Source organism: Apium graveolens, chromosome 7 (assembly GCF_009905375.1).
Source record: "Apium graveolens cultivar Ventura chromosome 7, ASM990537v1, whole genome shotgun sequence".
Classification (NCBI taxonomy): domain Eukaryota; kingdom Viridiplantae; phylum Streptophyta; class Magnoliopsida; order Apiales; family Apiaceae; genus Apium; species Apium graveolens.
Window position 1 is genome coordinate 248,897,603 of NC_133653.1, and position 72,089 is coordinate 248,969,691.

The window sequence follows — 72,089 nt, forward strand, 5'->3', positions numbered from 1 at the left end:
CTCACAGCCGACGGATGATGATTTTCATCATTCGACGGATAACACTTTTTGTTATCCGACGGATGATCCTCATCATCCATCGAGTCTACATCTGTTAGCAGTCCATCTACCAAATTAGTTTGTAGTTTCTCTTTGTTCTTTTTCCAGGCTTCATCACAGAAGGACTCGATTCCTTGAACTTTGGTGATTTGAGCATGGACATCCCTGGATGTTTTCCATGCCTTAATCACCTCTTGTTCACGCTCGAGCTGCTTCTTCAAAATTTCTTCCTTTTTCAAGGACTCGGTTAATTCCTCATTGGTAATCTGACACTCAATTTTTAATTTCTCAAAATCAATAAACTGAGACTCAAGCACATTATTCCTCTCACTTAAAAATAAATTGTTTTCTTTGAATTTAGCATTTTCTTTAGTAAGAGACTTAAGTGTAACACGCAAATGATATAACTCTGTAGACATGTCATTAATGGCATCATTACACTCAGCTTTAGATAAATGTGCAAGGTTTGTAGTAATTACCTGATTGTTTGAGGAACTTGTTTCTGTCTCATCAGACTTGGTCATTAGGGCTAGATTGACATAGCTGACATCTTCATGTTCATCCAGACCATCTGCTGCCCAGTCATTTTCTTGTGTAATAAAAGCCCTTTCCTTTTGCTTGAGTAGATCAAAGTATTTTTGCTTATACACAGACTCAAACTTTTTCTTACTGGAATCTGACTTCCTACACTCACTGGCAAAATGCCCTGCCAAGCCACATTTGAAATATTTGAATTTTGATTTATCCACCATGTTTCTATTTGGCTTAGCTGCTCCAAAGTTCTTCTTGAACTTGAGCTTGGCAAATCTCCTGGAAAGAAATGCTAGGTGCTCATCAATGTCCTCCATGTCATCTTGGCTCTATGAATCTTCACTTTCTACTGCAAGCCCCTTGCTCTTGTTCTCACAGACCCTTGAAGTTGATTCAACAACTTTCATCTTCACTTCCTTCTCCTTTTCCAACTCAGCAACTAGTGCAATGGATCCTCCTTTCTTCTTTTCTCTCTCCATGTTTTCATCCTGCTCTATTTCAAGCTCATAGGTTTTCAGGATGCCATACAGTCTCTCCAAAGTAAACTCCTTATAGTCTTGTGAGTTTCTTAATGAGACTGTCATTGGTTTCCATTCCTTTGGAAGAGATCTAAGGAATTTCAGATTGGAATATTTAGTTTGACAGACCCTTCCATGCAACTTTAGAGCATTTAGTAGTTTCTGAAACCTACTAAAGATGTCAGTGAGAGACTCACTTTCTTCATTATAGAAATGCTCATATTGCTGAATCAGGAGCTGCATCTTGTTTTCTCTAACTTGCCCAGTGCCATCACAGATGATCTGTATTGTATCCCAAACTTCCTTGACAGTTTTGCAGTTGATAATGTTGTCAAACATATCTTCATCAACTCCATTAAACAGGATATTCATGGCCTTTTTATCCTTCCGGACTTGTTCAATGTCAGGATCAGACCATTCATGCCTTGGCTTGGGGACTGATGGCTCATTTCCTGTTGCAGCTCTCATTGGAACATGAGGGTCTCTTTCTATGCAGTCCACATAGGCCTCATCTTGAGAAAGCATATGAAGATGCATCTTTACCTTCCAATGATGGTAATTATCTTTATCCAGAATAGGAATCTTGACTCCAACATCCTTCTTGTTCATCTTGTTGTATTGTTTTGATCTTTAAACTCTTTCTAAGTTAAGAGCTTGCTCTGATACCAATTGTTAGTCCCTTAACAGTATGACAAGAATTACAGAAGGAGAGTTGAATGGAATTCTTGAAACTTTTTCTTGAAATAAAATGTTCTAACTCAAATATAAATATAAGTGTATTGATTAGCACAATGCGGAATAAAACTTAAGTGAATCAAAACACAAGTAATTAAAAACAAGAGTCTTTAAAAACTTTCTGGTGGATTTGAATGATTCCATCAGAGATATATATTTTATATCGAGAGAACCCTGTGGGAAGAAATGCTCACAGCTGCTTACAAATATTGAACTGCTGAAAATACAGAGAAATGCTAAGAATTCTGCTTACAAATGTTTCTCTTGTTGTCTCTCATATTTTTTTTTCTATTTGCTACTTCTTGGTTTATATATCACCAAGATTACAAAGTAATAAGACAAGATAATAAAACAAAAACTATCTATTATATTACAATGCTACTTCATTACTCTATTCCAGCATCTTTGAATATCTTCATAATAGCATGGAAATGGTAATGCTTCTTTGTTCTCTAAAACCCAGTTGAATAGGCTACCACATTCCATTTGCATCCATTCGACGCATGTGACTGTGTTGTCACTGTCAACTAATGTTTGAATTCTTCATCCGTCGGGTTCATGATCATCCGTCGAGATTGATCATCCGTCGAGATATTGATCATCCGTCGGGTTGTCTATTTGATCATCTGTCGACTTCATTGTAGGTTATCCGTCGGGTAGCAAACTGGCACTTGACTTCATTTGACTTATGCAGAATTACAAGACATCATCTATGTACAATTAATCAACCTATTCTGCATATCTAGTTAAAGTCAGCATGACTTGAATACTACTTACAGAATCTACACAATGGTGAATGCAGAAATGTGCTACAGACTTATTGTTACATAAGTTACTCACTCGATGGATAATAAGACATCATCCGTCGGGACTATAATGAGTCATCCGTCGGGACTATAATGAGTCATCCGTCGGGACTATTAATCTTATCCGTCGAGTGCTACATTATTTCACTAAGTAAAATCTAATAAGGTGTTTTGTTCAAGTAATCATCAGTACACAACATATACACAACAAAAGACAATACTTAAACGCTCCCGTCTTTTTCTTGATATAAGTATATTGATTTATTACTAATTTTATCATCATAATAATGTAATGTAAAGAATGAATATCGACTCAATATATACAATGTACTAATCAATGCATATTATTTAATATATAATATAATATATATAAATATTTTCTTTAATTTTGGACTAACCAATAAATTAAAACCAGACGATGAAGAACATATAATAGAAGTAGAGGATTAAATAATATGGAAATGTTATGGAATTTTAAAATTATGTGGAAAAAAAAGATATTTTGTAGGATTCTAATCAAGATAATATAATTTATATTATTATAATTTTATAGACAGCATCTTAAACTCATCTGCAATTATTACTTGTTGAAATATTTCCAGGAAAGACACATCGTTGCCTGATCTCGTCAGAGTAGGACACGATCTCAGTCAAACATAATTAACTTTATAAAATAATTATGCTAAGGCCATGCGGTTAAAAGTTATGTGCCGTTAAAAAAAGTGTTCTTAAAATTCAGTTTTTGATATGAATTATGTGATATTGGAAAGAGTGTTGTTAAAGATTATCTTTTTATTAAATAGAAAGCTTAGAGCATTTTTAATGGTTGTTGACTAAAATGATTTGCTAAATAATATAAAATACTGATTATTTAAATTTTACAGAAACCACAAGAGATTGTACTTTAACGGAGTTGCCTACAATGGTTGGCTATATTTTAAAAATGGTATGTTATTATTATTTATATTTGTTAAATATAAAATATTTTATTTCAATATGGTAACAGTTGATTTGGCACATCACTCTAGGTCTTCAGAGTTTTAACAAATATGACCAATATATGTGGTTGGCAAAAATTTTAGCTAATGATTTTGTACCATTAGAGTGCGTAATATTTTTACATAATCTTTATATTTATATTTATAAAATGTCACATAGATTTTTTAGCCAATGATTGTACCATTGGAGATGTTATTACTCACAGAAGCATTTAATTTGTTAGGCTTAGAATTATCGGTAACAATATTTAGATAGGACGTGCTCTCCTACACACAATGCTGCAAATGAACAGAGTTATCTGTAAATAAAATTCGGGATAAGCTCTTTTAAATAAATTTGTCTCAGTTTATTTTCTTAAACGAGCCGATCTTAAACATGAAAATGAGATCGGATAAATAAACGAGTCAAGCCGAACTTTTTGTGTGTTCGGCTCGACTTGGCTCGTTTAGTTCGGGCTCGGCGCAAACTCGACTCGAACTTGGTAACTCGATTCGGCTCGGATAAAGTTTATATGTGTTATAAAAAATAAATTATTACTGATCACTTAAATGTTTTTATTAGTACATTTTTTCATCATTTATTAATAATTTAATTATTTTATAATTTTTGTTTATTTTTCTAAATTTAACACTTATTTTTTTCGTAAGTAAACTTTTAAATCGTTATCATGATACATTAATGTCCAATTCTTCATCTTTCATAATCACCATTAAATAACTTATAATTTACATAAACTGAATTTAAGTAAAAAGCAAAAAATAATAAATTTTCGACAACGTCATTTTTAAAAGTAAAATAAGATTTATGAAGTTACGAATATCTCAATAATTAAAAATAAAATTGGATATATTTTTAAAAATCGGCTTGAAAAATAAAATGATGTACATTAACAAATAAGTGTAAAGTATTAGTGTGCGTATATAATTTTAAGATAAGACTAGTAGTTGATCTTGATACAACTTATAAAAATAGAAATTATAATTAGCCTAAAACCCGTGTGATGCACATATTATTTTTAATAATAATTATAAATATACGCATAGATGTATAAATTAGTGATATTTCAGTTTTAAAAATAGTATATGATTGAAATTTATAATTTTATTGATATTTATAGGTGTGTTTACAAAATAAATTATGTTTTAATTAAAAACTAATTTTTAGATCAGATCAATATTATGCGAATTATCATTAGTTTGTCAATGGTCAAAAAATTATGTTAGCCCGGATAAAATATATATTATTTTAGTTTAGATGTTTTGATTATCATAAATTAATTGTATAATTTTTAGCCCGGATGAATAATATATTGATTTATTTTAGTCCCGTACTATTACACGACTATTTTCGTTTTATTATTAAAATTAGGATACAAAGGTTGGAGCGATAAATTGGTCCTAAGTAGGGGCACACAACATATTTTTAGGAGTGAGGTATGTAGAATAATAAGAAAATGAATTTTGAATATTTTTTAAGTTGTCATGTCATCGCCCTACTCGTTAGCTATTAATTTTGCAAATTATTTTTATTTTTCTTAAAATTAAAATTTTATATTTATAATATTATTCGTTAAAAAATAATTGTCCAACTATGTTTTTTATTCACTGAAAATAATTAAAGGGACATGCATTTACGTAGGTAGTATTAAATGTAAGAGAAAATATTAAACTAAAATCTAATAGATATAATTAATGATCATTAAATGATATTAATAGGGATAAATTAATGATCGCTAAATATTTAATAAAAACCCAAAAATATGAAAATTCAAAAAAAAAATTGAAAGCTATTGAGACATCCCGCTTCAATATCCTGCTATTATAATATATATAGATAGTATGTATATTATGAAAATTAAAGAAAACCCGTAATTGTATAAACCCAAACATTGTACGTACAAAACAATTATCAAATTTTAGTATTTTTGGCTATTAGAATCGGATCCAAATTATCACAATATTCTAAGACTACATTATATATGCCAACGAATTAGTTAGTTTTAAATTTGTTTTAACCTAGACCAATAATATAAGAGTTATCTTTAGTTTAAATTTAATATTGATTTTAGAGTTGGACAGTAATATACATTAATTTTTTTAGCCCAAGACCCATTATATCTATCAGATCTATCTAATTACATTTAGTTTGTTTTAAAATTTTAATTTAGGTCTAGGTGAATATTATTTTGTTTCAAATTGAATAAATGATATAATTTAATTTATTTTAATATGATAACATTATATTGATTAACGATTTACCTTTTGAATTTTAATTTTGAATTTTAATTTCGTTTTAGCCCGATTCAATAATATATATATATATATATTAGTCAGATCGATATTATTTATTATTTTGTTTTAGCATGAGTGGCATCAAATCTTTGTTTTTACTTGAGATCTGTTATATCAACCAAATCCAGCTAATTATACTTAGTTTTTTATTTTAGCTCGGTGTATATATTATTTTATTTTAGACCGAATGGGTAGTCTATATTATTTAGTTTTTTTTTCTGATGACATTATATCGACCAAACGAATTTCCTTTCAAATATTTATTTTATTTAAGCCCGGTCCATAATATGATGTTTTAGTGAGATCAATAATCTTTATTATTTTGTTTTAGCCCGAGCCTACAAATCCAACTAACTATATACAATTTTTTTTTTGTTTTTTTATTTAAGATTGGATCGAGAGCATTATTTTGTTTAGTCCGGTCGAGGTGAATTTTATATATTATTTTGTTTAAACCAAAATCTTTAAGTATATCATAATTTTATTGTGAATATTTACCTATTTATGAGAGTGTATTATTTTAAAAAATATTACTATAATTACGATGACCAAACCGACTACCAACCAAAATTTCATTATTTCGTGTTTAATATAATAGTATAGTATAGATTTATGGTTATTCGATTAAAAAATATATACAAACTATTATTGGACAACTCGGCTCGGGTTCGACTCAGCTCGGCTGTTTATGAACAAACTCGTATTCGGCTCAGACTAGGCTTATTTAAAAATGAACCGAGCTTGAACATCACTTTCCGCTCCGTTATTAAACTCGGCTCGGCCCGACTCGGTTCATTTTAAAAAAATCAAGTTCGACTCGTCGCGGATAGAACTCGGCTCGATTTTGTTATGTTATCTGTACGACGATGTCATCCCAATTCCTATAAACTTTAGTTCTTTGATCCTAAGAGCACCTCCACTCCAAGTCCCAATTTCCTCTTTTCTTTTATCAATTCTATCTGCCAAGTAAGCTGAAAATGGTCTTTAACAAAAGTGGTCCATTTTATTACAATGCAAGGTCCCGAGCCACTTACACGTTAGTGTAAAAAATTATTTTCAAATGTATTTTATTTTATATAGCATATATTAACTGATATATTATATTTATAATAGTTATATATTTTAAATAAATATTATATATTCTAAAAATATATATTATATAAAAAATATTAATTAAAAAATATTATTTGATAAAAATAAAATATTATTAAAATACAATTGTTACAAGATTAAAAATACTACTAAAACACAATTGTTACATAATTATCAAACTCATATATTAAATGAGCGAGCACTGTGAAATTGAGAAATATGTTCCACTAAATCGGTTTGTAATTGGCGATGCTTCTGCCTATCACGAATTCGACTGTTTGTAATTGGGATTGTGCAACGTCATTGTCATCTGTTGGTGTGTCATTGTTAGTCGATGACGAATAAGCTCCAGAAGTATTTATCTTAGTTCTCTTTATACTTCCGCTATTTGTTGAAGGAGTTCTCCATTTTGGTTGTCTACGAAGCTCATTCCAATGCCTATCAAAGTTGGACTTCTTCTTGTATTTAGCTTTATGGAGTTCATGAGCTAGCTCAACTATATCGTTCAAGTTTGAACCACTCCCTATTCTTCGCTCTGCTTGTTCATGACATGATCCATATCGCTGAGCTCCTTCATTTATCCGGTGCCACCTTTTCTTAATAGCTATGAGTCCTCTTTTGATAATGCCAGGATTACTTTCTTCACAGTATTGACGAATTCGTTCCCAGAATGCTTCCCCTTTTTGATCAGCACCAATAATGGGATCAATAGATACATTCAACCATGCACTAATTAAGAGTTTATCTTCAATCCATTTCCACTGACCAATACTCTCTGGTACATTTTCAAAATCATCACCATTATTGTTGAGATCGATAGGGTTTGTGTCATCAAAACCAGAAAATTGTGATTGTGGAGAATTTTGATTATTTATGGGTGGTTGCTGGGTTTCAAATTGTGGAGTTGTTTGAAAATTTTGGATATATGAAAATTGATATTGAGAATTTTGAGTAAATGGGAAAAATGAATTTGGAAATTGAGAATTTGGAGGTTGAGAATTATAATTTATATTTTGTGGATGTGGAAATTGATTATTATCTATATTTAGATTTTGGACATAGGGAAAATAAGGATTTGGAAATGAATATGGAAATTGAGTATTTGGTATTTGAGAATTGGAATTTGGATTTTGTGAGTTTGAAGGGAGAGAGTTGTTTGGATTCATTTTTTTGTGTAAACAAAATTTGGAAAAATAAAATAAAATAGAGAAGTGTAGAAGGGCAATGAAAAAAAAAGCAGATGGATTCTATTTATACAGAAACTAACATTTTGATAACGGTTAGATTTTAGTCCGTTGAACGGTCATGTTAACGGCTATATTTTCTTATCATAATTTTCAGTTAAAATTTTAATGTTATGTATGTTGTAGTGGGGTCATAGTGTAGAAATGGTCCGTCCCTTTGTGGAGGGACGTCCCATTTTGCTGTCTTGGCTCCAATGCACACTGTGCCGTCCCATTTCCACTTCACAGAAATCGAGAAGGCAAGTGGTCCTCGAGTGGAGGTGCTCTAAGTAACCATTGTTCAGACACGCTTAAATTGCTTAACAATACAGAGCTAACATAGATATTTTGTTCAAAGCGTGCCAGCTCTATTGATCAAGTCCGTACCCCGCTATATTTCACAGATGTATACTTGTCACTTCCTGAAATCGAGACAAAGCTTTCAGTGAAGTGTAAACTCCCTTAATAATTAGAGGTTGAACTATGCCAGCAGGCCTTTGTGGAAATTCCGGATATGTCTCTAAACTTCTTGCTCCTAAGGACCTTTTCCGCTCGCATCATCCAAACTCTAAAAGCTAATCTCCTGAATGCATTTGACAGCACCTCTCCACCTATGCACACTCAATACAAATGATCCCATAAACTTCACAATTCCCCAGCCCTCTCCGTCCCACGGCTAACCCAATCTATATAATTATTGAACTCCAAGGTGTTCAAATAATATTCCACCATATTTTCATCAGCTCTTCAGTATAACATTCCATTTAACATAAATGTTATATTTAACATTTCTGATAAGGAAGTTGATCCCAACCTTTATCTTTTACCAACAGATTTTAGCGGAATACACTTCAGCCTAACAAAGGCTGAGGTGTAGTGGGGGTTGTAGTGGTTTTCGACACAATTGGGCGCCATTAGTTGCTTTGACCAAGTGTTTTTGGATTCCATAAATACATAGAGAGATCGACATTCGTAGCACACACAATGACATTGGCAACCTTATTATATAGCTGTAAGGACAAATAAATGGTAATCCCAGAGTAGTGATCACGAGAGTTATATGGGAGAGCTAGATGCCATCTCTCTTCGGATCAATGCAGAGCTTTTACAATTTTCTTTTTCTTAAGCATGCTGTTGTTGAAACATTTAAACACATTTAAGCACTTAACTAAAGGAAACACAAGCAGAACTTCAACAAATTTCACATACATAAACCATCTCTGACCCGTAACACATCAACTCCAACCCAACACTATAACACTATAATAGTGTAAGTTTTAGTGTAAAATCAACTTCAACCCAACATTATAATAGTGTAAAATTTACACCAAATGAATAGTATGACACCAAATTTGGTGTCAAAAGTACATTTAATATAATTTTTACACCAATTTGGCATAATTTATAATTTCTACTATACCCTTGTTTTTATTAACAAAAAATAAATTTATTCCCACCGTATCCTATTTACTCCTTCTGTCCCAATTTATCTGTTCCGTTTGATTTTTTATGGTCAAATTGACCAAATTTTGACTGAAAATATCATATATCATATAATATATAATCGAAAAAAAATATAATAATTATATCATTAGAAAGTACACGTAATCTACTTTAATACGTATTCTTCGGTTTTTCAAAATAATGAAAGATTGATGTTTAATTTATGGTCAAAGTTGAGTCAATTTGTCCGCAAAAAGTCAAACATGACAGATAATGTATTTTCTTTTGGAAAAGTATATTAAACCTTTACTTACACCTTTAGTGTAAAGTATAGTGTAAATGAGTTTAAGTTGGTTGTGTAAATGATGTAATTTTGATAGTAAAATAGTATAAAAGCTAAGCCATTTTAGTGTCATGGGTTGGAGATTATAACTTTAGTGTAAATGTTACAAAATTTATAAAATCAACTCAAACTCATTAACACTATATTTTACACTAAATATCTAAATAAGGATATGATATTTTCCTATTTTTTCAAAAGCAAATAGCTTGCTTGGATATAAAAGGATATAAATGGGATATGATGGGAATAATTTTTTATTGTTAATAAAGGCAAGGATATAATAGAAATTATGAATTACACCAAATTGATTTAAAATTGACATCCAATGTAATTTTGACACCAAATTTAGCGTCACACTATTTATTTGCTGTAACTTTTATACTATAAAATATTGGGTTTTATACCAAAACTTAAAATATTATAGTGTTATAGTGTTGGATTGAAATTGCTCAAGGAACCCCTGGAATCAGATCATTCTCTTGGAATTTCACATTGAAAATTTTCTTGGTATTCTCATTAATAGTGATATTAATGAGAAACTTGATCTATAACCAGTATGGATTCAAAAGGAGTCCAATCAGTTTAAAAACCTCCCAACTTATGAAGATTGAATCTTGGGTCAATTTGAGGCCAACGTGCAGACACTTTGCAATAAAAATGGCAAAAAGCAAAGAACAAGTTTCATGAAAGTCGCAGGTCGACCGCTGATCTGCCGGTACAATTATATAAGTGAATAATATATCAAAGTACCTGATGCTGCTGCTTCTGTCTAGGAAAGAGAAGCTTACATCAGTCGAGCCTCTGTTTTTACTTGTACTGTCATCTGTCAGTGCATCCTAGGGCTGCCAAAAAAATTTGAAAAATCCGATATTCGTCCGAAAAATCTGCATCCTTATCCGAGAAAAAACGGATATTATCCGTATCCGAATTCGGGATATTCGAATCCGAAACTAAATACATATATGATATTTAAATTATATAAATATATAATTATATATAATTTAAAATTTATTTTTTTAGTTTATAGTGCGTGTAAATGTATTAAATAATACGTTTACAAATTGTATATAATTGTACACATATTTTATACATATATAAATATATTATTTGTATTTAATCGTAAAAAATGTTCTATAATCATCGTAAAAATGGTAGGAGCAACAAAAAAATTCAAAAAATCCGATATTCGTCCGAAATATCCGCATTCGTATCCGAAAAAAGCGAATATTATCCGTATGCGAAATAAAACGGATATTATCCGTATTCGAATCCGATGATTGCGGATGCGGATACGGATATGTTTTCGAATCCGATAATTACGGATGCGGATACGAACATAAACATATTCGTATCCGAATTATCCGTTTGACAGCCCTAGTGCATCCATCCAATTTAACAATTTGTCTTCTTATGTTTTTATGCATAAAATGCAAAGGCCACAAGACCCACACTGCAACATAGGTTGACAACTGACAATTCCAACTTCAAACATACAAGAACTCACAAAGGTCTCTAATTATAGCCAAATATATATCATATATACCGGTGAAACATGTTTTAATGAACGGGATTTAATACTCAAAGTCCACCTTTTTCTAATTAACTTTCAGTGTACAGCATAATGGAGCAAGCAAAATGTATAACACTTGCAGTGCATAAGATAAAGTTCAAATAGTAAAACTTAAGAGTTTTTTTAAAAAATTCTCTTTTCTAAATATTGACGGAGGAATCTGGTAACAATAAAGATCGCGGTTTCTCGCCGGAACTAAGATCTGTGACAGTGGTTTTTTGCCGGAAAATCAAGCGGTATATGGTTGCTTGTGGTTGTTTTAGGCTGAGATTGATCAGAGTAAGTGGCGGCTCTCTTATCAGCTCTCAACTTCTTACCCTCTCAATGTGCCTACGTACCCTTTATATAGGGATCAAGCCTGACGTAGTTCTCGTAGAACAAGAAATCTAATGGACTTAGACTTCTTATTCCTAGGTCCAGTAGAATCCCATCCAAAATCCGTCTTCCGCTAGCTTTAGGAATGTCCAACTATGAGGCCCAACCGCGAAGGCCCAAGTCTCGTCCGTAATCGTAGGACTTCACGGATAGTGCATCTCCCTGCGCAAGGATAACACTCCACTACAACTATCTCCCTTGATTTACGGACGCAGGTATAGCCACGGTTCACCCCAAATATCGGACGCATCCCTGTCCCCCGAATGGGGATAACCCACCAGATAGCAGGACAGGTGATCACAAGCTCTTGGGTGCAAAGTGCAGGATGACTCCAAAGTTCTCCAACGAGGACACCCGTTGAATACAAGAACAGAGTTCCCAAAGTGCACACCAACGTTAACCCCACATCCCCAACGAGGACACCCGTTGAATACAGGAGGAGGCCTTCAATCATCAGGTATACCCCTGGAGGCCTTCAAGCTTTTCACGGACATCCCCCTCCTTGACCGTCTCAAGGAGGGAATTCTTCAAAGAGTACCTGCAACAAATATATTAGTAAAAATAACCTCCGCTGCTTCTCCCCATGCAAGCCTTGCCCTGAAGTCACCATTGAGAACACATAAAACAATCACAGGACGCGTCCTAAAACCTTAGGCGCGTCCTCACCCTCATGAAACTTGCACTGTCTCCTCAAAAACCATCATGCACAGCATTCCACTTCCTATGACGCGTCATGGTAAAAGTAGGCGCGTCCTACAGCGTCCATCGCCACAAGATTTCATGCGCCAAGCATTTTCATAATCATTGACGCGTCCATATAGCTTGGGCGCGTCCTTACTTGATCATGCACTCTCCACGCTCCATAACACATCCCTTCTCAAGCAGGCGCGTCCTCTGTGCCTGGACGCGTCCTAGCCCTCTACAATGTAATACCGAGTTTGACCGTAATTAGCCCGCGTTTGACCCGAGTCAATCCAATGCCAAATTTTGGGTATAACAACTACCGCCCAAATTCTATTTGCATTTAAAAACAAAATTGAAATTTTTATCCATGATCCCGAGCAACAAAATTTGAGCTCACAAAAATAGGACGCGTCGCATACGAAAGACTCGTCTTTAGTTCTCCTTGTACCTGTATGCATACAACTGTCATCCACGTATCCATCCTTCTTCTATAAATACCCTAGTCACATCATATCACCATCACCACCCTCCTTTCTCTCTCTCAAAACCGCCATTACCGCCGCTGCAAGAAGTCAAATCCAAGAACTCGATGATTCCACCGGCCATTACTCGATTTATGCTACTTAATCCATCCCCCAACTTACGAGGTATGCAAATCTTCCATTATTTCTTAATTTCACTATGCAAATCGACTAGAACGAGCAAAAAACTGTTCACATTCCCCATGCTTCTATGAACTGTTCCTAGTTTTTCTTGTATTCATATATGTATATATCTGCAATTGGGGCATATTTTGCTCTTTTAATTCCATAATTACATGTTTCTATGTTTGTAGAAAAACTTCCCCGCCAAATCGATTATAATCGATTGAAATTCCACTACATTGCAACCATGTTAGACGCGCCTTCCCGTTAGGGCGCGTCCTGTATCTCCTTATTTAAGACATGTTTAAGTTGTCCCAAACAAAGGTAATATAGGGCCAAAGGCTTATTAGGACGTGTCACCATAACACGTTCTATGCGGTAGATTACTAGGACGCGTCTTCGAATGTCTCTAGTAGCTTCCTTCATTATCAATCATTCATTTTCCTTTTCTTTCCACTCTGTCTTTTCTTCTTTCTCTCTTTTTTTTTGTTTTTTGTGGACGCGTCCTCAAGTTTTTATTCATTCTTTTGCAGCTGGAGGACGCGTCTTCTTCCTCACCTTTCCATCCGTTCAAAGTCCTCAACAAACGCCTTGGAATCTATTCCCCGCACCCCATCTCTTTCAAACCCGATTTCCCTGAAATTCACAGGACGAGTCCCTTTCTTGAAGCAGAAAGACGCGTCTTCGACTCCCTCAAATCAAAGAACTCTATAATGTCGGATTCCAGTTCTGACTCCATGGATCATGTCCCCATAAGCTCAAGAATGAAAAAGAAGAGAACTAAAGGACAAAGAACCCTAATTCTCCATGCTAGAGCCGCCATCGAAGATTGGACGGACGATGAGATTATACCTACCACAAGCCAAAAACCCCAAGGAATAGCTGTTTCAGACGAGGACGCGTCCCATTCTCAGGACGCGTCAGCTTCCCAAGGCGCGGCTCCTTCTCAGGACGCGTCCCCTCTCAGTGTAAGCGAATTTGAAAGGAGGGTTCCCGACCCCGAGACATATCCTGTGTCCCCCCATAAATATGATTCTCCCCTGAAATATTGGGAACCTTCAGACATTGAAATGGATTGTGACTGGGCCAGGCTTGGTGCTCTAACTGAAGCAGAGAAAAATGCCAGAAGGAAAAAAGAAGGTAAGCTAGCATGTGTAGCTCTTGACTCGACTGCAACTGATTGGGAAATCCAATGGCACATGAAATACTATGACATGGAGGGCATCTGGGCGCGCCCTCTTCGAACCATGAGGCCGCACATCTTCAACATTGGGAACCAAAGGATCCCAAGAATGGTGCTTACACCAAAGTTAATTTCCTTGGGTGTGGGCGCGCCCTTGCATCCATACATTAAGAAAATTTTGAAATGGTACGATGTGGCTCCAGTCCAACTATCACCAAATTCATACAAGCTATCCTGGGCTCTGTACATTATGTACCATAACCTGAGATTGGGCGCGCCCTCGATGAAAGAATTTAGCTTCTTTTACAGCATCAGGAAATCAATTCCCGGGTACCACTTCATGGTTGTCAATAGATGGTTGAACAACAAAGGATTTAATGAAGGTAAAATCAGCCATGAACGAGACTGGAAGGAGCCATTTTTCTACATTTATGATGTCAAAAGGACGCGCGTTTGCTTCAACTTGGAACCAAGTAAGTTCAATATTTTGGACGCGTCCTCTGAATCAGGGCGCGTCTTACCTTTTATAACCTTCTTTCTTTTCTTTTTGTAACCTATTCTCCCTTCTCTAGACAAAAGGACTCAGAAAGAGCTAACAGGAAGGAAGAAGAAGAGAGCAGAGAAGGTATTGCAGTATGCTGAGAAACATTTCAACCTCAAGGACATGATTACTAAAGAGAATTTGAAGAAAATAGGAGCTTTGTCCCTACGAGTGGGTTCTCTCTGCAAATTTCGAGATTTCCATAATGGGAAACCCATTCTCACCGCTTCCGAAAAATCCAAAGGGCTCCAAGCCACAGAAATTATTCAGCCAGACATTAACAAAAAGGTGGACTTAGACCAAGGTAAGGAATTCTTATACATAAGATGCGTCATGGTTCTAGGACGCGTCACTTTATGCTCACCTTTTTTCCTTAATTCTAGCCTGACTTATAAACGCTACTTTACATCTGCGCTGTCACCTTGGGTGCGCCCTACCCCCCGGGCGCGTCTTTTTGCAAAATTCTGGGTTTGCTATTAATGTTACTTATGTCTTTCCATATATCCAAAGCGCATCTTAGGTGAGACGCGTCACTTCTCTAGGAGGCACATATATCTTTACATTTTTGCATTCGTCTTTATCTGTCATGCATGTAGAATTTTATATCATAATATGGGCGCGTCTTGTACTCAGGACGCATCTTCTTGTACTTAACTAATATCTTTTCATGTTTATATCACAGATATGGCCTCTCTTCCCAAAGGATTCGCAATTGGGGCCTCCAAAAAGCTAAGGGCCAGGAAACAGGCCCCTACAAAGGTTGATCCGAAGGCAAAAACCCCAACTCCTGTTACAACTCCTTCTCCTCCACCAAAGATAATTGACACTACTGTGTTAGACATCCCCAAGAAGGTGGAGGACGCGCCCTCTAAACATCAAAAAGTAGTGCCAGACGATCAATCCTTCGTGCTTCGATACATGGGCGCGTCCTCAGCTGGAGATTTCACCGAGGATGAAGTCAGAGGCTGGACCTTCAGGACAGAGCAGCAGACAGAAAAAGCTATGGTTAGGGCTGCAGCTGAGCTTCACTTACATACCAGGAAGAGTGCTAACATGTCTACAAGACTCAGGGCGCGTCTTGCTGCCATTGATACTGCTAAAAGCCAAGTCGAAGACAAGGTAAAATCTTTGGAAAAATATATCAATTTGCTTGCCCAAGAAAAAGATGCTGAGATCAAATGCCTGGAGGGGGAGAGGGCGCGTCTTGAGGCAGAAAAGGCTGTGTTGGAAGGTAATGTCTCCTCTTTGGAGAAAACGATGGACAGTGTTATCGTGCTGAATTCCACCATGCAGCTGGAGCTTGACACTCTGAACGATGACAGGCTGCATGGATGGACATAGGAGAAAAAGCTAGTTTACGAGCATGGCTTCCAGGCTGGGTTTGAAGAGTGGTGCTCTGGATTTATTGCAAATGACCCAGAGTATACCTTTTCAAAGTTTGATGCAGACACCCAGATATGGGTCAAGGACTTCAGGGTCAGGGGCGCAGATTCTATCAAAAGCAAGAGAATTTTCCTGGGCTTAGAGGAAGAGGACGCGTCCCCTACTCCTAATCCACTTCAGACTCAACCTCCAGCAGGCAACAAAGACAATCCACAAGACGCGCCCCCTGTTTAGGACGCGTCCTATGTTTATTCATGAAGTCATTTTATTTGAACTACTTTAGGGTGCGGGCCCCTTGAAGCCTTGCAAGTTGTAATGATTATTTTTTGGAATTTCATTCGCTTGCACTTTTATGAAGTGTCTTTGCCTTAACCATGCAGTTTTTACTTAAGTATTCTATTTTGTCATATATATGGGCGTGTCTTGTGTTTAGGACGCGTCACCTTTGACTATCACAAGTCAAGCAAATGTCCGTTGTGGGCGCGTCCTCTCTAGTTGAACGCGTCTTTGTTTGTTTTGGAAAATATATGAGCATGGCACCATGCTGTACCTGTTTATTTAGTCAAGGCACAAAGCACAATTGGGCGCATCCTAATGTTTTGACGCGCCTCACTTTCATCCCAAAAAATACCTCATCCTTCAGGAAGGACACGTCCTTAGCAAGGACTTGTCTTCCTTTTTTAGTTATGTTTTGTCAAAATTAAACATTCAATATGAAAGAGCATCAACCAAGATAACTTGGGCGCGTCCTTGGAAATAGTACACGTCTTAGTTCCATTTTTACTTGAGTTTTATTATTTCTTTTGACAGTCACTACTTCAACTAACGTCTGTATAGAACTATCACTCAGGGCACGTCCTGTGGCTAGGACGCGTCATGCAACCAAGCAAACCAAGCAAATAAATTTTTGGAAAATTTCAAACTTTTTATTTATAATGCGCTCTGGTGTCAAAAGTGCACCAGTCCCACGGCTACTATGCTCTGTGGGGAAATTATTTCGAAAAAAATGACCCTTAAACTAGTTCTAAAGTAAGTAGTACATGCACTACCCCCCTAGGCTAGGAGGAATTTATTTAATTCTAGCCTATAATCCGGGCATATCCCTAAATATATAATAAAAGAGGTACATAAGGGGCCAAAGCCGCGCCTTACTGGTAATGCTTTCAGAGATGTTCCGCGTTCCAAGCTCGCGGAACCAGCTTCCCTTCCATATCTTCAAGGTGATAAGTCCCTTTCCACAAGATAGCCTTTATCCTGTATGGTCCTTCCCAATTAGCTCCAAACACTCCATGTTGGGGGTTCTTCGTGTTGGGCATCACTTTCCTAAGTACCAAATCTCCCACCTTCAGCAATTGTCCCTTTACCTTCTTGTTATAATACCTTGCAGCACGTTGCTGATATGCTGCGAGCCTTAGCTGAGAATTTTCCCTTGTTTCCTCCAAGAGATCCAAATGAAGCCTTTGATTAACCTCGACATCTTCCTTTGTGTAACGATCTCTGCGAAGCGATCCCGATCCAACTTCCACGGGGACCACAGCTTCATAACCGTAAGTCAGCATGAACGGAGTTTCTCCCGTAGTAGATCGCGGTGTAGTGTTGTATGACCACATCACCTTCGGGAGTTCTTCAGGCCAATTTCCTTTGCGTTCCTCCAGTTTAGTTTTGAGTGTATGCTTTATTATTTTGTTAACAGCTTCTGTCTTCCCATTGCTTTGAGGATGATAGACCGCTGCAAACTCTTTCTTGATTCTCAACTCCACAAATAGTTGTCGCAACTCCTTGCTATCAAACTGCTTTCCATTGTCAGAGACAAGCTTGTAAGGGATTCCAAACCTGCACACGATGGAGTTAAAAACAAAATCCCTGATTTTCTTTGCGGTGATAGTAGCCAATGGCATAGCTTCCGCCCATTTAGTAAAGTAATCGACCGCAACCACCGCATACTTGACATCTCCTTTAGCTTTAGGTAATTCTCCGATAAGGTCGATTCCCCCCATGGCGAACGACCATGGGCTTATCATAGGCGTCAAGAGCGTCGCCGACATAGATGAGTAGTTTGCAAAACGCTGGCAGCGATCGCATGCCCTGACAAAATTTGTAGCATCCTCTTTCATCGTAGGCCAATAGTATCCTTGGCGCAAAACTTTCATCGCCAACGAGCTACCCCCCGCGTGATTGCCACAGGTTCCCTCATGTACTTCCCTTAAGACGTAATTTCCTTCTTCTTCGTCAACACATCTAAGCAACGGTTGATTGAACCCTCTCTTGTATAGAACTTCGTCATATATCACATACCTTGTAGCCTGATAGCGGAGTCGACGGGCCTTGAATTTATCTTCGGGGAGTGTTCCCTCACGAATATAGGCCAGAATGGGCGTCATCCATCTTTCCTTGGGAGCCTCATCCACTTGCATAATTTCTATCTCTGGGATACTAGGAATCTCCTGGATTTCAAGGGGGATGGATCCTAATAACACAGCCTCTTGTTGCGACCCCATTTTTGCTAGAGCATCCGCGTTATTATTCTTCTCCCGCGGAACACATTCCAACCTAACTCCTTTGAACATTTCAATCAGGCGTTGTGTGCATCTCAAGTATAATTCTGTTCGCGGGTCTCGCGCTTGAAATCCCCCGTTCACCTGATTCACCACCAGCTATGAGTCACTTCTCGCAATTAGGTTTCACACCCCCATTTCCAAAGCGATCTTCAGGCCATTAATCAATGCTTCATACTCTGCATCATTATTCGTTGCATAAAACTTGAAATGAATTACGCTCATCAGATGATGGCCTTCCGGAGACACAAGTACTATACCTGCACCTGCTCCTCCATTGTTAACTGCCCCATCCACATGCAAGATCCACCAAGGATGTGGAAACTCCTCCAAAGACTCCTCAACATGAGGTGGATGTAGCATTACCAAAGCTTTGTCATCGATTTCAAAATCAAATTCTAACAAGAAATCGGCTAAGGCTTGCCCTTTGATCGCTGTCCGGGGTACATATTCCAAATCAAACTGTCCCAACTCCACAACCCATTTTAGCATTCTCCCGGATGACTCTGGTTTATGCAGGACCTGTCGTAGCGGGTACGCCGTACGGACTTCAATTCTATGAGCTTGGAAATACGGCCGCAATTTTCTTGATGCAAGAATCAGGGCATAGACCAATTTCTCCATGCTCGTGTAGCGAGTTTCAGCGTCGTGCAACCGCTTGCTCACGTAGTATACTGGTGACTGATGTCCATCTTCCTCTCTTACCAGCACCGCACTGATTGAATATTCAGACACTGCGAGGTACAGTACCAGAGATTCTCCATCTAACGGCTTTGACAGCATGGGAGGGTTTCCTAGTTGCTCCTTGATTCTTTTGAAAGCCTCTTCGCATTCTGATGTCCATACAAAGTCTTTCCCTGCTAACTTAATCGCCTTGAAAAATTCCTTGCATCTATCGAACGACTTGGAGACAAATCAATTTAACGCGGCAATCCTCCCAGTCAAACTCTGCACCTGCTTCACATTGGTGGGTGACTTCATATCCAACAATGCCTTGATCTTTGCGGGGTTGGCCTCAATTCCTCTATGATTGACAATAAACCTGAGAAACTTGCCCGACTCCACGCCGAACACACACTTTTGCGGGTTTAATTTCATGCGAAACCTCCTTAGAATGTTAAACATTTCCATCAGGTGCTTGATGTGGTCATTCGCCACCTTGGACTTTACCAGCATATCATCCACATATACTTCCATGGTTCTCCCGATTTGATCCTTGAACATCATGTTTACCAACCGCTGGTAGTTGCGCCAGTGTTAATCAAACCCAACGGCATCCCTATGTAACAGTATAACCCCCTGTCAGTAATGAAGGATGTATGTTCTTGATCAGGGCCATACATCGGAATTTGATTGTAACCGGAGTATGCATCCATAAAACTCAGCAATGCATGCCCAGTTGTCGCGTCAACCAACTGATCGATTCTTGGAAGCGGGAAGCTATCCTTTGGACAAGCCTTATTGAGATATGTGAAATCCACACATGTCCTCCACTTCCCATTCGGCTTTTTCACCAGCACTGGATTTGCAAGCCATTCGGGGTAGAACGATTCTTTGATTAGCCCCACCTTCAACAACCGGTCTACTTCTTATTTTAATGTCGTCGCCCTTTCCCCACTCACTGGGCGGCGTTTTTGACGTATGCCCGTGCAATTTGGGAAGATATTTAACCGGTGACACATTACTTCTGGGTCGATTCCTATCATGTCTGAATGACTCCATGCGAAGACATCAAGATTTGCAATTAAGAAGCGGGTAAGACTTCCTCTCATTTCATCATCTAACTGGGATCCCACTTTCAAAACCTTGTTCGAGTCATCTTGGTCAACCAGAATAGATATTGTGTCTTCGGCTGGTCCCGTCTTTTCGGAGGGCATAGGGATCCTGGAATCCAAATCGAAATCAAAGTCTCGGGGGTCTTCAACTTCCACTTTTGCATATGTGGGAGCGTCCCCATGAGTGGGAGCATCTACTTCAAGACAAGGCATAGTTTCGTGTAACGCAGGTGAAGAGGGCGCGTCCTCATTTGGAGGAGCATCAACCTCAATCTCATTTTTATTCCCCAAGGGCGCGTCCTTCTTTTGAGGAGCATCCACCTTAAAGTTATTTCCGAGACTTTGCAGAATCTCACTTCTTCCTTCTAATTCCTCCCCGTTAACTTTCTTCTGCATAATTTCCTCTGCGTGGTTCATCACAACTTCTTCCACGCTACAGATCCTCGAAACACTCCCCGACGTCAAAACAGATTTTCCAGTGACATAGGTTTCTTCCTCTTTGGGGCCTTCTACGAAATAGTGGGCATGAACTTCTCCGCTTGGTTTTGTATGAATGTCCTCAGCATTCTCAAATGGGAGACCCTTTCCCTCATACCTTCTCCTGCGGAATTCTTTAACAGCCTTGTGGTAGCAGTCGCGTGACTCGTACTGCGACCCTCTCAGACTGCCTACTTCGTTCGGTGTTGGGAATTTTATCATTAAGTGGTGTATCAAGGTTATCACCCTGAACGCTCGTAACCAAGGTCTGCCGACTAACACATTGTGTGCGGAATCCTGATCCAGTACTTTGAAATCTATCATCTGGGTAACCGATAAAGCTCCTTCCCCAAGTGTAACGGGAAGTCTAACCGAACCCATCACTCTCACTGCTTCCCCGATAAAGCCATAGACGTGTGCATCTTCAAAATACATGTCGCTATCCAGAAAACCCAATTTTTTGTATGTGTTGTAGTACAAGATGTTCGCAGAACTCCCATTGTCCAAGAAGACTCGATGTACATTCATTGCCCCAATAAGCATGGTGATCACCAGCGCATCGTTGTGGGGATGATGCACCCACCTTGATTCTTTTTTCTTGAATGTAATGTCAGCGGACTCTCCCTTAAAGATCTTCGGAGGTCTGTCTTCTAAGCTGTGAATGTTGGTGAGCGGCGGATGTCACGCCTCTCTCGCGTTTCTTTCCAGTGCTCGATTACTATCACCAACAAAAGGGTGTCCTCCAAAAATCGCCCTGATACTGCCAGCCCTCTGAAACTTGACTTTCGTTATTTTTTAAACATCTTCCACCCGCGGGGGCTGTCTTTCATCCTTACCTTTGTCATCGCTCCCCCTGCGTCATTTTACCTTGTCAATCCATTCCCCTAGGTACTCAGCCTTGATCAACTCCTCAATTTCATCTTTTAGGTGACGACACTCGTGGGTGTCATGGTCGGTAGACTCATGGTAATCATAATACTTCTTTTTGTCTCTGCTTTTCCATGAAGTTAGACGGTCGGGTTTCTTAAAGATTCCTCTATCCTTGTTTACCTCAAAGATATGATCAATGGAAGCTGCCAGTGGTGTATAATTGCTGACCCTTCTCTCATAGTTCGACGGTGGGCTCCATTCTCTCCGCGAGCTCACAGTGTTCACCCTATTAGGGCTTCTGGAATTTCGCCGATAATCTCGGCTCAAGGATCTATCCCTTCTCTTGGATCGCCCCTTGGAGTTATGGGTGTTTTCATTCTTTTTTGTTTCCGCGAGCTACTGCTCAATCGCCTTGAATGATTCCGCCTGAGCAAGCACATCTGCTAACGACACCGGGTCTTTCCCTTGCAGGTGCTTTCAGAAATCTGTCCCTCCACGCAGTCCAGCTATAAGAAGTATTTTCAGTATTTCATCAGTTGCGCCCCTTACCAAAGTGGATTCTGCATTGAACCTTTTGAAGTATGAGGTTAAACTTTCTCCTTCCTTCTGTTTCACATTAGCCAGTGTGGTAACAGGTAGTGTGTATTTTACTTCGGCTTGAAATTGAGTCAAAAACAAAGTTTTCATCTGTTCCCAGGATGTGATCACACCTGGACCAAGTTTTTTGAACCACTGTTGAGCGCCTTCTCTAAAGGTGGCCGCCAGGAGACGGCATCGAGCCAAATCAGGTACTTGATATACATCCATTTCAATATTAAAGCGTCTCAGGAATTCCACGGGATCAGAGTTCCCATGAAAACGCAAGTCATTGGTTGTGTTCCTGTATCCTGCAGGCAATTGCGCCTCCCTCACAACAGCAGCAAAAGGAGACGGAGCCTGCGCAGTTGCTGTCACTCTTCCTCCCTCAAGATGGTTGAGCAATCTCTTGAGATCGTTCACATTAAACGTCCCTATTCCCGGAATGGTTTGAACATTAGGCTGTTGGGGTTACTCAGCGACTTGCTGCAATTCCCCTTGATTACCCCCCGGGTGCGGCAGTGGATCTCGCCGCCCCTCGCCCTGAGGCTGCGGCTGTGGCATGTTACCATCTCGGTTTTGAACATTTTCCCGCACGCGAGGTTCTTCTTGACCGCGTTGCGGAATTTCATCATTATTTTGCATTCTTACTTAAATCTGCCCGTCGTCCTGGTCATGAGGATGCGCCCTGGACTCATTACCTGTAGCACTGTGGGAAGCTACGAGAATAACGACAGGGGCTTCTCCAGCGGAGGGTGCTCCACCTCTCCTACCATTGTAGGGTGCTCTCCCGTGTTGGTATCCCAACCTTCCTCGTCCATTCCTCTGATATCCCCGGTAGTAATTCTCGGGCCTTCCTCGCGGAGGGGCTCGCTCGTGCTCGCGGGGCCGCTCCCTGTCATCCCTTTGGAATGCAGGGGGCACACGCGTAGGGTCACGGGGCCTCGCTTCTCCGGCGTTTCCTTCCCTTTGCCATTCTACCAGCAACATCCTCAAATCGTCGTCTTCCAACCTTATGCCAAGCCTCCTTTTCAAGGTTGAAAGATCCCTCCCTTCACCATCTTGATTTTGAGTGTTCTCCGCACGACGACGCTCGTCCATCGTACGCCCAGACCTATGTGGGTGTGGCACCACCTGGTTACCAAGGCGGGGTCTTTCCCTACCATCAGTGTCCTCATCAACAAGCTCCACAATAGGCTCTACATCATCAGAATATTCCAAGCGCCGCGAAGTGATTCGTGGGTTTTCCCCGCTGCCCTGGGTATCTCCTTCAACTACAGGCGCTTTCCCCACGGCATGACCGTGACGGGGAAAACGACGACCTCTCCTCGTCATCCGACGCTCCACCGTGTTCAGTCTTGAGTGAAAATTGTTAAGAGTATCCCCCATGCGATACAACTGCTCCAAGATATCAGCATTGCTGATGAGAACTGGAGGTGTCCCCCCCACATCCGGAGCTCTTAGTGGATCCGCCATGTTTCTGGAAATGTAAGGTTCATGGCGAGTGTAGCCTCCCCCGCCTTCTCCTTCAGATCTGCTGTCACTTCCATCATAAGAACTTCCATCACGATTATAAGACATCTTTTCCTCCTAAGATTACGACCTTAATTAGCGGCCCCTCCTTTTAGCGCCAATTTGTTGACGGAGGAATTTGGTAACAACAAAGATTGAGATTTCTCGCCGGAACTAAGATTTGTGACGGTGGTTCTTTGCCGGAAAATCAAGCGGTGTATGGTTGCTTGTGGTTGTTTTAGGCTGAGATTGATCAGAGTAAGTGGTGGCTCTCTTATCAGCTCTCAACTTCTTACCCTCTCAATGAGCCTACGTACCCTTTATATAGGGATCAAGCCTGCCGTAGTTCTCGTAGAACAAGAAATCTAATGGACTTAGACTTCTTATTCCTAGGTCCAGTAGAAGCCCATCCAAAATCCGTCTTCCGCTAGCTTTAGGAATGTCCAACTATGAGGCCCAACCGCGAAGGCCCAAGGCTCGTCCGTAATCGTTGGACTTCACAGATAGTGCATCTCCCTGCGCAAGGATAACACTCCGCTACAGCTATCTTCCTTGATTTACGGACGCAGGTATAGCCACGGTTCACCCCAAATGCCGGACGCATCCCTGTCCCCCGAATTGGGATAACCCACCAGATAGCAGGACAGGTGATCCCAAGCTCTTGGGTGCAAAGTGCAGGATGACTCCAAAGTTCTCCAACGAGGACACCCGTTGAATACAAGAACAGAGTTCCCAAAGCACACACCAAAGTTAACCCCGCATCCCCAATGAGGACACCCGTTGAATACAGGAGGAGGCCTTCAATCATCAGTTATACCCCTGGAGGCCTTCAAACTTTTTAAGGACATCCCCCTCCTTGACCGTCTCAAGGAGGGAATTCTTCAAAGAGTACCTGCAACAAATACATTAGTAAAAATAACCTCCGCTGCTTCTCCCCATGCAAGCCTTGCCCTGAAGTCACCATTGAAAACACATAAAACAATCACAGGACGCGTCCTAACACCTTAGGCGCGTCCTCACCCTTATGAGACTTGCACCGTCTCCTCAAAAACCATCATGCACAACATTCCACTTCCTATGACGCGTCATGGTAAAAGTAGGCGCGTCCTACAGCGTCCATCGCCACAAGATTTCATGCGCCAAGCATTTTCATAATCATTGACGCGTCCATATAGCTTGGGCGCGTCCTTACTTGACCATGCACTCTCCACGCTCCATAACACATTCCTTCTCAAGCAGGCGACGCGTCCTAGCCCTCTACAATGTAATACCGAGTTTGACCATAATTAGCACGCGTTTGACCCGAGTCAATCCAATGCCAAATTTTGGGTATAACACTAAATAAAAAAAATCCATTCAGAAAAGAAGTACATGAATGTTTCTGAAGTTTCGCATTAATCTAAATTAGTCTAAACTGACCTCAAATTTTAGTTGCATATTGGTTAACAAATACTACTTCTCACTACCTATTACAGTGGTTACACACTATTTAATTATCTTGGAAGAGAAATCCATATAATCTTCTATTCTATAGCTAGGGAGAGGCAGATTCCAGCCTTCTTCCTACAACAAACAATCAAGCAAAAACTCTTTTAAATCATCTTTGTTTCCTAAATTAATAGAGTTATAATTAATATACTATGGTTCATGCTTCAATTCTGTAAATTGATAAAAGTACTTTTACTTGTTTTCTTAGATGAGATATACTAACGCGTACTTGTTCTCGTGGAGATGAAGAAAACACTCACTCGTCACTATACTGCTACTCAATCTTTTTTGTTTACTGTTTCCAGTGTTAACCCCAATAGTATCAATATGACTAGATTCTTCACAAAATGCTGATCCTTTTCGGAGAGCAGCAGTAACAAAAAGCAGGTGATTCATTTTAAGTTGATATAATCACTGCATTACAATTACACTACTACATTCACCAAATCATACATTTTCTCCTTTGTTTATGATGAGTGATGACACAATCATGTTGATGGGAGTCAACAAGATCATCAAGGAGGGATGTTGAATAACTAGATCATCTTCTATTTTAAGTACTTCTAGTACTAGATTTGTAGATCACCAAACCCTATCACATGGAAAAACTCAATATAATCAAAGGAGAAGCTCTGATGACCTCAACTGATTTAATTTAATAAAATGTCTAAGCTACATTTTCCCTAAAAAAGATCATAAAACAGGATCCGAAGATATTCTGAAAGTAAAATATAAACAACATTTATTTTTATTTTAACATACACCCGCAATTAGAATAAAATTACAAGTAAAACAGTTTAGCAATGAAAAAGTTTAAAACAAGGACGAGAAATAACATGTATAATAAAATTAGACAACGAAAACAAGACAAGATCATAACAGAGGAAAAGAAGATAAAATGTTAGGCTCAATTCTATAGGTTAAAACTAACACAATAAGAATATATACAGAAAGACAATGCAAGAATTTTACATCTAACTCTAGCAAGGAGAAGGATAATTCACAATTTAAAAATATCTTTGCAGACCCACAAATTCACATAAAATAAAGATGTATTTTATTAATAAATAAAACTATGACAATTTAAATATGATGAAATACAAAAGCAATGGCATCATACTTGCAGAACTACAATTCAAATTTCTATCCCAGCATATCTCTGGCTAAATATGAGAGTTTAAATAAGACCGAATTCACATAATATCATTATTGCTAATAAAATCCTTTATCTGTAGATTCTAGAGCTTCACATTAATACCCAAACCCTGTATCCACCACTCCATATTAAAATTCTGCAACTAGGTTTTCTCAGATTTTTTGTGGAAAGTTTAAATTTGCCTCTCGTTCGGGGGTGAAGGACAGAAATGAACTGTTTTCAAATCAGATTAACAAAAATAGCCCGTCTCAGGCGCGTTGGCCATTTTTGGCCGGTACAATACGCATTCATCATCTGGGTATATAGGATACGCATTTGTCAGCCATGTAACTGGTCTTTTTTTTAGAAAAATAAATATTGTAAAACTGGATACGCAAAAAAGAAGGGAGTATAGTGTTATAAGAAAGGTGATTACGCATTTCTAAGTCGTGTAATGTGTTTTTTTATTTATTTTAAATAGTGGATTACACATATTCGTATTTGCTAAAAGTGAATACGCATATAACTCAAGGGTGTATAGCATTTTATGTTAAAAATGTTATTTTTTTTTAATGTTTTACATTCAATTTTTAAATATTTTTAAAACCCAAAAGGGGTTATTGAACCCTAAAAAATTAAAATCTATTAAATTACTGTCCAAGATATTAATTTTTTCATTTGGTTTAAAGGCCCTAAATCCTAAATTATAAATTGTTCTATCGTTTATTGATTTATTTTTAAATATTTCTAAAACCCAAAAGGGGCTATTTAACCCTAAAAAGTTAAAATCTATTAAATTAGGGTCCAAGATAATAAATTTTTCGTTTAGTTGCCCTAAACCCAGATTAAATTAGGGTTTAGGCTCCCTTTAATTTATTTCTAAATATTTCTAAAACCCAAAATTGGATTATTGAACCCTAAAATATTTAAAAAAATATTTTTTAATATTTTAAATTTACTGTTTTAATATTTTTAAAATCTAAAAGGGGATTATTAAACTCTAAAAAGTCAAAATGGCTAAATTATGGTAACTAAGGTGATTAGTGAATGTTTTACACTGAGTTGCATTAATCTGGAAAAGTAAGTCTCTTGTCAACAGCATGACACATCAGGAGCATGACACATGTATAATAAAACACGGTCTTCCAGTTACGCAATCTGCAACGGCAAATTGAAAGGGCCAAAATTGGCCAATTTTACTTAACCAGCTATTTTTGTTTTATTTAATAAAAAACAGTCTATATTTGTTATTTTTTCTCGTTCGGGTAGTAAATCTAATTGTCCCACCTAAACCTATCTATTAACTGAGACAAGGTCTCCTCCTCTAAACTACCTGAATAAAAAGGAAATTTTGTATCTTCGTACTATCTGTTTTTGCTTAAAATGTGGGTTAATAGCTAAATCTAACTTTGGTATTTAAGTATAAATGATATCGAAAAGTAAAATGAGACGGATAATTGGTGACGCGGAAAATCCTTGTAAGAGGATAAAAACTGTGGATGGGATTGTTGCCCGACCAAAAAATATCTATCCAACCTTTACTTGAGAATACAATGGCTAGTGTTTAATTGTAAAGAGTCTAGTGAGTGTAGATTGTGTGTTTTACAATGTGTTTTTCACCTATCTTTATAATACATCTTCCATATTCAAATTGTCACTATCTCCTACTTTTTCTCCATGATCTAGTTGTTGGTTGAACTTGTTGCTCCTTATCCCATGTTTCTAGCTCATTATTTGACTTCTTCTTCCCGTCCTTGGTCATGTCCCTTCCTCTCGTCCTTCCGTCACGTCGTGCCTGTTGTCTTGACGTCCTGGTTCACGTCATGTCCATACCTTGTCAAACTTGACTCCCAACAATAGTCCCTGATTTTATCAATTTATTTGTTTATTGATAAAATCAACACCCTTCATCTTCTTATCAGATAAACTATGATACCACTAAGAAGTCTCTTCGATATTTGTGTTGTGTTGTTCTATTCCCACACGCCATCTTTCATCTTTTCCCCATAAAATACATCACTTCACTTCATTTGTCAGTTTTCATTCTTCTCAAAAAACCCTTACTCGAAATCTTCTAGAGATGGCCAAAAAGAACCCAAAAATCACCTCTTCAGTTAACACCGATTCCGTCGAAACCTTGTCCAATGCAATCAAATGGGTGCCCACTAATCTTCTCGACTCTCGTGACAACAATCCATGCTCCATGAAGAAAGAAAAGCTTGAGGAAGCTAGGCTATTATTCTATGGGAAAATTGAGGTTGTGATCCCTGATGCTGACGAGAGAGTCGATTGGTATCGGAAGGACTGGGTTTGCTTCTACTACTATCCGTTCGATTTCGGTATGGTCTTTCCTTTTACTAATATTATGAAGGATGTTTTAGATAGCATGCATGTTGCCCCTGGCCAACTGATGCCTCTTGCTTGGCGAATTCTTGCCTGTCTTGACACTATTGAAGCTAAGCATGACTTAAAAAATTGATGTTAATGTTGTGAGCTACTGTTATTCTCTTAAGAAATTTAGTGGATGTCGTTTTGGCTTTGTGAACAAAAACAAGGATGATCCCCTCATCCTTAACTGTGATGTCGTTAATGATAGGAAGTGGAAACTTGATTATTTTTTTGTTAATAAGGCCTCCATGGGAGATGACGCCGCTTATCTTCTTGATCGTTGGACCTCTGATGGTAAGTATTTTAAAAAATTTCGAATCATATTCAATCTCTTTTTCTTCCTTAATTTGTTGTTGTATTCTTGTCTTGCATGCGTCTTTATGATTTTATATTTATGTCATTTGGTCGTGTAATTTTGTACTTCTCAGAACCCCACTTTAAGTTTGATGAAAGCAACACCTCCACCAAGGTCATTATTGAGAAAGTGATGGCACTTCCTGTCGAGGACAGGTTGTGGCCTAACTGCTTGAATCGTCCCATCAGGAATTCTGGGACCGTAGATGTTGAGGATTTCATCATTAAGATGAAGAAGGCCAAAACCACTGGTGTTGTTGAGAGACCAATAATCGATTCCGCAGCAAACATGACTAGGAGTAAAGTCACCATCAACACTCCACTGACTAAATCTTCACATTCAGTTCAAAGTCTGTCGTCTGAGACACTTGAGAATCCCAAAGACGACAAGGGTATTGAGATGAGTTCCAGTCGTATCTACGCCAAAGGTATGCGACACTTGTGTGTTCTTGTCGCATATCTCCTTGTTAGCATTCCTGTTATACTCATTTTTCTAACTAGTATAGAGCCATGTTATTTGATTGTAGAGTTTAAGCCTCCCGTCATCAAACCCTTGATTATATCAAGTAGAGAGTTGTTTGCCAAAAGAGCCCGTGAGGAAAAGTCTACTGAGACTGAATCTTCTAAGACCCCTTTTCTTCTTTCACCCAATATTAGTCCTGATGCTAAAAAGTTGAAGACCAATGTCCCTGCTTCTACTAGTAAATATGAAGCTTATGCCCCATTTGTGACTCATGGGTACACTACCCATTTCAAGCCTGCTGAATTTGCTTTCTTGATGGGAGACTTGCTTTTTCCATAAACTGTCGAGGCTTATTCCTCCAGGACCTTGGATGTTATCCTTGATGATGTAGTTGGTCACACCTTTCATGTAAGTTATTTATGTTTTTGTTACTTTTTACTTTGACTGTTTGTCATGACATCTTATACTTCATCTAATGCAGGCCCTTCAGGCGAGTCACATGGCTCGTGAGGTTGTTGAGAATGAATACAAGAAGCTTAAAGCTCTCGAGGCTGCTCACAGTGGTTGTGCCCAAAAACTCCGCACTGCTCAAGAGCTTGCTACTTCCAACTTGAAGGCTAGCATGGACGTCCAGAAGGAGTTTTATGAGTTTGCCGCTAAAGTGCAATCTTTAGAGGCCAAGATGCTGTTAGGGCGAAAACACGCGCTAATATTCACGCAAGTATACGCGTTCGCAAGTAATATAGAATATTTTCTAGTTCATTCCCTCAGAGACTCAGACTAAATTATTGTCTAATTAAACTCACTCACCAATGTATGATTACTTCTCAATGTTAAGATAATAACACTTAAAATTATTGATTAAATATTAACTATAATTAACTACTTAATTAACCACTTAACTAACACTTCAATTTATCAATAATAAAACACTCATGAGATCACAACTTCATTATTACTTCCTTCTATAGCCATTGTTATTACCTTTAGCATGTGACAGTGATGATATTAATCGAATAACACGAAACTGATAAAAGCCAACTTTCATTGTACTAATACCATTCTACCAAGCATCCACAATTAAGATAGAAGTCGAATAGTCATCAATTATGTTGAGTTCCTATATGTCTACAGAAATTGACAACACAACGATTTAAGCTCAAGTTATTCCTTTTGATTACATAGGGCAAATAAAACTGTTAGAGTTACCCACTAATCATGCTCAACGTACATGAACCTATGCTAGCATGGCAAGTTCTAAATCTCAAGATCCACCGTCGCTTCACAAGAGATTAACACCCTATCTTATATGTTCGCGACGCACATAAGACGAATACGCACAACCAATACTAGATATCATGCAATCATCACACACTAAAGTATTAAACAATTAACTAAAGAATTCCATAATAAATCCGTTGCAACCCCATGATCACGATTAGCCCATAATAGAACTTATCGACATCATGGGTTCATATGAAATCATGACAAACAAACACAAGAAAATAATAACTAAACTAATTATATTAAAACAGAGTACGTCACAAGAGTAAATAAGTCAAAGCAAGAAAACTAGCATCCACCGTTACAACGAAACAAGAATCACAAGAAAATATGCTTCCTCTTCGTTGCGGTGTGCTAAATCGGTCTTCTTCCTTATCTCCTTCGCTTCTTGCGTAAAACATAATCTAAAACATAATCCCCTTAATACTCTCTGTGAAAATGTCTCAAATCTACCTATATAATAGTCCCATAAAACTCAGATTACATAGAAGTTGGAAGCCAAACAGAAGTAGAAGTCTAAAATAATTTATCTTTTTCCCCGACCCTGCGCGGCCGCTCAGCATAGCTGCACGGGCGCGCAGGTTGCTGCGCGGCCGCTCAGCATTGCTGCGCGGGCGCGCAGGCCTCTACTGGAAAAAATCCAGGTTTGCTCCGTTTCTTCGCCGTAATCTGCCCATTCCTTTCCTCTCGCAATGGTGAACACATGCCAAGGCTTATTCTTGATGATTCCTCCCCCGAAATGCAACTAATACCCTGAAATGCATAAACACTAGAAAAACGCATCAAATACACAAAATACTTGATTTCAAGATACCAATTTAGCCATTTTAAGACGTTCTAAGTGGTATAAAATGCCACTTATCACACCCCCAAACTTAAATCGATGCTTGTCCTCAAGCGTCACAAACTCAAAAACAAATAAAAATATGCATGAATGCAATCTATATAAAAATGCAACGATCCCCCTTACTACAATTAACCAACCAAATTGACACATCTCAACGAATGCAGTTAGACAACTAAAGATCAATAAACTCATGCAAACGGACATACAGCCAGAAATGTGGTGTGTGCAAATGCTTAACAGATATGCTTCGGAACTAGACCAATTACTATGACTAGACTATCCTCAAGGCAATCCTACGATTATACAAAGAATAAAAATTCTAGGCACAAAGTGATATACAACACTACAAGAACTCTGGAGCTTACTACGGAATCGTGCTTTTTATTTACAACTCAAATGCTTATTTGACCGTGCAATGAGTGAGGTCCACAAAAGACTTATACAATGGTATCCATGTAACGAGCGTTAGGTTAGCGGATCCCAGACTCTAAAAGCCTTAGGTCACTAGGCACAAAGTCCCCTAAGAACTTAATAACTCGAATACCAAAGAGCCCACTCTTGATTATTATGCAAAAATTTTTTTTTTTTAATAACTTCTGAGCAAGTGCGTTTCGCTCCATCTTGCTCAACCCTAGACTACTCGCAACATATGCGAGCCGGCTACTAGCCATTTGACGCCTAGCCACAACTAGCAACAACTTCCATATTTTTTTCTCCAAATTTTTTTCTTTTTTTCATGTCTTTATCACTAAGAACCTATAATCGAATTCTAAGCATAATAAGTAGATTGACCTTGAAAACAACCAAATCATAACAACAATCTAGCCCTTACGCATTCTTTAAGACTTAGTGGACTTACAATTGTTTCTAGCATGCATATCAACCTACACAACTTAATATCACTTTAATGCTATCACTACACTCGCATCAATATCACAATTCAGTCGATAACTTATTGCAAAAGGGATCATGGTAAATGCATGAGCTACATGACATTCATAAAAAAAACTAAATGGCATAAATTATGCAACTATATGAACTAAACTATCATGAATATGCAACTAAATGACACACACACAATATTCCTTAACTACCACCCCCAAACTAAAAATCTTCACTGTCCTCTGTGAAAGTAGTAGAAAGGAACACAGGGTATACCTACTCGGAATCATCATCATCATCACCCTCAGTGTGTGGAGTATCAGGCGGTGGGTATGCAGAGTCCTCACCAAAAACTGGCCACTGGATATCAGCTCCAAGGCCTCGAAAAGCAGTCCCTAACGCAAGGGTGAGCTCCTGAGCAAACCTGCTCTGCGTCTCATACATGGCATCCATCCGCCGTGAAAGCCTCCTATACTGGGCATCACCCATCCCAGCACCCTCCTGAGCTCTCGAAGAACCAGCCTCACCACGCCCTGGCCTAGCCATAGTAGCACCTCATGCTGGACGCCCTCCTAGAAGACGATAACCCAGCCCATGCTCCTCAGGCTCACCACCGGTCCACTCTTGCATCCCATTCAGAGTGCCAGAATCAATCAGAGCTGCTGGCAACTGCAACTGCTCATGAGCCGGCCAGTTCACTCCCACTGCTCGGCATAGCTTCGTAACCGTGGATGCATAAGGGATGTTCATATGCTTTGCTCCCCTCAAAAACTTCAGAATTCCTTGGTAGATAAACTCACCAAGGTCCACATAGTACTCATCATGCAAAATTCCCCACAACAACTGTGCTCTCTCAACTGTGACCTCGTGTGCATGTGAAGAAGGCAAAATATTAGCACATATAAATGCATTCCATGCACGGGCATACCTGTTCATGGCGATCGCCGGAAAGTGACGATACTCATTATTGCCTGGACTGCGGGTCCAAACTGTGCCCGATCGACAGAGAGTCGCACAAATCAAATCCAAGTCAAAATCCTCAGCAGTCTTTTCATTCCAGTTCTCCTCCTCGGGCTTCCTCTCTCGCTGTCCAATCACATGGCGAATCGCCGCAGGATGATAATCAACCGTCAGCCCACGGACTACAGAAACCCATTCTTTTCAGCCTTCGCGTTCGCGTAGAACTCGCGAACAACGCTCATCGGTACTGCTTCGGGTGACTCACAAAAAGCTATCCACCCCTTCTCTGCAATCATGGGCAACAACTCACCATCCCTCCCTGATGGTAAAAACCCCCTCTCCTTCAGAATCGGCTTCCCCAACAGCCTAGTGTACTCCTCCTCCGCAGCTCTGTCAGTTAACCGAGGCCTTGCAGCAGTACCCCTCGATGAATCAACAGTAGGAACTGTGCTGCTGCTGTCAATAGTGCGTGCTCTCTTGGGTGCCATTGATTCGTGAATAAAAGTGTGTAAGAACTGATTTTTGATGTTTGTGAGAGGGTTTAAGTGTAGGAAGTTTTGTGGGAGATATGTAGGATAGGTGTATGTATATATAGGGTGTGGATTAGATTAGGGTTTGGGAATTAAGGGATAAAATGATGGGGTAGTGGGAACAATTCGTGGGTTTATGGGCTAAAACTGTTTTTGTGTTTTTGTTTGTTTTTTTTTTCTTCTGAACTGTAAAAAATTTTCTGGAACTCGACCCCTGCGCGGCCGCTCAGCATAGCTGCGCGGGCGCGCAGAGGGTCTCTGGAAAAAAAAAATTCAGCCCCTGTTTTCTGATTTTTTTTGTGTTTTTAGATAGGTTATTAACTTCTAAGGGTTCCTGTAACAACAATTCATGGGTTGCCTCCCACGCAGCGCTTCTTTTTCGTCATTAGCTTGACGTTCCGTACATTTCTCAAGTAGTCAACAAAATGGCACTAACCACCTCTCGGTTTGCCATGTCCCCATAGTAGTGCTTCAACCGCTGACCGTTAACCTTGAATGCTTGGTCCGAATCATTCTCAAAAATTTCCACCGCTCCATGTGGAAACACAGTTTTGACAATAAAAGGTCCAGACCACCTTGATTTCAACTTCCCAGAAAAAAGTCGGAGCCGAGAGTTGAATAAAAGAACTTGTTGCCCTGGCACAAATAACTTAGGATGTAGCTTCCTATCGTGCCACCTCTTCACCTTTTCCTTATACATTTTGTTATTCTCATACGCTTGAAGTCGAAATTCATCAAGTTCATTAAGCTGAAGCATTCTTTTCTTAACAGCTGCATCTAAATCCTGGTTCAATTTCTTCAATGCCCAGTAGGCCTTATGCTCAAGCTCCGCCGGTAGATGACATCCCTTACCGTACACCAACTGAAACGGTGACATCCCAAGTGGAGTTTTGTATGCTGTTCTGTAAGCCCAAACAGCTTCATCGAGCTTTAAAGACCAATCCTTCCTTGACGGACAAACAACCTTCTCTAGAATATGCTTTATCTCTCTGTTAGACACTTCCGCTTGACCATTTGTTTGCGGATGATAGGCAGTAGCTACTCGATGATTCACATTATAACGCTGCATCATAGAAGTGAACTTACGGTTGCAAAAATGCGATCCTTCATCACTTATGATTACCCGAGGTGTTCCAAACCTTGTGAAAATTTGCTTATGAAGAAAATTTAGCACTGCCTTTGCAGCATTTGTCGGTAAAGCTTTAACTTCGACCCATTTTGAGACATAATCGACTGCCAGCAAGATGTACTGATTATTGCAAGACACGATAAAAGGCCCCATGAAATCGATTCCCCACACATCAAAGACCTCGACTTCAAGCATCACATTTAATGGCATCTCATCCTTCCCTGACAAATTTCCCACTCTTTGGCAACGATCACACCTTAAAACAAACTGATGAGCATCCTTGAACAAAGTAGGCCAGAAAAAACCTGCTTGCAGAATACGAGCTGCCGTCTTCTCACCTCCATAGTGTCCACCATAAACCGTGGAATGGCAGTCTCGTAATATCCCCTCCGTCTCACAGAACGGGATACATCTCCTGATGATCTGGTCAGCTCCCTGTCTAAACAAATATGGTTCATCCCACATATACCACTTCACCTCATGCAGAAACTTCTTCTTTTGAGCGGATGTCAAATTAAGAGGCATTATATTGCTGACGAGATAGTTTACAATATCTGTAAACCATGGTTCTTCCTCCTGAATTGCAAACAACTGCTCATCCGGAAAAGATTCATTGATTAACGTCCTATCTTGTGAAGTAGAATCGGGATTCTCCAACCTAGAGAGATGGTCAGCTACTTGATTCTCAGTACCTTTTCTATCTTTGATCTCTAACTCAAATTCCTGAAGTAAAAGCACCCAACGAATGAGTCTCGGCTTCGAATCCTTCTTAGAAACCAAATAGCGAATAGCTGCATGATCAGTGAATACTGTTACTTTCGTACCAAGCAGATAAGATCAAAATTTCTCAAAGCCAAAGACTATAGCCAAAAGCTCCTTCTCAGTAGTGGTGTAGTTCAATTGGGCACCATTTAAAGTCTTACTCGCATAGTAGACCACATGGAAGAGATTTTTCTTGCGCTGTCCCAGAACTGCACCTACCGCATAATCACTCGCATCACACATCATCTCAAACGATTCTGTCCAATCTGGTGCTATAATAACTGGTGCAGTGATCAAACTCTTCTTGAGAGTCTCAAATGCTGCCAAACATTCATCATCAAATTTGAACGGCACATCTTTCTCAAGTAAATTGCACAACGGCTTAGATATCTTTGAGAAGTCCTTGATGAATCGCCGATAAAAACCCGCATGACCAAGAAAACTACGGATTCCTTTCACAGAATTAGGTGGGGGAAGATTTTCAATGACTCCCGCCTTGGCCTTGTCCACCTCCAGACCCTTGCTAGAGACCTTATGCCCAAGGATAATGCCTTCACGCACCATAAAATGACATTTCTCCCAATTAAGCACCAAATTAGTTTCCACGCATCTTTTGAGTACGGCGCGCAGATTATTCAAACATTCATCATATGAGTGTCCAAAGACGGAGAAGTCATCCATGAACACTTCGACATTATTTCCAATCATGTTAGAGAATATAGCCATCATACATCTCTGAAAAGTGGCCGGGGCGCCACATAACCCAAACGAAACTCTGTGAAAAACAAATGTGCCAAATGGACAAGTGAAGGTAGTCTTTTCCTGATCCTCTGGTGCAATACAAATCTGATTATACTCGGAATAACCATCCAGAAGACAAAAATACTCATGACCCGCCAATCTGTCAAGCATTTGATCAATAAATGGAAGGGGGAAGTGATCCTTCCTTGTGGCTTTGTTCAATTTTCTATAATCCATGCATACTCTCCATCCTGTAACTGTTCGAGTAGGAATGAGCTCATTCTTTTCATTTGCGACCACAGTGATACCTCCCTTCTTAGGTACACATTGTACGGGGCTCACCCACGAGTTGTCAGAAATAGGATAAATGATGCCTGCATCTAGCCATTTCAGAATTTCTTTCTTCACCACCTCCTTCATGATGGGATTCAGTCTTCGCTGCTGTTCCACAGTTGGCTTACTACCTTCCTCTAGCAGAATTTTATGCATACAATATGAAGGACTTATCCCCTTGATGTCTGCTATGGTCCATCCTATAGCCGATTTGAATTCTCTCAAAATCCTTAAGAGCTTGTCTTCCTCACTACCTGAAAGGTCAGATGAAATAATAACAGGTAACGTAGATGAATCACCTAAAAAAGCATACCTCAAGTGTTCAGGTAATGGTTTAAGCTCCAAGGTAGGTGCTTCCTCTATTGATGGTTTGAGCTTCCCTTCAGCATTCTTAAGGTCAGAAGTACCAAGAGATTCAAATGGTATGTCCAGCTTTCGCTTCCATGGAGAAGCGTTCAGATATTGTAATTGCTCGTTGCTATCTTCATCATCGCTGTCAAAATCCCCCACTAAGGCCTTTTCCAATGCATCAGACATTAGCATGTGATCGAGTTCCGAAGTAACCGCAGTATCAATCACATCCACTTTTAAGCACTCCTCATCTTCTGTAGGGAATTTCATTGCCTTGAATACATTGAAGGTCACATCCTGATCTTGGACCCGCATAGTAAGTTCACCTTTTTGCACATCTATCAAGGTACGGCCAGTAGCCAAGAAAGGCCTTCCCAAGATTATGGGAATCTTCTTATCTTCCTCAAAATCCAGAATAACAAAATCTGCTGGAAAGAAGAGCTTATCCACCTTGACGAGCACATCCTCAACTATGCCCCTTGGGTAAGTAATGGAACGGTCAGCCAATTGTAGCGACATGTATGTGGGTTTTGGATCAGGCAGATCCAGCTTTTTAAAGATCGACAACGGCATCAGATTAATGCTTGCTCCCAAATCACAAAGGCACTTGTCAAAAGTTAGATTGTCAATGGTGCAAGGAATGGTCAAGCTTCTTGGATCTTTCAGTTTTGGTGGTAAGTTTTGTTGCAGAATAGCGTTGCATTCTTCCGTGAGAGCAATGGTTTCAAGGTCATCCAGTTTCACCTTCCTTGCAAGAATAGTCTTCATAAACTTCGCATAACTAGGCATTTGTTCCAGAGCCTCAGCGAAAGGTATATTGATGTGAAGTTTCTTGAACACCTCCAGAAACTTCCCGAACTGTCTATCCAGCTTTTGTTGCTGCAATCTCTTAGGAAAAGGTGGTGGAGGATAGAGCTGTTTCTCCCCTGTATTAGCCTCAGGCAGAGTGTGTTCAACAGTAGTCTTCCTTGGTTCTGCCGCTTTCTCCTTTTGCTTAGATTCTTCATCTCTAACTTCAGCTTCGACTTCCTTTGCCTTTTCAGTATCAGCCACTTTTCCAGACCTTAAGGTAATAGCCTTGACTTGCTCTTTAGCTTCCTTCCTGCCTGGTACTTCCGTGTCACTGGGAAGAGTGCCAGGTTGACGATTGAGCACTGCATTGGCTAATTGACCGATTTGATTTTCCAAGGTCTTGATAGAAACCGCCTGACTCTTGCACAACAGCTTAAGTTCCTCAAAATCAGCACTAGTGGGTGCAGCTGTACTTCCATGTTGAGGATATGATTGCCTTGTAGCATACTGCTGTGGTTGCTGGAATCCAGGTGGGTTAAACTGTTTACTCATTCCTTGCTGATATGGTGGCTGAATAGCATTCTGATTATTCCCCCAGCTGAAATTTGGATGATTTCTGTTATTAGGATGATAGGTCGCTGGCACAGGCTGCTGTTGTCGCTGATAACTATTCATATACTGAACAGATTCGTTGACAAGAGAACACTGATCCGTAGCATGAGAACCTGCACAAAGCTCACAAACCATAACTATTTGATTAACTCCATACATAGCCAGAGAATCAACCTTCATTGATAGCGCTTGGAGCTGGGCTGCAATAGCGGTGGCTGCATCAACTTCTAGAATACCTGCTACCTTGCCTGACGTCATCCTCTGAGTTGGGTTTTGATGCTCATTTGCAGCCATCGTCTCTATAAGATTATACGCCTCAGTATAGCTTTTAGCCCATAAGGCTCCTCCAGCTGCTGCATCGAGCATGGGCCGAGATTGGGCCCCCAAACTATTATAGAAACCAGTGATCACCATCCAATCCGGCATTCCATGATGTGGACATTTTCTCAACATTTCCTTGTAGCGTTCCCAAGCCTCGCACATAGATTCTGTAGGTTGCTGCGCAAACTGAGTAAGAGCACTCCTCATAGCAGCAGTCTTTACCATTGGATAAAACTTCACCAGAAACTTTTGCGCAAGATCTTGCCACGTAGTGATGGACCCAGCTGGTTCAGAATGTAACCAGTCTTTAGCCTTATCCCTCAGTGAGAATGGGAAAAGCCTCAACTTGATAGCCTCATCAGTCACGCCATTATACTTAAAAGTGCTACAGATCTCGACAAAATTCCTTATGTGCATGTTGGGGTCTTCAGTTGCCGCTCCTCCAAAAGAAACAGAATTCTGCACGATCTGAATAGTGCCCGGCTTGATTTCAAAGGTGTTAGCTTGAATAGCCGGATGAAGGATGCTTGACTGAATGTCATCAATTTTAGGCCGAGAAAAATCCATAAGAGCTGGATCAGCTTGAACAATACGATCTCCCATGTTTACTGGTTCTTTCTGCTCAGTTCCTGAATCCGAATCCTCAAAATCTAACTTCTCCGGAATATCAAGAACTTCGTCTGTCTCCTCAGCTGTATCTAAAGTCCTCTTGCGAGCACGAGAACGAGTTTGCATAAACGCTTGCTAAAGTACCTGAAACACAACCGAAAAGAGTAAGTAACTACTACGTCCTAATCACTGAGTCCTAATGACCAATGATGGTAAGTACATAAACTAAACAAATACGCCGAGTCCCCGGCAGCGGCGCCAAAAACTTGTTAGGGCGAAAATACGCGCTAATATTCACGCAAGTATACGCGTTCGCAAGTAATATAGAATATTTTCTAGTTCGTTCCCTCAGAGACTCAGACTAAATTATTGTCTAATTAAACTCACTCACCAATGTATGATTACTTCTCAATGTTAAGATAATAACACTTAAAATTGTTGATTAAATATTAACTATAATTAACTACTTAATTAACCACTTAACTAACACTTCAATTTATCAATAATAAAACACTCATGAGATCACAACTTCATTATTACTTCCTTCTATAGCCATTGTTATTACCTTTAGCATGTGACAGTGATGATATTAATCGAATAACACGAAACTGATAAAAGCCAACTTTCATTGTACTAATACAATTCTACCAAGCATCCACAATTAAGATAGAAGTCGAATAGTCATCAATTATGTTGAGTTCCTATATATCTACAGAAATTGACAACACAACGATTTAAGCTCAAGTTATTCCTTTTGATTACATAGGGCAAATAAAACTGTTAGAGTTACCCACTAATCATGCTCAACGTACATGAACCTATGCTAGCATGGCAAGTTCTAAATCTCAAGATCCACCATCGCTTCACAAGAGATTAACACCCTATCTTATATGTTCGCGACGCACATAAGACGAATACGCACAACCAATACTAGATATCATGCAATCATCACACACTAAAGTATTAAACAATTAACTAAAGAATTCCATAATAAATCCGTTGCAACCCCATGATCACGATTAGCCCGTAATAGAACTTATCGACATCATGGGTTCATATGAAATCATGACAAACAAACACAAGAAAATAATAACTAAACTAATTATATTAAAACAGAGTACGTCACAAGAGTAAATAAGTCAAAGCAAGAAAACTAGCATCCAACGTTACAACGAAACAAGAATCACAAGAAAATATGCTTCCTCTTCGTTGTGGTGTGCTAAATCGGTCTTCTTCCTTATCTCTTTCGCTTCTTGCGTAAAACACAATCTAAAACATAATCCCCTTAATACTCTCTGTGAAAACGTCTCAAATCTACCTGTATAATAGTCCCATAAAACTCAGATTACATAGAAGTTGGAAGCCAAACAGAAGTAGAAGTCTAAAATAATTTATCTTTTTCCCCGACCCTGCGCGGCCGCTCAGCATAGCTGCGCGGGCGCGCAGGTTGCTATGCTGCGCGGGCGCGCAGGTTGCTACGCGGCCGCTCAACATTACTGCGCGGGTGCGCAGGCCTCTACTGGAAAAAATCCAGGTTTGCTCCGTTTCTTCGCCGTAATCTGCCCATTCCTTTCCTCTCGCAATGGTGAACACATGCCAAGGCTTATTCTTGATGATTCCTCCCCTGAAATGCAACTAATACCCTGAAATGCATAAACACTAGAAAAACGCATCAAATACACAAAATACTTGATTTCAAGACACCAATTTAGCCATTTTAAGACGTTCTAAGTGGTATAAAATACCACTTATCAGATGCATGAAGAAGCTCAGAGGGCCATTACACAACATGCCATGCGAGCCGGGTTGAGATGATATTAGAGTATCAATGTGGTGAGTGGTCACCGTGGAACGTGAATGAAACTGTTCGTATCTACAACGAAGCTTATCCTGAGGATGCCTTTCCTCTCTACCTTACTCAGGGTGAAGATGTTGTGCCTCTTGCAACCAAAACTCCTGCTTCCGGAGATGAATGAATTTGCTTCTTATGTTTAATTTGTCATGAACCAAGTTTTTGACTTCGAACATGTTCTATTTCTTACCTTTGAATTATGCATTGTAGGCTTTTAAGACTAAATCCCTGTTTCACTCTTGTAAGTGGGGAATATTTTGTTTGGTTTATGTTATTTATGGATATCTCCGTTATCATTCTATGTTATGGCATTGTCTTGTAGTTCTTTTATGTCTGTAGTGAGTTGTTTATGTAATTTTTGTGTTTTTTGTAGGATGTTGTCATGTCACTAAAAGTGTTTGTATTGTTATTTATGTTTCATATGTCAAGTCTTGTTATTCGTAAGTGTTACTGTCGTTTATTGCCTGTGGGTGCATGCACTCGTCGGATGGTTAAAAGGCCTTTCCCTCTTGAAACACATCATCTATTGTTCACTTAAAAATGTACTCATATATTTGTAAGAGATTAAATTTAAATTTTGTCATTTGTAATAGTTGAGTAATAATCCTTTCGTCATTTGTTTATAGATTTCATGTCATATTTTCTTAAGTACATGACTTATTGAAATATAATAAAACTCATGAATAACATAAAGGTACTGATACAAATACTATCATTCATCATGTCATGTTTATGGGACAAATAGCTCATATAGATTTCAATTTTTAACATGCAAGCACATCATGTTAAGAAAATGGAACAATGTCAGCAAACAAGATCTAATAAAAACAAGCATGTCCTATCGACTTATTTCATGCAAAATAATAAATCTAAAGCAGGGCTCAAGGTCGTTACGCATGATACAGCTTCAGGTGATGTGCATTCCAACTTCTTGGAATTTGTACTCCATCCAAAGTTGACAATTGATATGCTCCACGTTCTACGATAGCTGTGATAAAGTAGGGCCCTTCCTACGTGTCCGCAAACTTTCCTGCCGACACGTCCATCGTATTCTGGAATACTTTCCTCATGACCATGTCTCCTACTTGAAAATTCCTTATGTGGATATTTTTATTGTAGCTTCTAGCTATTTTTTGCTGATACATAGCCATACGAATTTTTGTTGTCTCTCTTAATTTGTCAATAGTGTCTATATCGTGTGTCAGCTCCTTCTTGTTTGAATCATATGTTGCTGTCCCGCACCTAAGTGTTGGCATGATGATCTCTGTTGAGAGAACAACTTTTGTGTCGTAAACCAGACTGTATGGAGTTTGTCCCATGGACGTCTTAGGTGTTGTCCTGTCTGCCCATAATACCCATGACAACTCCTCAACCCATTTTCCTTTATGCAAAGAAAATCTCTTTTTCAAGCTATTAATGATGATCATGTTACTGGATTCAGCTTGACCATTCGCTTGTTGATACAGTGGTGTTGATTTGATTTGATTGATGTTGTACTTTTTGCAGAAACCTTATGTCTTGTCACTTATGAACTGAGGACCATTGTCACACACAATTTCAGATGGAACTCCAAACTTGCACAAGATATTTCGTTTTATGAAATATATCACTTCTTTGCTTGTCACATGTCTAAACGCTTCTGCTTCTATCCACTTGGAGAAATAATCTGTCATTGCAAGCATGAATACTTTTTGTCCTGGTGCCAGAGGCATTTTTCCAACAATATCGATCCCCCATTTCATGAATGGCCAAGAAGGTACTGTCATGTGAAGTTGTTCAGATGGTTGATGAATGACAGGAGCATGTCATTGGCAGGCGTCATACTTCTTGACATGTGCCAAGGCGTCTTGTCTAAGACTAGGCCAATAATATCCCATTCGTAGTATTTTAATGAGAGATTTCTTCCACATGTGTGGTTTCCGCATTCCTCTTCAGGAACATCTTGCAAGACTGCTTCAGCTTCATTTTTATCTAGACACCTTTGTAACAATCATGTGCTTGTCTTTTTAAATAACACGTCATCTATGATGGTGAATCGTGAAGCCTTCATTCGCAGCGTTCTTGCCTTATTATGGCTTTCTGGTTGTATACCATATAGCAAATACTCCTTGTACACGTGTGTCCAATTGGTTGAACTCTCATTGTTGTCCAAAAGCATCACACTTGGCTGTTCCTTCAATCTTTCACTAGCCGGCTTCATTATGTGAACAACTAGTACGTTGGCTAGACTGACATCCTTCAAGGCAGTACCTAATCCTGCTAAGGCGTTTGCTTGCACATTTTGTTCCCTCGGTACTTGTTGGATGTTGAACATGTCAAAAGAGTGTAACACAGTTCTGAAAATATCCAAGTATATAGCCATTTTATGATCATTTGCTTCATATGTGCCATTGACATGGTTGACAATCAGGAGTGAATCACAAATTATGTTGATATTTTTGATCTTCATATCTCTGGTTGTTGTAAGTCCAGTGATTAGTGCCTCATACTCAGTCTCGTTGTTCGTGGTTTTGAAGTCACAACACACTGAATATATTAGCACATCCCCCTGTGGCGATTTTAGGACTAGTCCCATTCCTGTTCCATTCACGGTGGACGCACCATCAGTATATAATATCCATGGGAGGACATCTGTAGTAGAGAATATGTGTTGTAATTCTTTTTCTGCTTGCGTCATCTGACTTGGACTAAAATCCGCCATAAAGTCTGCCAAAGCCTGTGACTTAATTGTCATTCTAGGGTTATAAACAATGTCATAGGTACTCAGCCTAATGGACCACTTTTCCAGCCTTCATGTCAGTTCTGGCTTGCTTAAGACCATTTTTAATGGGAAATTAGTCATGATATGTATTCAATGTGACTCGAAGTAATGTCTCAACTTTGTAGACGTCATTGCTAATGCTAGCACCAATTTTTCAAGGGACATATATCTTGTTTCAGCTTCCACCAAGCTCTTGCTCACATAATAGATTATCATTTGTGTTCCATCATTTTCTTTTACCAGGACTCCACTTATAGCATGTTTCGTGACTGATAGATACACATAGAGGTCTTCATTTTGAATTGGCTTTGTCAGTAGAGGAGGGTTTGACAAGTAATCCTTCAATTCCGTCAGGGTAGATTTTTGTTGTTCTGTCCACTCAAAGCCTTTATTCTTTCTCAAGATGTCATAAAACAGCTTGCACCTGTCTGAGGATCGAGATATAAATCTATTCAAGGCTGCTACTCATCCGGTCAGCTTCTGAACATCTTTCATGTTTGTTGGACTCCTTAGTTTAAATATGGCCTTGATTTGATCTGGGCTTGCTTCTATCCCCTTTCTTATCAGCATGTGGCCAAGGAATTTTCCCAAGGAGACATCAAAGTTACATTTTATCGGGTTGAGCTTTATGTTGAATATTTTTAAAATGTTGAATGCTTCCTGAAGATCTTTGACATGATTTTCTGCTTTTTCTGACTTCACGACTATATCGTCAATGTAAACTTCAATTATCTTGCTAATTTGGTCTTTAAACATTTTGTTGATTAGACGTTGAAATGTTGCACTTGTGTTCCTCAATCCAAAAGGCATAGCTATGTAGCAGTATATTCCTCTTTCCGTAATGAATGTTATCTTTTCTGCATCTGAAGGCTCCATTTGAATTTGATTGAAGCCACTCGACGCGTCAAGAAAAGTCAACAGTTCATGTCATGCCGTTACATCCACCATTATTTCAATGTGTGGTAATGGATAGGGGTCCTTGGGACATGCTTTGTTTAAATCTGTGTAATCCACACAAACTCTCCACTTGTCATCCTTTTTTAATACTATGACAACATTAGCTAACTATTCTGGGTAATCCACCTCTCTTATCATTCCAACCTTCAATAATCTATTAAATTCTTCATTTATGATTTGGTTTCTTTCAGACACAAACTTTCGATGCTTCTGCTGAACATGGGTGTATGTGGAATCTACATTTAGCTTGTGCGTGATGATCTCAGGGTCTATTCCTATTATGTCTTCGTGTTCCCAAGCGAATGCTTCTAATCGTGATGTTAGAAAATCCACCAGGTTTGATTTAATGGTCGGAGCCAGATCTTCTCCTATTAAAACCTTTTTTTCTCCTGTCATTAGATCCACCTCGACCAATTTCTCTGGTCCTGACACTGTGACTACTTTCTTTTGTGAGTCTTCATGCACGATGCTGGATTTTAGACATGTCTTGTAGCATTCTCTAGCTGTTGCTTGATCTCCTAGAATTTGTTGGACTCCCCATGTTGTTGAGAACTTTATCACCTGGTGGTATGTTGAAGGTATGGCTTTTAGGTCATAGATCCATGGTCTCCCTAGGATAATATTGTATGTTGAGTCATAATCAAGTATGACAAACTTTTGCAAGAGATTCATCCCTTGTGCGTAGGTTGGTAAAGCGATTTCACCCATTGTCCTCTTTGTTTCTCCACTAAAATTGACCAACATTGTTGTCCTTTTCAGCATGTCGCTTTCAGCCAACCTCATCTGCTTTAATGTTGTGAGCATCATGATATTTGCCGCACTTCCATTGTCAACTAACACACGTTTAATAAGATAATTTCCCACTGGGATAGATATTACCAAGCTATCATGTTGTGGCTCTCTCTGCCCACTCATGTCTTCTTCTTCAAAGTACACTCTAGGTATATCACTGGTTTGTATGTCAGCTCTTGCTACCTGCACACTTGGTTCCCTTGCAATCCTTTTCGTCTGAGAGTATGTTGTTCCACACACGTCTGATCCTCCTACAATGAAGTTGATAACTTTGTGATGGGGAGGAGGTGGTGGGTCTTATTTGTGTTGATCACTTTATGAATTCTGTGAGATAACCTTTCTTGATAAGTGCTTGTATTTCCCTTCGTAACGCAACACAATCATGGGCCCTGTGGCTATAGTCCCCATGGAAATCACACCATAGCTTAGAATCTGGATTAGCCTTAGGTTTGTTGGACTTGATGGGCCACTTTAATATATTTCCCAGCTTGCTAAACTCTCTCATCATGTTTGCTGGTGTTATGTCGAATCCGTAAATGTCATAAGTTGGGGTTAAATTCGGGTCTTTCCTCTAATCTACACGTTCGCTTGTTGTATAAACGTGTGGTTCCTCCCGTGTGTTTCTCATGTAGGGTTTATATTCCCTTGATCGTGTCATGGACATTTTGCGGCTAGGACGATAATACTTGTCGTCCTCCTCCCTCCTGTCTTCTTCTAATCGCACCTGGGCCATAGCTTTGGCTTGAACGTCATTCATTATGCTGCATGGGTATTTAGTGTGTTCATCATATTGTGGGGAATCTCTCTAACCCTCTTCTGAATGCTTCAATAGCTGTTTGGATGTCACAGTTTGTGATCGTCACCTTCTCCCTATTGAAATGTGTCAAGTAATCTCGTAAGGGTTCTCTATGTCGTTGAACTATTTTGTAGAGATCACTCATAGTTTTCTCGAATATCCTGCTACTTGCAAATTGTGTATTGAATGTGTCCACCAAATTTGCAAAAGTTCCTATGCTTCCATTTGGAAATCCCACAAACCATTGCAGGACTGTGCCTGTTAGAGTAGATCCAAAGCCCTTGCACATGCATGATTCCTTCAAGTCCATCGTGATTGGCACAGTGAACATCCGTTGCTTATATTGAGCGATGTGTTCTAGGGGATCACTAGACCCATCGTAGGGTTTCATGTAAGGAACTGTGAGTCTCTTAGGGATCTCCACTTTTGCTATCTCGTCTATGAATGGCGAATCTGCATAACTTGTTGTTGTTGCTTTTTCCAAAGGCTTTGGCACCCTTGGGATGCGTTGGATCATTTTTTTTCACTTCCTGCAACTCCTTTCTGACAGATTCGGGTATGTGGCTTCTTGTCTTCGATTTATGCCTAGATCTCCTCCTTTCACGATCTGCACTCCTCTTGTCATGTTCCTCTTCGTAATGAGTGTCATGTGCACCTTCTTTTACATCTTTGTCTTGCATCGAGCCTTCGCCGTCTTCTTTTATCACAACCATGTCATCAGTTTCCTTTTCTCTGTTTCCCCATCCAATGTCTTCATCCATATCCAGGCGTCGTACTATACTTGGGACATGCTTCTTACTTGTAGTTTTCATTTTGGATTTTGACGTAGTAATTTCTTTCTTCAAACTTGCATTTTCTGACCTCAACACTTCCATTTCAGCTTGTAGTTTCTTCAATATTGTTGTTGTCTCTGAACTCGCATTCGGGTCTTCCTGATTGGGTGTGTGAGTCTCATTTGTCATGGTGTAGCACCAATCTGATTATTAGCTAATTTCCCACAGACGGCGCCAATTGTTTTTGCTTAAAAATCTTGGTTAATAGCTAAATCTAACTTTGGTGTTTAAGTATAAATGATATCGAAAAGTAAAATGAGACGGAGAATTGGTGATGCGAAAAATCCTTGTAAGAGGATAAAAACCGCGGTTGAGATTGTTTCCCAGCCAAAAATGTGTATCCAACCTTTACTTGAGAATATAATGGCTAGTGTTTAATTGTAAAGAGTCTAGTGAGTGTAGATTGTGTGTTTTACAATGTGTTTTTCACCTATCTTTATAATAAATCTTCCATATTCAAATTTCCACTATCTCCTACTTTTTCTCCATGATCTAGCTGTTGGTTGAGCTTTTTGCTCCTTATCCCATGTTTCTAGCTCGCTGTTTGACTTCTTTTTCCCGTCCTTGGTCATGTCCCTTCCTCTCGTCCTTCTGTCACGTCGTGCCTGCTGTCTTGACGTCCTGGTTCACGTCATGTCCATACCTTATCAAACTTGACTCTCAACACTATCTGGCTCTTCTTACCATTTTACCATCTTCATAACAGGCAACAAGCGTAGTAGAATACGAATGGTAATCGCGATAATATCTAAAGTCTTAAAAAATAATATTACCTCTAGGTAAAATATGACTCCAACCATGGAAAATCATGCATTGGAAGAATGGTATTTTTATCCTCCTTCACATGTGGATCACTTCAAACTCATCATTTATACCCCTTAACTTAAGATACATCTCTTATAACTTCATTAAAAAAAAGTAATCACTGCCCCCATTTTGCCTCAAAGAAAAGTATGACTCGCTTCCCAGAAAGTTGAGAAATATTCATCGATAAACAGAGCGTAGATGACCAGTTATCAAGAAGATAAAAGCTACCGAAAATTGCTACAAAAGCTACATGATAATCTGCAATTATTAACTTGTTGACTCGGGAGTTTAAGGGATATGTTATGTATGGAAATTTAGACATGACAATAGAGGATCACGACATTGACAAAATGAGATGCCAAGATGGGAAGAGTGGATAGATGTCCTAGACGACATCAGCAAAAAAATCAGACAATTGAGAGTAGGACTCAGTCCAACCAATTCCGAATAACAGTGAGGAAGAATAGGTAAGCATATCTCCATGACTAACAGCCACAATTTGAATAAGAGAAAAAGAAGGAGGAGTTAGAGAAAAAGGAGGAAGACTAAGGAGATAAGGGGGAGAAAGATGAATAAGAAGAATAATTCAAGCAAGGCAAAAATACAGCAGCTACACTCTATACACAAACACCCTAGTTCAAGTTCTTCCAGGAAGACGAAAAAAGCAAACACCAAAACCCGACATCCAACCCTCAAAACACCAACAAAAACACATGAAATGTTGATCTTATTTACTTGTGTAAATATTTTTCATGCATATTAAACTGAAACTCTTGTAACCTATACCAAACATATTAGTGGATTATATTTTGGTTGGGTATACAATCCCACCCGCGGTTTTTCCCGTTCTCGGGTTTTCAGCGTCATCAATCTCGTGTGTCTTGTTTATTTACTTTGCATTCACTTTAGATACAATATCGATTTATCCTTAGCATTTAACCTCACAAAATTTTGGTGAAAACAATTGGCGCCGTATGTGGGACATTTTTTAAGGATTTGATTAACACATTATGATGGTAAATGACGAAGAACAAGTTATGAACCAGGAAGGTGAAGCTGAAAACAACAAAGAGATAGTTGCGACATTGAAATAATTGCAAGACAAAATGGAGAAGATGCGTTCAGGGAATGAAACATTGAATAAAAAACTGACTACGGCCAAATCAAGAACTAAGACTGTGACGAAGAAAACCATCCCAAGCGTAATCAGACGTTTGGACATGGATGGTGCAGAAGATTACGATCAACATGAAGTACCAACGAATGGAACAGATGATGTCATTGACATAGAAGACATGGAGGATATGCCAAATAATGATGATGATATGGAAAGGACGCGTGATGAGCAACGATACGATGATCGTGATGATCGTCAAGGAGAAACTAACAGGAGAAGGTCACGACATAAGAGTACAAGATCCCGAAATCAAATCATAGAAGAGTTTAGAAGATAACTACAAGAAGTGAGGGAATTGATTGAAAAGATTCCTGGTGTTCCAAAACCGTTAGAGAAGGTGACCCCAGTAAACTAAGCTGATTCTCCTTTTCATGACAACATCGCCTTGGTAGAAATACCAAAATGTTTCACGGTGCCGCAAATGAGACCATATGATAGAACTAGTGATCCCTTGGAATACATTGCACAATATAAACAACGAATGTTCACCGTACCAATTACATGTGATTTAAAGGAAGCTTGTATGTGCAAAGGTTTTGGTTCTACACTATCAGGACCAGCTTTATAATGGTTTGTGAACCTTCCACATGGAAGCATCAAGATATTTACCGATTTGGTAGATGCGTTCAACTTGCAATTTGCAAGCAGCCGGGTACTCGAAAAGACTACAAGCAATTTATACAAAATTGTCCAACAAAGTAGGGAGCCATTGCGTGATTATTTGATGAGATTCAACAAAGAGAAGGTGACCATCACCAGCTATGACGTCCCTACGGCTATTGAAGCATTCGGGAGGGGGTTAAAACGAGAATCCCCACTCTATTAGGAATTGACAAAGTATCCATGTCGAACAATGGATGAAGTACAGGCCAAATCCATGGCGCAAGTGAGATTGAAAGAAGACAGAATGGAAGAAGATAAGAAGTACTACAAACCGTCAAGAAAAATAATGACACCGAGATCTAGGGATTACAAACCCTATACAAGACCTACCAGGGATGAAGTCTATGTCAACTTGACAAGAGAATCTAATGAATGGAAGAGGGAGGAACGTAGTGACTGGAGAAAGGACCCCAACCTGCCACCAACTTATGACAGCTATGGCTTCATGATAACGCCTTCAGCCATGATGAAGGAGTTTACCAAGTTGGGGGTATAGTCAAGTGGCCAGTAAAGAGCAACAAGCCTAAAGCGAACCCAGATTCCAAACTATGGTGCGATTATCATGGAGATTACGGACATAAAGCTTATGACTGCGTGGCCTTGCGAAAAGAGCTACAATTTCTGACTAAGAAAGGATATCTCACGGAATTTATGACATCAAAGAAGACGTTTTATGTCAGGAAGGACATGTCGCCTAGAAAGGACAACATGACACCATTAAGACAGCCACCGCCTCCACCACATTACAAGGTGATTAAATTCATCTCAGGTGGGTCAGAGATACGTGGATCGACATATTCACAGGCTAAAAGAGCATCCAGCGAAACAGACATACGAGTCACACAAGCGGGGGTTGGCAATGACAGTCTGTCGTCCTTAATGTTTGATGAATCGGACAAAAAGAACATACGAGAACCACAACAAGATGGACTAGTTATTTCACTACCTGTGGGAAATTGCTTAATCAAAAGAATATTGGTGGACAATGGGAGTGTTTCCAACATCATGATGCTTAGCAGTCTAACATAAATGGGATTGGCGGAAAGTGATATGATCAAGAAGTCGACGACACTGGTGGGGTTTAGTGGTGAGATAAAACACACGTCGGGGGAAATCACATTGCCAACATATGCCCAAGGGGTCAATCTCCTGGAAAAATTCTATATAATCGACGTGGATTTGAGGTACAACATAATCATGGGAAGGGCTTGGATTCATAACTTAAAGGTAGTGCCATCCATATATCACCAAGTGTTAAAATTCCCAACACCATGGGGAGCCCAGGAAATAAGAGAGGATCAAAACATGGCTCGTGACTGTTACATGACATGTCTAAAACCAACCGCCCAACATCGTTGGAATGAGATGCATGTAGCTACAATTATAGGACCGGAACGCTTGGCTGAATTAGATTTGAAGACGGGAGACAAGAAGGTATTAATAGGGGAAGACCTCTCCCCAACAACTGAAGCTAACTTAGTAAGTTTCTTAACTATGAGGTTGGATGCTTTTGCATGGGAACATGACAACATAATAGGAATATATCTAATTATCATCACACACAAGCTAAACGTTGATCCTAGTTACACACCTGTTCTGCAAAAATGAAGGAAGTTTACAGCTGAAAGAAACAAGATAATAAATGACGAGGTGGAAAGGCTCATCAAGGCTGGGATGATTAGAGAAGTTGATTACCCTGAATGGTTAGCAAATGTCCTTATTGTACAAAAGAAGAACGGGAAATGGAGAGTTTGTGTTGATTACACGGACTTAAACAAGGCTTGTCCTAAAGACCCCTATCCACTACCTCACATTGACACTATGGTAGACTCGACAGCTGGTCATGAATTGCTCACATTCCTGGATGCATCAAGTGGCTTAAATCAAATTTAAATGGAACCATCTGACTACGAAAAGACTGCGTTCATAACAGACATGGGGATATATTATTACTTGGCCATGCCTTTTGGACTAAGAAATGTTGGGGCTACGTTTCAAAGACTTTTCAACAAAATGTTTAAAGATCGAATAAGGCATACAATGGAAGTATACATTGACGACATGGTTGTCAAGTCTGTTAACACTGGAAATCATGTTCGTGATCTTCAAGAAGTATTTGATATACTAAGGTCATACAACATGAAGTTGAACCCATCCAAATGTAACTTTGTTATGTCATCCGGGAAATTTCTTGGACATATGGTAACAAGAGGAATTGAAGCGAGTCCAGAATAGTTTAAAGCGATTTTCGAATTGAGAAGTCCATCAAATATCAAAGACATGCAGAAATTGACAGGACGAGTTGCAGCCTTGAACATGTTCATTTCGCGTTCGTCGGACAGATGCAAACTTTTTTATGATGTGTTGATAAAGAATAAGGGATTCTTGTGGTCTGAAGAAACATGAGGCTGCTTTGAATGATTTGAGGAGTTATCTAACTACACCACCACTTTTGTCCAGACCTATTTAAGAAGAAGACATGTACGTGTATCTGTATGTGTCTGATCATGTCGTAAGTGGCGTCCTCGTTAAATAAAGTGAAGGTGTCCAGTCGCATGTGTATTACGTTAGCAAGAGCTTAGTAGATGCGGATACAAGGTACACGTCTCTTGAAAAATTAGTACTTGCATTAGCTATGACTTCCATTAAGTTGTGACACTATTTTGAGTCACACAAAATACATGTCTGACGAACTTCCCCTTGAAGAACGTCTTGAGTAAACCTGATTTGACGGGAAGAATGGTAAAATGGGCAATACGACTAAGTACTTACGATATCACGTATGACACTAGGACTGCAATAAAGTCACAAGCTTTGGTTGATTTAGTGGCTGATTTTTGTCCAAGCCAAATGACAGATGCTGAGCAGGAGTTTCAGCAAGTTCTTTTAAGAGTAGACTTAAAGCCTCAGACATTGTATACAGATGGGGCATCTAACGTTAATGGAACGGGATTGGGGCTTGTCCTCAAATCGCCACAGGGGGATATGATAGCTCAATCAATATGCTGTGACTTTAAAGCCACGAACAATGAAGCTGAATATGAGGCATTGATCATGGGACTCACAATTGCTAAAGACATGAAGATCAAAAATATTGACGTCAACTGTGATTGGCTACTCATTGTTAATCACGTCAAGGGATCTTATGAAGCCAATGATCATAAGATGGTTGCATACGTGGACATCACCAAAGGGTTAACCAACCATTTCGACAACTTCAGCATACAACAGGTTCCAAGGGAAAATAATGTGCAAGCTGATGCATTAGCCGGATTGGGAGCTGTGTTCAAAGGTTTAGATTTAAACAACATCCCAATAGTCCACATCATGAAGCCTGCTATGGAAATACTAATTCTCGCATCAGGAGTAATGACCCTTGATTAACGTGATGACAACACCAATGAAGATGTAGACGGCCGGATGGAGACATACAAGGATTACTTGCAATTTGGAACAATGCTAACGAACAACAATGAAGCAAGGATTTTCAGGATGAAGGCGTCAAGGTTTATAATTATAGATGGAGAACTATTCAAAAAATCTTCCACGGGGCTGCTACAGAGATGTCTGAAAAAGCATGAGGCAGACATGGTGTAAGGGATGCATATGAAAGAGAATGTGGAAATTACACTAATGGAAGAAATCTTTCTTTAAAATTTTTACGCTTGGGTTATTATTGGATGACACTAAGACAGGGAGCACTAGACTATGTAAAAAGATGTGACGCCTGCCTACATGCGTCTGTCATACATCAACCTTCTGAGCATCTTGACATGTCCATCCCATCTTGGCCTTTCATGAAGTGGGGGATGGATATCATGGAAAAAATGCCACCTGCACCAGGACAGAAGGTGTTCATGTTGGCCATGACCGATTATTTCTCAAAGTGGATTGAAGCGGAGGCGTTCAAGCAAGTGACGTCAAAAGAAGTAATTTCATTCATTAAAAGAAACATTCTTTGCAAATTTGGTGTACCATCCGAGATTGTTTGTGACAATGGGTCGCAGTTCATAAGTGATAAGACTGAAATGTTTTGCAAGCATTGGAACATCAATTTGATTAAATCAACACCAAGACACCCTCAAGCCAATGGACAAGCTGAATCAAGCAACAAAATCATAATCAACAACTTAAAGAAGCGATTGAAGATATGCAAAGGAAGGTGGGTTGAGGAATTGCCTTGGGTGTTGTGATTGGACATGACAACTCCAAAAATGTCTACAGGACAGACACCATACAGTCTAATCTATGGCACCGAAGCTGTGTTACCAACAGAGGTCATGATACCAACAACAAGGTATGGACTCTTGACGAGTGACGTGAACAACAGAGAGTTGTCACACGAGAAAGACACTATGGATGAATTGCGGGAAATGGTAAAAATTCGGTTAGTTTCTTATCAACAAAGGGTGAATAATACTTACAACAAGCATGTTCACATAAGAACTTTCCGTGTTGGCGACATGGTGTTGAGAGAAATGTTCCAAAACACAGTGGACGTGATGGCAGGGAAGTTTGCCGACACTTGGGAAGGCCCTTACTTCATTGACGTTGTCGTAGGACGTGGGGCTTATCGGTTATCAACCATGGACGGGGCACAAGTACCAAGAAGCTGGAACCCTCTGCATCTAAAACTTTATCATGTGTAAAGTTTTCTATCTCATCTTTTTAAGTTTCTGCTCTTAGAAATCGTCAATCAATAAGTCAATTAGGACATAGTTAGATGATTGGTAGTTACTTATGTTAAACATGATGTTACTTGCTATTTGTCATTGTTTGCTTTCGATGAATTATCTATGAAGGATCGATTTTATGCTTAAATTGCTGTGAGTTACTTTATAATGCGATATGATTATGCCTACATTATCAAGTTGTTAGTATAAATTGTGAATTAAATTAATATACGCATGAGACTATATTTATATGTTATTTCCAGTCATGCAATTCTATTTCTTTAAGATCCAACAATATTGTTAAACATGCATTTATAAAGATAAAATTCACAAAGGGCTGATCACCCAATTACAAATTTCGTTACTTTACAAGTGCGATAAACATTTAACGCGTATAATCGATGAAAGACTACAATGATGATGATTATGACGACAATACTAATTACATACATTTCTAACGTTCTACAAATTTATATAATTACTTGGTGAGTTTTAAGAGGGGATAAGGCCTTTTAACCACCCTATGAGTGCATGCACCAATGTATATCGACAAAGTGACGTAAGTTGACAATGACACAAAACGTACTAACAAAAAAATTATAGATTTTTGACAATAGAGTATGGTAGCATACCTTAACATTTACAATTACATTCGAATCCAAATTATACACACAACGATGAGTAAAAAGTCTTACTTGATGACAGCCTAGAACAATTCTTCAATCTAAAGAATTGTTTGAGTAAATCTAGCAAATTAATAATCACATGTACAAGTATCTACGAAGCATTATCAAATACGTACGTATGACGTCAATATAACTATGATTAACACCAAGCAACATGATCAAAATGAAATGACAGGAGTAAGTACGATTCAAAGATACTAAATTACGGCAAATATTCAGCAGATTAAAATTCCCCGTCTTAGTGATGAAACAAGGATCCACGGTAGCAAGGCAAAAACCGAAGTACAAGACAAGAAACAAAAATAAGTTCAAAGCTAAAATAAAACATCAACATAAAATCACTTCTTAGTAGGGCTGTCATCCTTTGGATAATTCATTTCTATGTCGTTTTTTGTGAGTATCGAATTCGACCAAGGGGAAAGCATCATCAGGGAACTGCTGGTTGTATATCTTCACAGTCTCGAGGACGTCCCAAGACTTCCACTCGCCCCTATGATATTCCCGAATTATGTTTACCCTTGTCCGCAGACTACCTTTTCAACATCATCGCGCATATCCTTCTCCAAAGACTGAACCTTAGAGGCAAAATCATCCAACTCGTTCTGAACGTCCTTCATCGATTTGAGGTTGTTCAGGGCTAATTCTTCTGCAACATGGATCCTGGAGGCACATTTCATGTGTTCATCTTCTATTTCCTTGAGTCTTTTCATGTCATGGTTGAGTACCTCACGGGCCACCATCATTCTTTGAAGAGTCTGCAAGAAAGGAAAGTCTAAATGAAGAAAGAAAGAATAACACAACAAGAAAATGATACAAAGAACTTACATGGAAGGAGTAACCAGCTGCATCACTCATGATTGACTCAATAGGTTTAGCAGAAAGAGTTTTCATGGATTGAGGGAGCAGCATGTCTCCTAACATGTGAGCAAAAGTTGAGGGGTCTGCTGCAACATCATAGTTCTGAATGGCCAAGGGAGTAAAAGCATCTGTCTTAATGGCTGAGGACTCAATTCGCACTTTCTTCATGGCAGGCGTACTACTGACAGGGCTAAAAGCAAGTGGGGCTTTTGAAGACTCGATTTTGGTTGATTTTTCATCACGGGCTCTCTTAAACAAGTTGTGACTCGAAAAAAATAGGGGCTTAAATTCCACGATAATGAAGAAGGGTTCAATCCAAGTTAAAAGAAAACAGGAAAGGCAGAATGCAAAGAAGAAATACATCAATAAAAATAAGAATCGATGTATACCTTTTGCATAAAGGCGACTGGTGCTCATTTCTGCACCCTTGATGCTCTTGGGGCTATCTCCTGATTCTGATGATAAACTATGAACGGACTGAGAAGACTTCCCGACATGTGTGGCCAATTGTTTTCTCCTCGTACGGCTTGCAGCAGTTTTGATAATACCTTTTCCAGAAACACCCTCGTCACGCTTAGCAGGGATATTTTTGATCTTAAGGATGAAGTCATTCACACCAATAGCTCCGACATTATGAATGGGATGTCCAAGGCAATTAGGCCAAATTCTTTCACCAAGGGCAAGGGCTCGAATTTTCTCCACAATAGCCTTTGCCGAAGAGAGATTTTGATTCGGCTCAAAATCAAGATCTGAAACAAAAATAGAAAACAATAAACGCAATTACAAGGAGTCCTATCAAAATAAATGTGATTAGCAAGGGATTAAACTACTCATCAGTGATCAAGATGACGTTATTATGAATATGGTTCATTCAAAAACATACAAGCACAACATGGAATAATAATTGAGGGCATACGTTCATTATTAGAATAGATCTACAAACTTTAAAGTGACATGCAACCAAAAATGACAAAAGTATAAGGAAAGCGAAGGGAATCGAATAAAACCTGAGTTATTACAACGGTCAAGCAGGTAGGCAGCACCATCGCCAAGAGACTTCTTCTCAACAAAAAATAATCTTTTTTCCAGTTACGATCATTGACGGTGTCATTGTTCAATATCAAAGGGTCATCTGTGTTCATGTTACTAAAATCAATCCTACAGTTGCTGAATTTTTCCAAACAATAGCATTGTTTCACAACCTCGACATCGATGCCCAATTGATGTTTGGTGTCAATAGCATCTAAAAAGGCCAAGGTTATCCATGTAAAGGGAATCAATTGACCAGGAGAAATATTGAGGGTTTGTAAAACTTCAGACACGAACTTAAAAAGGGAAAGGTGAGACCGACATCAAAAGGGTAATAGTAAAAACATACCCATCCATCTTATGAAAATCGACGCGGATTGAGGAGTCAGGAATGATGGCGATGATGTTGGAATGGAACAACATCTTGGCCTCTTCAAACTTTTTCAGCTTCATGAAACTTTGGAGACTGTCCTTGGAGTCAAGTAATCCTGTGGCGACCCAATCAATATTCTCGGATTGAGTTTCAATAGGAGCAGGGCTACGAGAGCTGGAGCTCTTAGTATTCTTTTTCTCCATTGTAGGGTTTTGGAGAGAGGATTTGGAGTCTGAGTTATTGAGGGTTTTTGGAAGAAAATAATACAGCAAACTAGATTGAAGCAACATATATAGGGTATATAAGAAGTTACAGATAAACATTAGGAATGGCTTCTTGATAAGTGAACAGCCTATGCATGCATATCATAAAGCTATTCACACACTTATCAGGAAAAGTTGAATCATCAGTCTATGGACGCCAGGGTGTATCATAATAATACACAATTATCTGATTACGTGGGAGAAGATTTTATTAATTAAAATCGTTTAATTAAGAAAATCTGGGGCTATTGTTATGTATGAAAATTTAGACATGACAATAGAGGATCACGATATTTACAGAACGAGATGCCAAGACGAGAAGAGTGGATAGATGTCCTAGATGACATCAGCAAAAGAAGCAGATAATTGAGAGTAGGACTCAGTCCAATCAATTCCGAATAACAGGGAGGAAGAATAGGTAAGCATATCTCCATGACTAACAACCACAATTTGAATGAGAGAAAAAGAAGGAGGAGTTAGAGAAAAAGGAGGAAGACTAAGGATATAAGGGGGAGAAAGATGAATAAGAAGAACAATTCAAGCAAGGCAAGAACACAGCAGCTACACTCTACACACAAACACCCCAGTTCGAGTTCTTCCAAGAAGACGAAAAAAGCAAACACTGTAACACCCCCAGATCCGGGGTCAGGGATCCGGGTCGTCACGGTCTTTCTTTCCACAATATCACTTCACTTAATTAACAATAAATAACCTCATGATGTGACCCCACACTAACACACACCACAACCCGTTATAGTCTCAGAGATGAAATTGAAATAAGTACAAGTCTTTAAATCCACAATTTAAAAGTTATTACAACCCAAAAATGATTACTTGATAAGTTTACAATTAATTGCCATTATCTGCCACAAGTTATAATTATACATAATTGATTCCCAAAAGTAGAAGGTCTGATCTACAAATAGATCTACCTCTGCAGCTATAGCAGCTATGATCTCAACGGGAAGGCGCGAGGCGCTTCCCACGCTCTTGTGATGGGTCTGCTTGAGTCTGGCCATCTTTCCTAACTGTTGTTGTGTGATGAAGAAATAAAGCAAGAGTGAGCATTACAGCTCGCAAGATAATATATAGTGTAAACAATAATGCAAGCATCTAAATGGATAACTTGCTGGAAACCTTTATCAGGTGAAAGATAATTACTTACTGGATATTAGCAAAAACAAGGGATGAAGTTATCAAATACTTCACTATACTTATATCATTTATAAAGCTACTTGAACTACCACTGTTCAAAGTATTATAGGTTTCAAAAGGTCATCCCATAGATGAGACCACAAGTTAAGACTTGAATAGATTCAATCTTTGAAATATTATTGAATGAAATAAAGTTACGAGATACTTTATTTAGTCCCGATATACATATCCACATATATATCTCTTAAACATTTCCTGGAACCTCTGTTATGTAAAGTATGAACAGAGTTTGTAACATCCAATGAATTTTGGAAAGGAAAAGAATTTTGGCATAAACCCGATATCTTGCTGATCAGGCAAAGATACCAATAAGTAACCTTTTCTACTAGTAGATGGATGAATCCCTCACCGGTCATCACCCTGGCCACATAAGGACCTTGTGCTGGACCGCCACCCGACCTCTTACGCGTTGATGGACTGCCACCCAGCCACTTACACTTTGATAGACCGTACCCCGGCCTGTCGCTTATGCCGACTCAATTAGATGGACTTACTTCCCGAACGTTGGGCAAGTAATCAAATTATTTTCTCAAAACAGCAACCAAGTTGCGAATGTAAAATACACCACAGAGCCGGATCCCCCAGGTTTTGAGAGAGTATTTAAATCCCCTTTGAAAGGAAGATCTTAAATATAAAAATGAGTTTTGGGGTCCACTCTAACTTTAAAAATCATTTTGAAGACTCGAAAACATTTTTAAGAATGTTTGGAGTATTGCTGATTTATTAAAATAAATCAGTCCCGATATATTAGAAATATCTGAATATTATTATTTAAATAATATTCTCATAAAGATAATCCATATAAAAATAATCGAAGTAGAAGTTTTAAAACTCATACTTGAAATGGATATTAAATAACCAAAGATATACTTATATGAAAGTACTATCTTTATTTGAATAATCAAAAATAAGTTTGATTATCGAAACATTATTCTTTAATAAAATAAAGAATATTATTAAATAATAAGCGGAGTCATAATACCTCGAATGAATATTATAAATAATATTCATTAAATAAAATAAACGGAGTCATACATCCTCAAATGAATATCCAATTAATAATCATTTAATAGAATAAACAGAGTCATAAGTCCTCAAATGAATATTCAAATAATATTCATTAAATAAAATAAAGTTATCGAATAAACCTTATTCGATCAATAGTTTTGAAAACTATATCCATATATATATAAATATATATATATAATATACTCGGGAACATCGACTCCCGGTTTAGAAATATGTTCGCCTTTGGGTCCCCTATACTAAGGGTATACGCAACTACTGCTTATCTCTAGCATAGGTATTATGCAACTAATAAGCATTTGAACCAACAGATATATAAATCAAGAATACGAAATAGGCATGCATATATACCATATCACATGCTCCAATATATCGCAAGAATTTGCTAATAACAAATATGCATTTATCGCAAGATCATGCATATACACATATACATCACAACAACAGTTATACGGGTAGAAAACTTGCCTGAGCGACTGGGGGTTATAAATGGCTTGGGACGAGTCTGGTAACCTATAAACAACATATAAGTTGGAATTAAACCAAAGTCACTTGTAAATTTATACTTTAACCAATCTAGACTCTAATGCTCGCTTTGCGCTTAATGGTTCTCTTAAGTCGCTCGAGTACCCTCGGCTCCACCATTTTTAATAAATTAACCATTACGAGTTTTAAGGCGATTCTTTCGCGAGTGTCTTACCAACTGCCTAAAACACTTAACGTAATTGTTTCATACTCCAATTAGTCTTTTAAGGTCTTTAACCTATGTTTCAAAGTAAGGCGAGGGGCAACGATTCATTCGCGAAACGTCGTTACTTAAAACGGCCGTTTCTCCTAAACCGTACATCGGAATCAAACGAACCACATATCAAAACGAAGCTCATAACATGAACTATCTAAACAAGGCAATGGTCAAAACCTAGCAGAGAGTTATCGGGTCCTAATGTTATGAACAAAAGCAGTCTAAAGTAAATCGGACATTACGACGGCTATGTTTACGTGATTTCCCAATTTTATACCATTCCAATTCAACCACCAAACAATCCCAATTCATTCATACAACCAACATCCATCCACACTACATCATAACAGCCCAAATCAACTCAATATTAACAATTTATACTTATTCTTAAACTTGAATTTAAACTATACTTAAGTCCTTTAACCAAACCATAAGATTTCAACATTCAATTCACTACCATTCCAACCCAAACTCTAAACCAACAAGCATCAAGCTACTCTTTTACCATAACTATCAAAATCATCCTAATATATAAAGTAAATCTAGGGTTTGGAGATGTTATACCTTTCTTGAAGTGATTGGAGTAGCTAGGAAGCCTTAAAAAGCCTTGAGATGTCTTAGGGATGCTTGGATCTTAAAGGAAAAACAAGAAAAATCAAGTTAAAAATCTTGAAATCACTATTCATTATCTTCTTCATTGATTTCTTGGAGAAGATTGTGAATGATTTGGAGGCTTAAACTCATAGGATAGCTATATCTATGCATAAGGAGTACTAGATAATTAACTTACCAATTAAGGAAGCTTCGAACTTGAATTTTGAAAATTTTTCTCCTTGAAATGAGAAAAAGCCGAGAGCAATGTTGAAGAATGAAATGATTTTATGTTTTTGATTTGTTTTGCCTAGCTTGGTTGATTTTATTTTGATTTGTTTTGGTTAATTACCTTTTTAACATTGAACTTTGTGTGGTTATCATTCATCCACACCTCATTCCCCCTATGTCATACTTATGTCACCTTGTGATGTCATCATCCCTTACTTGCCCTCTTCTTATTGGTTGGATGACCTCCTCATCCCTAACCTCCTTGATTAACTTCCTAATTGTTTGCCTAATGACCGCTGATCTGTTATACGGTTCGCTTAACTTTCGTTCTCGTTTCTCGTTTGAGGGATCATACCCGGGATCTTATTACTTGGGTTTCCTTAACCTTTCTCAATACATTATAATCCTTTTATGATCCTTTCTTATAATCCTTTAATTTAAATCCTTTTTATCCTGTTACCTTATACTCAATTCTTTCCGTATCTAGTGGATTTCCGAGAAAAATCAAAGTGTTCGGAATTGGATTCTGACGATCTTTACATACACTTATATACCATATAGAGTACTAATAAAATCTCAGAATATCCATAAAAGAAACCCTACATAGTGTGGCATGAACAGTTTTCTTATTCAGCAATATCAGCAAAAACAGTATTCATAAGGGTTACAAAAAGTTCAAAATTTTGGGGTTATTACAGTCTCCCCTCCTTAAAAGGATTCCGTCCCGGAATTAAATAGAAAACAAATGGGTGTACTTCTCTAGCATTGCGCTCTCTAGTTCCCAAGTTGATTCTTCCACATTATGATTCTGCCATAGCACTCTGACTAGCTTGATCACTTTGTTCCGAAGCACCTGCTCCTTCTTATCTATAATCCTTACTGGTTTCTCCACGTAAGTCAGATCTGGTTGCATATCCACATGCTCGTACTCCACTATGTGTCTGGCATCCCGATGATACTTCCTTAGCATTGACACATGGAACACATTATGAACTTGTTGTAGGTTCAGGGGTAAGGCTAGCTCGTAAGCCAACTTCCCAATCCGTCTTAGTATCTCAAAAGGTCCAATGTATCTTGGGCTTAGTTTTCCTTTCTTTCCAAATCTCATTAATCCCTTCCAAGGGGATACCTTCAGCAGTACTAAGTCCCCTACTTCATATTCCTTGTCCTTTCGGGCTAGGTCTGCATATTTCTTCTGTCTGTCTTGGGCTGCTACAAGCCGCCCTCTGATAAGATCCACTATGTCTTTGGTCCTTTGGATCACTTCGGGTCCGAGCATCTTTCGCTCCCCTACTTCATCCCATTATAAGGGAGATTGACACCTTCTTCCGTACAGGGCCTCATAAGGTGGCATTCCGATGCTAGCATGAAAGCTATTGTTATAAGAAAACTCGATCAACGGCAAGTGATCATCCCAACTTCCTTTAAAGTCTATTGCACAGACTCTCAACATATCCTCTAGTGTCTGGATGATCCTTTCACTCTGCCCATCCCTCTGGGGATGGTACACGGTACTCATATTTAACTTGGTCCCCGCACATTCTTGAAAGCTCCTCCAAAATCTGGAGTTGAATCTGGGGTCTCGGTCTGAGACAATGGACGCTGGGACTCCATGTCGCGTCACTATCTCCTTAAGGTAAATGTCCACCAGTCTATCGACTGTGTATCTCTCATTGATAGGAATGAAATGAGCTGACTTTGTTAGTCGGTCTATAATTACCCATATGGCGTCATGATTGGCTTTCGTCCTTGGCAAGCCTACAACAAAATCCATCACTATCTGTTCCCGTTTCCACTCGGGAATCTTCAGGGGTCGTAAAAGTCCACTGGGTCTCTGGTGCTCTTCCTTTACTCTTTGGCAAGTCAAACATTTGCTTACCCATTCTGCTACGTCCCTCTTCATGTTGGGCCACCAGTAATATTCCTTCAAATCCCTATACATCTTGGTGCTTCCCGGGTGAATGGAATACCTTGAACTATGGCTTTCATCCAAAATCTCATCTTTAAGCTCTTGAACGTTCGGAACCCAAATCCGGTAGGAGTACCTCATTATCCCTTTATCATCTTTCTCAGTATGGATCTCTTCTCCAGTCATTGACTCTCTGCCCTCATTCATCATTCTTTCTTGGCACAATCTAATCTTTTCTAATAACTCTGGCTGCATTGATATCTCAAACAGCTTTTCAGTTCCGGTTCCGGTTACCTTTACTTCTATTTCCATTCTTTCGAAATCCCTGATTAATTCCTCCGAAGTCATTATCATTCTGAGCCTTTCCTTCCTACTGAGGGCGTCAGCCACCACATTGGCTTTCCCCGGATGATAGAGAATCTTACAATCATAGTCCTTGATTAGTTCTAACCATCTCCTCTGGCGCATGTTGAGCTCTTTCTGCGTAAATATGTACTTGAGGCTCTTATGGTCTGTGAAAATCTCGCACTTCTCTCCATACAAGTAGTGTCTCCAAATTTTTAAGGCAAAAACTATTGCCGCGAGCTCAAGGTCATGAGTAGGATATCTAATCTCGTATTCATTCAGTTGTCTCGACGCATACGCAATCACTTTACCGTGCTGCATAAGCACACACCCTAATCCTTTGTGCGACGCGTCACTATATATCACAAAATCTCCTTTTCCGTCTGGCAATGCCAACACCGGGGCCGTTACCAACCTTTTCTTTAATTCCTGAAACTGTTCTCGCATTTCTCCATCCATTCAAACTTCTCTATCTTACGAGTAAGTCGTGTCAAAGGGGCTGCGATCTTCGCAAAGTCCTGTATAAATCTACGATAGTAGCCTGACAATCCTATGAAACTCCTTACCTCTGTGGGTGTGGTTGGCCTTTCCCAATTTGAGACCGCCTCTATCTTGGAGGGGTCGACCAATACTCCTTCTTTATTGATCACATGTCCTTAAAACTGTACTTCATTCCGCCAGAATTCACACTTCGAGAATTTGGCATATAACTGTTCCTCTCTGAGTATTCCTAGAGCTATCCTCAAATGCTCTGCATGTTCTGCCTCAGTCCTTGAGTAGATCAAAATATCGTCGATAAAAACTATCACACACTTGTCCAAGTACTTCTTAAATACTCTGTTCATTAAATTCATGAAAGCCGCTGGGCGTTGGTTAATCCAAAGGACATTACCAAGAACTCATAATGCCCATACCTGGTACGGAACGCTGTCTTGGGAATATCTTCGGGTTTAATCTTTAGTTGGTGATATCCAATTCTCAGGTCAATCTTGGAAAAATATACATCATCCTTTAGCTGGTCGAACAGATCGTCTATTCTAGGTAACGGGTACCTGTTCTTTATGGTTAGCTTGTTCAACTCTCGATAGTCGATGCACAGCCTCATGCTCCCATCTTTCTTCTTAACAAATAACACTGGTGCTCCCCACGGAGACACACTGGGCCTTATCATACCCTTATCCAAGAGTTCCTGCAATTGGGTAGCTAATTCCTTCATTTCTAACGGGGCTAACAGGTAAGGTGCTTTTGAAACTGGCGCCGTCCCTGGGGCCAACTCAATCGCAAATTCAATCACTCTATCGGGTGGTAATCCCGGAAGATCTTGTGGGAATACATCTTCAAATTCGTTGACTACTGGAATATCTTGTAAGTTGGGCACCTTCTTTTGCGTGTCTACCACATAGGCTAGGTAAGCCTCGTTTCCTTTTCGTAGCATCCTTCTGGCCTGGGCCATAATCAAAAATTTCTGCGTCTGCCTCTTTCCCCTAAATATGACTTCTTTCTTTCCTGGGATATTTAACTTAACTTTCTTCCCCTTACAGTCTATCTGAGCATCATTGATAGATAGCCAGTCAATTCCCAAAATTATATCAAATTCCCCTATCTTAAAAGGAATCAGATCAACACTGAAAGATTGTTCCCCTATGCCTAACTCACAGGCGGGGTGAATCAGATTAACAAGAATAACTTCATGGTTGGCTATTTCTACTTGTAAGGGCTCTATCAAGGGTTCAGCTTTAAGTCTTAATTTACGCGTAAAGTCCCTTGATATAAAAGATTTAGTTGCTCCTGAATCAAATAAAACATTTGCACTGACTGAATTTAGAGAAAGGGTACCTGCTATCACATCTGAATCTTTCATAGCATCCTGGGCTGTCATGTTGAAAGTCCTTGCAGTAGGTGGCTTATTAGAAGCAGACCTGCTTGCTCCCGAAGCTGCTGGTTTGTTCATTGGGCATTCCCTCTTCCAATGACCCGGGCGTTCACACTGATGACAAGTGGTGGTTGGGCGGGTAATGGGGGTTGGCGAAGTGCACTTGTCCGAATAGTGACCCTCTCGACCACACTTGAAGCAGATTACCGGCTTTCCTTTACACTCCCCAGAATGCATCCTTCCACAAGTGTTACAGGCTGGCAATGGGGGTCGAGACTGGTTGGAATAGGACATTCTTGACTTCTGGCCGCTCTGGCTCACATTCACGCTCATTGGCCGCTTAAACCCAGTGTTCTTTCCCGGTAGGGATACTGCTCCTCGATTAAATCTAGTTGGGAAGTTCCTTCCTGTGGAACCTCCACCCATGCTCATACTTTTCCTCTTTATTCCCTTCTTCTCTCTTTCCTTCTGCATCTGTTCACTTCCGGCTTCTACAATTGTTACCTTTTGCACCAGAGTGGCATAATCCGTAAGCTCAAGGATTGTCACCCTATTCTGAATCCACGGTTTCAGTCCCTGCTGAAATCTCCTAGCTTTCTTTTCCTCGGTGCTCACAAACTCCGGCACAAACTGTGATAACTCAGTAAATTTCGCTTCGTACTCTGCTATAGATAAATTATTCTGCTTTAGCTCCAAGAACTTGAGCTCTATCTGGTTTTCCATAAACCTCGAGAAATATTTTCCCAGAAACAACTGACTGAATCTTTCCCAGGTTATAATAGCATCTGTCTCCATGTTTTTCTTGGCCTCCCACCAGTAGTTAGCCTCTCCTTTCAGAAGGTAGGTAGCAAATACAGTATTTTGTGCCTCATCGATACTCATAATCTCAAAGGATTTCTCCATTTCCTTTAACCATGCCCTTGCCTCAACTAGGTCGGCTGATCCGTGGAACTCAGGGGGCTTAAAGGACTTAAAAGCCCTGAAAGAGTTTGCCACAACATTGTTATTTCCTTGAGGGGGTGGGTTGGGTTGATGTTCCAAGTTCTGCCTTAGTAGTTGCATGAACTGGCCCATGGGATCCATGCCTGGGTTTGGTATTGGTTGCTCAACCTCAGTTTCTCCTTCCTCAGCCTCTATCTCAAATCCCTCAACATCATATGTCTCCTCCTCCTCTTCATACAGGGAGTCATCCTGTTCAACATAATCCTCGTCTTCCTCTTCACTGTGTTCCTGGTTCCTATCGTCCTGGTTATGGCTTCCCTGGCCCTCAGATCCAGGGTTCGCCCTAGTTCCAATCTTTTTTGGCGGCATGATACTGATAAAAAATTTATTGGGAAAAATTTAACGTTAGGTCACAATCATACACAACATTGTGCCTTGCATAGCTCTATAATGGGGAGAATGTATCTCGCAATTCTATTATATTATGACAGTTCTAATAAGAAGTGCAGTAATAATAATGATAAAAACAGTGATCTCGTCACTAAGGAACTGGACCGAAAGGAAACAAATATATACATAATGCGAGAAATACATAGTTTGATCTGGTCAAAAGTACAACAGTGCTACAGCCATCTGTCCCAAAAGTGATACACAAGAGTCTATCTGTCTAGTCAGAAAAAGGGATGCTATATACAAGTCAACTATCCCGGAAAATTGGCTCTTACTAAGGCCTCGACTAACTAGACAACTAGACTATCCCATCGTCAGTCCTGAATCACACACCGGAGCGGGTCAGCTCCCATACCCTTTCCATCGCACGACGGAAGATATAGTCGGCCTGCCGCCTGGAGATTCTACCATGCCTGTCCCCCTGGAGCGATCTGAGTCTCGCTCGAGACGTGAGCTTTATCCCCGTCAGCTCCCTCCTCAAGGATCGGGGTATAGCAGCCCTAGTCTCATAAGCTCGGGTACGCCTACCCGCCCTCTCCGCATCCAACTCCCTCCTGACCTCATCCAGTCGGGCCTCAGCAACGGCCACTCGGGTCCTCAGTACATCCTGAACATAGCCGTGGGCTAACAAAGACTGCCTATGGGCAGGGTCGAGAGGTGGTGAATCCGGAGCCGCTGGGGGTGCCTCCTCGGTCTGCCTAGGCTCGGGAGTATCAGTCTCAGAGCTGTCATCATAAGTGCTCCAGGATGGTAGTGGAGGGGTAGGAGCTCTGACCACTGGGAGTGTGGGTAAAGGGGTACCAGTGTACACTACCATAGGTCCGACACGCTCCTCAGCTACTGGGACCTCATCCGGGTCCTCCTCATCTGAAATAGTAATGACCTCTGTCTCTAACTCCTCTGAGGGATCCTCCTCATCCTCCTCCATCTCAGGCTCCTCCTGATCCTCGACATCTAGCAGTGCCTCATCATACTCACGCTCGAACATCTCAGGGTCCTCTATCTCATGCGCCTACACATTAAACGAGCTAAATTACTATCATGATACTTATAAGGGTTCCCGTAAGGGTTTTAACTGTCAGCGCTACTTTAAGTAGTCCGACCATGAACTTGGCAAGAGTTCTTATTATCTTTGTGAATTTATTATTACATCGTCGCATCATCTCTGAGGTTTATAACGCTTAGCTCTGATACCATTTCTGTAACACCCCAAGATCCGGGATCAGGGATCCGGGTCGTCACGGTCTTTCTTTCCACAACATCACTTCACTTAATTAACAATAAATAACCTCATGCTGTGACCCCACACTAACACACACCACAACCCGTTATAGTCTCAGAGATGAAATTGAAATAAGTACAAGTCTTTGAATCCACAATTTAAAAGTTATTACAACCCAAAAATGATTACTTGATAAGTTTACAATTAATTGCCATTATCTTCCACAAGTTATAATTATACATAATTGATTCCCAAAAGTAGAAGGTCTGATCTACAAATAGATCTACCTCTGCAGCTATAGCAGCTATGATCTCAACGGGAAGGTGCGGGGCGCTTCCCACGCTCTTGTGATGGGTCTGCTTGAGTCTGGCCATCTTTCCTAACTGTTGTTGTGTGATGAAGAAATAAAGCAAGAGTGAGCATTACAGCTCGCATGATAATATATAGTGTAAACAATAATGCAAGCATCTAAATGGATAACTTGCTGGAAACCTTTATCAGGTGAAAGATAATTACTTACTGGATATAAGCAAAAACAAGGGATGAAGTTATCAAATACTTCACTATACTTATATCATTTATAAAGCTACTTGAACTACCACTGTTCAAAGTATTATAGGTTTCAAAAGGTCATCCCATAGATGAGACCACAAGTTAAGACTTGAATAGATTCAATCTTTGAAATATTATTGAATGAAATAAAGTTACGAGATACTTTATTTAGACCCGATATACATATCGACATATATATCTCTTAAACATTTCCTAGAACCTCTATTATGTAAAGTATGAACAGAGTTTGTAACATCCAATGAATTTTGGAAAGGAAAAGAATTTTGGCATAAACCCGATATCTTAGGGATGTCTTAGGGATGCTTGGATCTTAAAGGAAAAACAAGAAAAATCAAGTTAAAAATCTTGAAATCACTATTCATTATCTTCATTGATTTCTTGGAGAAAATTGTGAATGATTTGGAGGCTTAAACTCATAGGATAGCTATATCTATGCATAAGGAGTACTAGATAATTAATTTACCAATTAAGGAAGCTTGGAACTTGAATTTTGAAATTTTTTCTCCTTGAAATGAGAAAAAGCCGAGAGCAATGTTGAAGAATGAAATGATTTTGTGTTTTTGATTTGTTTTGCCTAGCTTGGTTGATTTTCTTTTGATTTGTTTTGGTTAATTACCTTTTTAACCTTGAACTTTGTGTGGTTATCATTCATCCACACCTCCTTCCCCCCTATGTCATGCTTATGTCACCTTGTGATGTCATCATCCCTTACTTGCCCTCTTCTTATTGGTTGGATGACCTCATCATTCCTAACCTCCTTGATTAACTTCCTAATTGTTTGCCTAATTACCGTTGATCTGTTATACGGTTCGCTTAACTTTCGTTCTCGTTTCTCGTTTGAGGGATCATACCCGGGATCTTATTACTTGGGTTTCCTTAACCTTTCTCAATACATTATAATCCTTTTATGATCCTTTCTTATAATCCTTTAATTTAAATTCTTTTTATCATGTTACGTTATACTCAATTCTTTCCGTATCTAGTGGATTTCCGGGAAAAATCAAAGTGTTCGGAATTGGATTCTGACGATCTTTACATACACTTTTATACCATATAGAGTACTAATAAAATCTCAGAATATCCATAAAAGAAACCCTACATAGTGTGGCATGAAAATTTTTCTTATTCAGCAATATCAGCAAAAACACTATTCATAAGGGTTACAAAAAGTTCAAAATTTTGAGGTTATTACAAACACCAAAACCCGACGTCAAAGCCTCGAAACACCAACAAAAACACCTAAAATGTTGTTCTTATTTACTTGTGTAAATCTTGTTCATGCATATTAAACTGAATCTCTTGTAACCTATACCAAACATATTAGTGGATCGTATTTTGGTTGGGTTTACAATCCCACCTGCGGTTTTTCCCGTTCTCGGGTTTTCCGCGTCATCAATCTCGTGTGTCTTGTTTATTTACTTTGCATTCATTTATCCGAACTACTTTAGATATAATATTGATTTATCCTTAGCATTTAACCTCACAAAATTTTGGTGAAAACAGGATACATAATAATCTTATCCATATTTTGTTTTACATTGTTAGATATATTTGATAATGTCATGTCTAATATGATTTATGTTTAGTTTTCAGATCTTACTTAAACAGGACAAATCAGTACTTAACTGGAAATCAGCACTTATACTGAAGTCAGAACTTAAGTTGTCAGAACTTAAGTTATCAGGAGATATTTATCAGAAGATAATATCAGGACTTAAGGAGACTTTCAGATAAGGAAGGCGGCTGATTGTAAGGAAAGAAGATCAAGACAAACGCAAGAAGAGATATGCATGAAGAAGGAATTCTATGAAGAATAGAATACCTGGAAGAAAAGATAACTAGTTGATATATTTTAGGAAGCAGAATTATATTCCATATCAATTAGCGATTATCTTATAACTGTGTAGTATATAAACACAGACATAGGGTTTAAACTATATGTGTTATCATAATCGAAGTTATTATTTATTGTAACCCTATCAGCTCTAGTGATAATTTGTTCATCACTGAGAGAGGACAGTTTCATATTATAACATAGTTTAATAAAGCTTGTTTTCTGTTACTTGTGTTCTTTAATTCGATTTGATTGTGATAAACACTGTATTCAACCCCCTTCTACAGTGTGTGTGACCTAACAAGTGGTATCAGAGCCAATCTGTTAACACACAAATAGTTTAAGATCCGAAAACAATCATGTCTGAAGAAGAACAAACTCCAACTAAGCCCACCAAAACTGAAGAACCTCGAAAGACTCAAATCCATAGTCGATATGAGACTATTAGAGTTCCCATACTAAAACCATCT

The 72,089-nt window shown here is 39.2% G+C and overlaps 7 protein-coding genes and 1 non-coding gene across 8 annotated transcripts; 4 read left to right on the plus strand and 4 right to left on the minus strand.

Moving 5' to 3' along the window:
- The first annotated feature begins 39,640 nt into the window (after window positions 1-39,640).
- LOC141675627 (small nucleolar RNA R71) lies at window positions 39,641-39,747 on the plus strand. Its single transcript, XR_012556270.1, has one exon. It is a non-coding gene; the product is annotated as a small nucleolar RNA R71 (small nucleolar RNA).
- Window positions 39,748-43,008: 3,261 nt separating this feature from the next.
- Window positions 43,009-43,425, minus strand: LOC141674624 (uncharacterized). Its single transcript, XM_074481334.1, has one exon. The coding sequence runs from the start codon at window positions 43,423-43,425 to the stop codon at window positions 43,009-43,011; it is 417 nt and encodes a 138-aa protein (XP_074337435.1).
- Window positions 43,426-43,988: 563 nt separating this feature from the next.
- Window positions 43,989-44,732, minus strand: LOC141674625 (uncharacterized). Its single transcript, XM_074481335.1, has one exon. The coding sequence runs from the start codon at window positions 44,730-44,732 to the stop codon at window positions 43,989-43,991; it is 744 nt and encodes a 247-aa protein (XP_074337436.1).
- A 7,081-nt stretch (window positions 44,733-51,813) lies between these two features.
- LOC141674626 (uncharacterized) lies at window positions 51,814-52,677 on the plus strand. The gene is made up of 2 exons (XM_074481336.1): window positions 51,814-52,283; window positions 52,395-52,677. Exons 1-2 carry the CDS (start codon window positions 51,814-51,816, stop codon window positions 52,675-52,677), a joined length of 753 nt encoding a protein of 250 aa, XP_074337437.1.
- Window positions 52,678-53,523: 846 nt separating this feature from the next.
- On the plus strand, window positions 53,524-54,168 carry LOC141674627 (uncharacterized). The gene has a single exon (XM_074481337.1). The coding sequence runs from the start codon at window positions 53,524-53,526 to the stop codon at window positions 54,166-54,168; it is 645 nt and encodes a 214-aa protein (XP_074337438.1).
- An 815-nt stretch (window positions 54,169-54,983) lies between these two features.
- LOC141674629 (uncharacterized) lies at window positions 54,984-55,433 on the plus strand. The gene has a single exon (XM_074481338.1). It carries the CDS (start codon window positions 54,984-54,986, stop codon window positions 55,431-55,433), a length of 450 nt encoding a protein of 149 aa, XP_074337439.1.
- A 924-nt stretch (window positions 55,434-56,357) lies between these two features.
- LOC141670600 (uncharacterized) lies at window positions 56,358-57,748 on the minus strand. Its single transcript, XM_074476532.1, has 2 exons — window positions 56,969-57,748; window positions 56,358-56,898 (listed from the first exon to the last, which is right to left on the minus strand). Exons 1-2 carry the CDS (start codon window positions 57,416-57,418, stop codon window positions 56,656-56,658), a joined length of 693 nt encoding a protein of 230 aa, XP_074332633.1. The 5' UTR covers window positions 57,419-57,748; the 3' UTR covers window positions 56,358-56,655.
- On the minus strand, window positions 56,358-58,774 carry LOC141670601 (uncharacterized). Its single transcript, XM_074476534.1, has 3 exons — window positions 58,380-58,774; window positions 58,009-58,244; window positions 56,358-57,750 (listed from the first exon to the last, which is right to left on the minus strand). The coding sequence occupies exons 1-3, from the start codon at window positions 58,381-58,383 to the stop codon at window positions 57,613-57,615; spliced, it is 378 nt and encodes a 125-aa protein (XP_074332635.1). The 5' UTR covers window positions 58,384-58,774; the 3' UTR covers window positions 56,358-57,612.
- Window positions 58,775-72,089: the final 13,315 nt, after the last annotated feature.

Bases quoted from the DNA above. Each gene is read 5' to 3' on its own strand.
- LOC141670601 (XM_074476534.1), bottom strand. The intron at 57,751-58,008 runs GTTTTATTCGAT...TTTTTGTTTCAG, and splicing joins TGACCGTTGTAATAACTCAG to ATCTTGATTTTGAGCCGAAT.
- LOC141674625 (XM_074481335.1), bottom strand. From the start codon at position 44,732: ATGACAATTAAGTCACAGGCTTTGGCAGACTTTATGGCGGATTTTAGT.
- LOC141674629 (XM_074481338.1), top strand. From the start codon at position 54,984: ATGACAACTCCAAAAATGTCTACAGGACAGACACCATACAGTCTAATC.
- LOC141674626 (XM_074481336.1), top strand. From the start codon at position 51,814: ATGGGATTGGCGGAAAGTGATATGATCAAGAAGTCGACGACACTGGTG. The intron at 52,284-52,394 runs GTTGGATGCTTT...GCAAAAATGAAG, and splicing joins GTAAGTTTCTTAACTATGAG to GAAGTTTACAGCTGAAAGAA.
- LOC141670600 (XM_074476532.1), bottom strand. From the start codon at position 57,418: ATGAGCACCAGTCGCCTTTATGCAAAAGGTATACATCGATTCTTATTT. The intron at 56,899-56,968 runs GTAAGTTCTTTG...CCTTTCTTGCAG, and splicing joins CAGCTGGTTACTCCTTCCAT to ACTCTTCAAAGAATGATGGT.
- LOC141674627 (XM_074481337.1), top strand. From the start codon at position 53,524: ATGGTAAAATGGGCAATACGACTAAGTACTTACGATATCACGTATGAC.
- LOC141674624 (XM_074481334.1), bottom strand. From the start codon at position 43,425: ATGATCATCATTAATAGCTTGAAAAAGAGATTTTCTTTGCATAAAGGA.